The sequence below is a fragment of the Diuraphis noxia genome, unplaced genomic scaffold, assembly GCF_037042655.1.
Source record: "Diuraphis noxia isolate RWA-SAM2 unplaced genomic scaffold, SU_Dnox_SAM2 contig0004, whole genome shotgun sequence".
NCBI classification, from domain to species: domain Eukaryota; kingdom Metazoa; phylum Arthropoda; class Insecta; order Hemiptera; family Aphididae; genus Diuraphis; species Diuraphis noxia.
The window spans coordinates 75,572,129-75,644,217 of NW_028301714.1; positions in this window are offsets into that span (position 1 = coordinate 75,572,129).

Consider the following 72,089-nt stretch of genomic DNA (forward strand, 5'->3'; position numbering starts at 1 on the left):
ACATTTGGGTGAATATAAAAGGTCGTAAAAAAATTTTGAAATACAGGTGATGAATCCGCTAAATATCGTCTTAAGTCATTTCTATTAAACTAATCATACTTTTTATATTTTTAACGTTAAGTTCACATTATTTTACATCTAAAACACGTGTTTACAATACATTTGGGTGAATACAAAAAATAGAAAAAAAATTTGGGAAAAAATTGGGTAAAAAATGGAGATAATTCCGCTAAATATCGTTTAAAGTCATTTGTATTGAACTAATCATACTTTTTATATTTTTATCGTTAAGTTCACATTATTTTACATCTAAAACACGTCTTTACAATACATTTGGGTGAATATAAAAGGTCGTAAAAAAATTTTGAAATACAGGTGATGAATCCGCTAAATATCGTCTTAAGTCATTTCTATTAAACTAATCATACTTTTTATATTTTTAACGTTAAGTTCACATTATTTTACATCTAAAACACGTGTTTACAATACATTTGGGTGAATACAAAAAATAGAAAAAAAATTTGGTAAAAAATGGTGATAATTCCGCTAAATATCGTTTAAAGTCATTTGTATTGAACTAATCATACTTTTTATATTTTTATCGTTAAGTTCACATTATTTTACATCTAAAACACGTATTTACAATACATTTGGGTGAATACAAAAAATAGAAAAAAAATTTTGGAAAAAATTTGGTAAAAAATGGTGATAATTCCGCTAAATATCGTTTAAAGTCATTTGTATTGAACTAATCATACTTTTTATATTTTTATCGTTAAGTTCACATAATTTTACATCTAAAACACGTCTTTACAATACATTTGGGTGAATATAAAAGGTCGTAAAAAAATTTTGAAATACAGGTGATGAATCCGCTAAATATCGTCTTAAGTCATTTCTATTAAACTAATCATACTTTTTATATTTTTAACGTTAAGTTCACATTATTTTACATCTAAAACACGTGTTTACAATACATTTGGGTGAATACAAAAAATAGAAAAAAAATTTGGGAAAAAATTGGGTAAAAAATGGAGATAATTCCGCTAAATATCGTTTAAAGTCATTTGTATTGAACTAATCATACTTTTTATATTTTTAACGTTAAGTTCACATTATTTTACATCTAAAACACGTGTTTACAATACATTTGGGTGAATACAAAAAATAGAAAAAATATTTGGTAAAAAATGGTGATAATTCCGCTAAATATCGTTTAAAGTCATTTGTATTGAACTAATCATACTTTTTATATTTTTATCGTTAAGTTCACATTATTTTACATCTAAAACACGTCTTTACAATACATTTGGGTGAATATAAAAGGTCGTAAAAAAATTTTGAAATACGGGTGATGAATCCGCTAAATATCGTCTTAAGTCATTTCTATTAAACTAATCATACTTTTTATATTTTTAACGTTAAGTTCACATTATTTTACATCTAAAACACGTGTTTACAATACATTTGGGTGAATACAAAAAATAGAAAAAAAATTTGGGAAAAAATTGGGTAAAAAATGGAGATAATTCCGCTAAATATCGTTTAAAGTCATTTGTATTGAACTAATCATACTTTTTATATTTTTATCGTTAAGTTCACATTATTTTACATCTAAAACACGTATTTACAATACATTTGGGTGAATACACAAAATAGAAAAAAAATTTGGGAAAAAATTTGGTAAAAAATGGTGATAATTCCGCTAAATATCGTTTAAAGTCATTTGTATTGAACTAATCATACTTTTTATATTTTTATCGTTAAGTTCACATTATTTTACATCTAAAACACGTCTTTACAATACATTTGGGTGAATATAAAAGGTCGTAAAAAAACTTTGAAATACAGGTGATGAATCCGCTAAATATCGTCTTAAGTCATTTCTATTAAACTAATCATACTTTTTGTATTTTTAACGTTAAGTTCACATTATTTTACATCTAAAACACGTGTTTACAATACATTTGGGTGAATACAAAAAATAGAAAAAAAATTTGGTAAAAAATGGTGATAATTCCGCTAAATATCGTTTAAAGTCATTTGTATTGAACTAATCATACTTTTTATATTTTTAACGTTAAGTTAACATTATTTTACATCTAAAACACGTGTTTACAATACATTTGGGTGAATACAAAAAATAGAAAAAAAATTTGGGAAAAAATTGGGTAAAAAATGGTGCAAATTCCGCTAAATATCGTTTAAAGTCATTTGTATTGAACTAATCATACTTTTTATATTTTTAACGTTAAGTTCACATTATTTTACATCTAAAACACGTGTTTACAATACATTTGGGTGAATACAAAAAATAGAAAAAATATTTGGTAAAAAATGGTGATAATTCCGCTAAATATCGTTTAAAGTCATTTGTATTGAACTAATCATACTTTTTATATTTTTATCGTTAAGTTAACATTATTTTACATCTAAAACACGTATTTACAATACATTTGGGTGAATACAAAAAATAGAAAAAAAATTTGGGAAAAAATTGGGTAAAAAATGGTGATAATTCCGCTAAATATCGTTTAAAGTCATTTGTATTGAACTAATCATACTTTTTATATTTTTATCGTTAAGTTCACATTATTTTACATCTAAAACACGTATTTACAATACATTTGGGTGAATACAAAAAATAGAAAAAAAATTTGGGAAAAAATTTGGTAAAAAATGGTGATAATTCCGCTAAATATCGTTTAAAGTCATTTGTATTGAACTAATCATACTTTTTATATTTTTATCGTTAAGTTCACATTATTTTACATCTAAAACACGTCTTTACAATACATTTGGGTGAATATAAAAGGTCGTAAAAAAATTTTGAAATACAGGTGATGAATCCGCTAAATATCGTCTTAAGTCATTTCTATTAAACTAATCATACTTTTTATATTTTTAACGTTAAGTTCACATTATTTTACATCTAAAACACGTGTTTACAATACATTTGGGTGAATACAAAAAATAGAAAAAAAATTTGGTAAAAAATGGTGATAATTCCGCTAAATATCGTTTAAAGTCATTTGTATTGAACTAATCATACTTTTTATATTTTTATCGTTAAGTTCACATTATTTTACATCTAAAACACGTATTTACAATACATTTGGGTGAATACAAAAAATAGAAAAAAAATTTTGGAAAAAATTTGGTAAAAAATGGTGATAATTCCGCTAAATATCGTTTAAAGTCATTTGTATTGAACTAATCATACTTTTTATATTTTTATCGTTAAGTTCACATAATTTTACATCTAAAACACGTCTTTACAATACATTTGGGTGAATATAAAAGGTCGTAAAAAAATTTTGAAATACAGTTGATGAATCCGCTAAATATCGTCTTAAGTCATTTCTATTAAACTAATCATACTTTTTATATTTTTAACGTTAAGTTCACATTATTCTACATCTAAAACACGTGTTTACAATACATTTGGGTGAATACAAAAAATAGAAAAAAAATTTGGGAAAAAATTTGGTAAAAAATGGTGATAATTCCGCTAAATATCGTTTAAAGTCATTTGTATTGAACTAATCATACTTTTTATATTTTTATCGTTAAGTTCACATTATTTTACATCTAAAACACGTATTTACAATACATTTGGGTGAATACAAAAAATAGAAAAAAAATTTTGGAAAAAATTTGGTAAAAAATGGTGATAATTCCGCTAAATATCGTTTAAAGTCATTTGTATTGAACTAATCATACTTTTTATATTTTTATCGTTAAGTTCACATTATTTTACATCTAAAACACGTCTTTACAATACATTTGGGTGAATATAAAAGGTCGTAAAAAAACTTTGAAATACAGGTGATGAATCCGCTAAATATCGTCTTAAGTCATTTCTATTAAACTAATCATACTTTTTATATTTTAACGTTAAGTTCACATTATTTTACATCTAAAACACGTGTTTACAATACATTTGGGTGAATACAAAAAATAGAAAAAATATTTGGTAAAAAATGGTGATAATTCCGCTAAATATCGTTTAAAGTCATTTGTATTGAACTAATCATACTTTTTATATTTTTAACGTTAAGTTCACATTATTTTACATCTAAAACACGTGTTTACAATACATTTGGGTGAATACAAAAAATAGAAAAAAAATTTGGGAAAAAATTTGGTAAAAAATGGTGATAATTCCGCTAAATATCGTTTAAAGTCATTTGTATTGAACTAATCATACTTTTTATATTTTTATCATTAAGTTCACATAATTTTACATCTAAAACACGTCTTTACAATACATTTGGGTGAATATAAAAGGTCGTAAAAAAATTTTGAAATACAGGTGATGAATCCGCTAAATATCGTCTTAAGTCATTTCTATTAAACTAATCATACTTTTTATATTTTTAACGTTAAGTTCACATTATTTTACATCTAAAACACGTGTTTACAATACATTTGGGTGAATACAAAAAATAGAAAAAATATTTGGTAAAAAATGGTGATAATTCCGCTAAATATCGTTTAAAGTCATTTGTATTGAACTAATCATACTTTTTATATTTTTATCGTTAAGTTCACATTATTTTACATCTAAAACACGTCTTTACAATACATTTGGGTGAATATAAAAGGTCGTAAAAAAATTTTGAAATACAGGTGATGAATCCGCTAAATATCGTCTTAAGTCATTTCTATTAAACTAATCATACTTTTTATATTTTTAACGTTAAGTTCACATTATTTTACATCTAAAACACGTGTTTACAATACATTTGGGTGAATACAAAAAATAGAAAAAAAATTTGGGAAAAAATTGGGTAAAAAATGGAGATAATTCCGCTAAATATCGTTTAAAGTCATTTGTATTGAACTAATCATACTTTTTATATTTTTATCGTTAAGTTCACATTATTTTACATCTAAAACACGTCTTTACAATACATTTGGGTGAATATAAAAGGTCGTAAAAAAATTTTGAAATACAGGTGATGAATCCGCTAAATATCGTCTTAAGTCATTTCTATTAAACTAATCATACTTTTTATATTTTTAACGTTAAGTTCACATTATTTTACATCTAAAACACGTGTTTACAATACATTTGGGTGAATACAAAAAATAGAAAAAAAATTTGGTAAAAAATGGTGATAATTCCGCTAAATATCGTTTAAAGTCATTTGTATTGAACTAATCATACTTTTTATATTTTTATCGTTAAGTTCACATTATTTTACATCTAAAACACGTATTTACAATACATTTGGGTGAATACAAAAAATAGAAAAAAAATTTTGGAAAAAATTTGGTAAAAAATGGTGATAATTCCGCTAAATATCGTTTAAAGTCATTTGTATTGAACTAATCATACTTTTTATATTTTTATCGTTAAGTTCACATAATTTTACATCTAAAACACGTCTTTACAATACATTTGGGTGAATATAAAAGGTCGTAAAAAAATTTTGAAATACAGGTGATGAATCCGCTAAATATCGTCTTAAGTCATTTCTATTAAACTAATCATACTTTTTATATTTTAACGTTAAGTTCACATTATTTTACATCTAAAACACGTGTTTACAATACATTTGGGTGAATACAAAAAATAGAAAAAATATTTGGTAAAAAATGGTGATAATTCCGCTAAATATCGTTTAAAGTCATTTGTATTGAACTAATCATACTTTTTATATTTTTAACGTTAAGTTCACATTATTTTACATCTAAAACACGTGTTTACAATACATTTGGGTGAATACAAAAAATAGAAAAAAAATTTGGGAAAAAATTTGGTAAAAAATGGTGATAATTCCGCTAAATATCGTTTAAAGTCATTTGTATTGAACTAATCATACTTTTTATATTTTTATCATTAAGTTCACATAATTTTACATCTAAAACACGTCTTTACAATACATTTGGGTGAATATAAAAGGTCGTAAAAAAATTTTGAAATACAGGTGATGAATCCGCTAAATATCGTCTTAAGTCATTTCTATTAAACTAATCATACTTTTTATATTTTTAACGTTAAGTTCACATTATTTTACATCTAAAACACGTGTTTACAATACATTTGGGTGAATACAAAAAATAGAAAAAATATTTGGTAAAAAATGGTGATAATTCCGCTAAATATCGTTTAAAGTCATTTGTATTGAACTAATCATACTTTTTATATTTTTATCGTTAAGTTCACATTATTTTACATCTAAAACACGTCTTTACAATACATTTGGGTGAATATAAAAGGTCGTAAAAAAACTTTGAAATACAGGTGATGAATCCGCTAAATATCGTCTTAAGTCATTTCTATTAAACTAATCATACTTTTTGTATTTTTAACGTTAAGTTCACATTATTTTACATCTAAAACACGTGTTTACAATACATTTGGGTGAATACAAAAAATAGAAAAAAAATTTGGTAAAAAATGGTGATAATTCCGCTAAATATCGTTTAAAGTCATTTGTATTGAACTAATCATACTTTTTATATTTTTAACGTTAAGTTAACATTATTTTACATCTAAAACACGTGTTTACAATACATTTGGGTGAATACAAAAAATAGAAAAAAAATTTGGGAAAAAATTGGGTAAAAAATGGTGCAAATTCCGCTAAATATCGTTTAAAGTCATTTGTATTGAACTAATCATACTTTTTATATTTTTAACGTTAAGTTCACATTATTTTACATCTAAAACACGTGTTTACAATACATTTGGGTGAATACAAAAAATAGAAAAAATATTTGGTAAAAAATGGTGATAATTCCGCTAAATATCGTTTAAAGTCATTTGTATTGAACTAATCATACTTTTTATATTTTTATCGTTAAGTTAACATTATTTTACATCTAAAACACGTATTTACAATACATTTGGGTGAATACAAAAAATAGAAAAAAAATTTGGGAAAAAATTGGGTAAAAAATGGTGATAATTCCGCTAAATATCGTTTAAAGTCATTTGTATTGAACTAATCATACTTTTTATATTTTTATCGTTAAGTTCACATTATTTTACATCTAAAACACGTATTTACAATACATTTGGGTGAATACAAAAAATAGAAAAAAAATTTGGGAAAAAATTTGGTAAAAAATGGTGATAATTCCGCTAAATATCGTTTAAAGTCATTTGTATTGAACTAATCATACTTTTTATATTTTTATCGTTAAGTTCACATTATTTTACATCTAAAACACGTCTTTACAATACATTTGGGTGAATATAAAAGGTCGTAAAAAAATTTTGAAATACAGGTGATGAATCCGCTAAATATCGTCTTAAGTCATTTCTATTAAACTAATCATACTTTTTATATTTTTAACGTTAAGTTCACATTATTTTACATCTAAAACACGTGTTTACAACACATTTGGGTGAATACAAAAAATAGAAAAAAAATTTGGTAAAAAATGGTGATAATTCCGCTAAATATCGTTTAAAGTCATTTGTATTGAACTAATCATACTTTTTATATTTTTATCGTTAAGTTCACATTATTTTACATCTAAAACACGTATTTACAATACATTTGGGTGAATACAAAAAATAGAAAAAAAATTTTGGAAAAAATTTGGTAAAAAATGGTGATAATTCCGCTAAATATCGTTTAAAGTCATTTGTATTGAACTAATCATACTTTTTATATTTTTATCGTTAAGTTCACATAATTTTACATCTTAAACACGTCTTTACAATACATTTGGGTGAATATAAAAGGTCGTAGAAAAATTTTGAAATACAGGTGATGAATCCGCTAAATATCGTCTTAAGTCATTTCTATTAAACTAATCATACTTTTTATATTTTTAACGTTAAGTTCACATTATTCTACATCTAAAACACGTGTTTACAATACATTTGGGTGAATACAAAAAATAGAAAAAAAATTTGGGAAAAAATTTGGTAAAAAATGGTGATAATTCCGCTAAATATCGTTTAAAGTCATTTGTATTGAACTAATCATACTTTTTATATTTTTATCGTTAAGTTCACATTATTTTACATCTAAAACACGTATTTACAATACATTTGGGTGAATACAAAAAATAGAAAAAATATTTGGTAAAAAATGGTGATAATTCCGCTAAATATCGTTTAAAGTCATTTGTATTGAACTAATCATACTTTTTATATTTTTAACGTTAAGTTCACATTATTTTACATCTAAAACACGTGTTTACAATACATTTGGGTGAATACAAAAAATAGAAAAAAAATTTGGGAAAAAATTTGGTAAAAAATGGTGATAATTCCGCTAAATATCGTTTAAAGTCATTTGTATTGAACTAATCATACTTTTTATATTTTTATCATTAAGTTCACATAATTTTACATCTAAAACACGTCTTTACAATACATTTGGGTGAATATAAAAGGTCGTAAAAAAATTTTGAAATACAGGTGATGAATCCGCTAAATATCGTCTTAAGTCATTTCTATTAAACTAATCATACTTTTTATATTTTTAACGTTAAGTTCACATTATTTTACATCTAAAACACGTGTTTACAATACATTTGGGTGAATACAAAAAATAGAAAAAATATTTGGTAAAAAATGGTGATAATTCCGCTAAATATCGTTTAAAGTCATTTGTATTGAACTAATCATACTTTTTATATTTTTATCGTTAAGTTCACATTATTTTACATCTAAAACACGTCTTTACAATACATTTGGGTGAATATAAAAGGTCGTAAAAAAATTTTGAAATACAGGTGATGAATCCGCTAAATATCGTCTTAAGTCATTTCTATTAAACTAATCATACTTTTTATATTTTTAACGTTAAGTTCACATTATTTTACATCTAAAACACGTGTTTACAATACATTTGGGTGAATACAAAAAATAGAAAAAAAATTTGGGAAAAAATTGGGTAAAAAATGGAGATAATTCCGCTAAATATCGTTTAAAGTCATTTGTATTGAACTAATCATACTTTTTATATTTTTATCGTTAAGTTCACATTATTTTACATCTAAAACACGTCTTTACAATACATTTGGGTGAATATAAAAGGTCGTAAAAAAATTTTGAAATACAGGTGATGAATCCGCTAAATATCGTCTTAAGTCATTTCTATTAAACTAATCATACTTTTTATATTTTTAACGTTAAGTTCACATTATTTTACATCTAAAACACGTGTTTACAATACATTTGGGTGAATACAAAAAATAGAAAAAAAATTTGGTAAAAAATGGTGATAATTCCGCTAAATATCGTTTAAAGTCATTTGTATTGAACTAATCATACTTTTTATATTTTTATCGTTAAGTTCACATTATTTTACATCTAAAACACGTATTTACAATACATTTGGGTGAATACAAAAAATAGAAAAAAAATTTTGGAAAAAATTTGGTAAAAAATGGTGATAATTCCGCTAAATATCGTTTAAAGTCATTTGTATTGAACTAATCATACTTTTTATATTTTTATCGTTAAGTTCACATAATTTTACATCTAAAACACGTCTTTACAATACATTTGGGTGAATATAAAAGGTCGTAAAAAAATTTTGAAATACAGGTGATGAATCCGCTAAATATCGTCTTAAGTCATTTCTATTAAACTAATCATACTTTTTATATTTTTAACGTTAAGTTCACATTATTCTACATCTAAAACACGTGTTTACAATACATTTGGGTGAATACAAAAAATAGAAAAAAAATTTGGGAAAAAATTTGGTAAAAAATGGTGATAATTCCGCTAAATATCGTTTAAAGTCATTTGTATTGAACTAATCATACTTTTTATATTTTTATCGTTAAGTTCACATTATTTTACATCTAAAACACGTATTTACAATACATTTGGGTGAATACAAAAAATAGAAAAAAAATTTTGGAAAAAATTTGGTAAAAAATGGTGATAATTCCGCTAAATATCGTTTAAAGTCATTTGTATTGAACTAATCATACTTTTTATATTTTTATCGTTAAGTTCACATTATTTTACATCTAAAACACGTCTTTACAATACATTTGGGTGAATATAAAAGGTCGTAAAAAAACTTTGAAATACAGGTGATGAATCCGCTAAATATCGTCTTAAGTCATTTCTATTAAACTAATCATACTTTTTATATTTTAACGTTAAGTTCACATTATTTTACATCTAAAACACGTGTTTACAATACATTTGGGTGAATACAAAAAATAGAAAAAATATTTGGTAAAAAATGGTGATAATTCCGCTAAATATCGTTTAAAGTCATTTGTATTGAACTAATCATACTTTTTATATTTTTAACGTTAAGTTCACATTATTTTACATCTAAAACACGTGTTTACAATACATTTGGGTGAATACAAAAAATAGAAAAAAAATTTGGGAAAAAATTTGGTAAAAAATGGTGATAATTCCGCTAAATATCGTTTAAAGTCATTTGTATTGAACTAATCATACTTTTTATATTTTTATCATTAAGTTCACATAATTTTACATCTAAAACACGTCTTTACAATACATTTGGGTGAATATAAAAGGTCGTAAAAAAATTTTGAAATACAGGTGATGAATCCGCTAAATATCGTCTTAAGTCATTTCTATTAAACTAATCATACTTTTTATATTTTTAACGTTAAGTTCACATTATTTTACATCTAAAACACGTGTTTACAATACATTTGGGTGAATACAAAAAATAGAAAAAATATTTGGTAAAAAATGGTGATAATTCCGCTAAATATCGTTTAAAGTCATTTGTATTGAACTAATCATACTTTTTATATTTTTATCGTTAAGTTCACATTATTTTACATCTAAAACACGTCTTTACAATACATTTGGGTGAATATAAAAGGTCGTAAAAAAATTTTGAAATACAGGTGATGAATCCGCTAAATATCGTCTTAAGTCATTTCTATTAAACTAATCATACTTTTTATATTTTTAACGTTAAGTTCACATTATTTTACATCTAAAACACGTGTTTACAATACATTTGGGTGAATACAAAAAATAGAAAAAAAATTTGGGAAAAAATTGGGTAAAAAATGGAGATAATTCCGCTAAATATCGTTTAAAGTCATTTGTATTGAACTAATCATACTTTTTATATTTTTATCGTTAAGTTCACATTATTTTACATCTAAAACACGTATTTACAATACATTTGGGTAAATACAAAAAATAGAAAAAAAATTTGGGAAAAAATTTGGTAAAAAATGGTGATAATTCCGCTAAATATCGTTTAAAGTCGTTTGTATTGAACTAATCATACTTTTTATATTTTTATCGTTAAGTTCACATTATTTTACATCTAAAACACGTGTTTACAATACATTTGGGTGAATACAAAAAATAGAAAAAATATTAGGTAAAAAATGGTGATAATTCCGCTAAATATCGTTTAAAGTCATTTGTATTGAACTAATCATACTTTTTATATTTTTATCGTTAAGTTAACATTATTTTACATCTAAAACACGTATTTACAATACATTTGGGTGAATACAAAAAATAGAAAAAAAATTTGGGAAAAAATTGGGTAAAAAATGGTGATAATTCCGCTAAATATCGTTTAAAGTCATTTGTATTGAACTAATCATACTTTTTATATTTTTATCGTTAAGTTCACATTATTTTACATCTAAAACACGTCTTTACAATACATTTGGGTGAATATAAAAGGTCGTAAAAAAATTTTGAAATACAGGTAATGAATCCGCTAAATATCGTCTTAAGTCATTTCTATTAAACTAATCATACTTTTTATATTTTAACGTTAAGTTCACATTATTTTACATCTAAAACACGTGTTTACAATACATTTGGGTGAATACAAAAAATAGAAAAAATATTTGGTAAAAAATGGTGATAATTCCGCTAAATATCGTTTAAAGTCATTTGTATTGAACTAATCATACTTTTTATATTTTTAACGTTAAGTTCACATTATTTTACATCTAAAACACGTGTTTACAATACATTTGGGTGAATACAAAAAATAGAAAAAAAATTTGGGAAAAAATTTGGTAAAAAATGGTGATAATTCCGCTAAATATCGTTTAAAGTCATTTGTATTGAACTAATCATACTTTTTATATTTTTATCATTAAGTTCACATAATTTTACATCTAAAACACGTCTTTACAATACATTTGGGTGAATATAAAAGGTCGTAAAAAAATTTTGAAATACAGGTGATGAATCCGCTAAATATCGTCTTAAGTCATTTCTATTAAACTAATCATACTTTTTATATTTTTAACGTTAAGTTCACATTATTTTACATCTAAAACACGTGTTTACAATACATTTGGGTGAATACAAAAAATAGAAAAAATATTTGGTAAAAAATGGTGATAATTCCGCTAAATATCGTTTAAAGTCATTTGTATTGAACTAATCATACTTTTTATATTTTTATCGTTAAGTTCACATTATTTTACATCTAAAACACGTCTTTACAATACATTTGGGTGAATATAAAAGGTCGTAAAAAAATTTTGAAATACAGGTGATGAATCCGCTAAATATCGTCTTAAGTCATTTCTATTAAACTAATCATACTTTTTATATTTTTAACGTTAAGTTCACATTATTTTACATCTAAAACACGTGTTTACAATACATTTGGGTGAATACAAAAAATAGAAAAAAAATTTGGGAAAAAATTGGGTAAAAAATGGAGATAATTCCGCTAAATATCGTTTAAAGTCATTTGTATTGAACTAATCATACTTTTTATATTTTTATCGTTAAGTTCACATTATTTTACATCTAAAACACGTATTTACAATACATTTGGGTAAATACAAAAAATAGAAAAAAAATTTGGGAAAAAATTTGGTAAAAAATGGTGATAATTCCGCTAAATATCGTTTAAAGTCGTTTGTATTGAACTAATCATACTTTTTATATTTTTATCGTTAAGTTCACATTATTTTACATCTAAAACACGTGTTTACAATACATTTGGGTGAATACAAAAAATAGAAAAAATATTAGGTAAAAAATGGTGATAATTCCGCTAAATATCGTTTAAAGTCATTTGTATTGAACTAATCATACTTTTTATATTTTTATCGTTAAGTTAACATTATTTTACATCTAAAACACGTATTTACAATACATTTGGGTGAATACAAAAAATAGAAAAAAAATTTGGGAAAAAATTGGGTAAAAAATGGTGATAATTCCGCTAAATATCGTTTAAAGTCATTTGTATTGAACTAATCATACTTTTTATATTTTTATCGTTAAGTTCACATTATTTTACATCTAAAACACGTCTTTACAATACATTTGGGTGAATATAAAAGGTCGTAAAAAAATTTTGAAATACAGGTAATGAATCCGCTAAATATCGTCTTAAGTCATTTCTATTAAACTAATCATACTTTTTATATTTTTAACGTTAAGTTCACATTATTTTACATCTAAAACACGTGTTTACAATACATTTGGGTGAATACAAAAAATAGAAAAAAAATTTGGGAAAAAATTGGGTAAAAAATGGTGATAATTCCGCTAAATATCGTTTAAAGTCATTTGTATTGAACTAATCATACTTTTTATATTTTTATCGTTAAGTTCACATTATTTTACATCTAAAACACGTATTTACAATACATTTGGGTGAATACAAAAAATAGAAAAAAAATTTGGGAAAAAATTTGGTAAAAAATGGTGATAATTCCGCTAAATATCGTTTAAAGTCATTTGTATTGAACTAATCATACTTTTTATATTTTTATCGTTAAGTTCACATTATTTTACATCTAAAACACGTCTTTACAATACATTTGGGTGAATATAAAAGGTCGTAAAAAAATTTTGAAATACAGGTGATGAATCCGCTAAATATCGTCTTAAGTCATTTCTATTAAACTAATCATACTTTTTATATTTTTAACGTTAAGTTCACATTATTTTACATCTAAAACACGTGTTTACAATACATTTGGGTGAATACAAAAAATCGAAAAAAAATTTGGGAAAAAATTGGGTAAAAAATGGAGATAATTCCGCTAAATATCGTTTAAAGTCATTTGTATTGAACTAATCATACTTTTTATATTTTTATCGTTAAGTTCACATTATTTTACATCTAAAAAACGTATTTACAATACATTTGGGTGAATACAAAAAATAGAAAAAAAATTTGGGAAAAAATTTGGTAAAAAATGGTGATAATTCCGCTAAATATCGTTTAAAGTCATTTGTATTGAACTAATCATACTTTTTATATTTTTATCGTTAAGTTCACATTATTTTACATCTAAAACACGTCTTTACAATACATTTGGGTGAATATAAAAGGTCGTAAAAAAACTTTGAAATACAGGTGATGAATCCGCTAAATATCGTCTTAAGTCATTTCTATTAAACTAATCATACTTTTTATATTTTAACGTTAAGTTCACATTATTTTACATCTAAAACACGTGTTTACAATACATTTGGGTGAATACAAAAAATAGAAAAAATATTTGGTAAAAAATGGTGATAATTCCGCTAAATATCGTTTAAAGTCATTTGTATTGAACTAATCATACTTTTTATATTTTTAACGTTAAGTTCACATTATTTTACATCTAAAACACGTGTTTACAATACATTTGGGTGAATATAAAAGGTCGTAAAAAAATTTTGAAATACAGGTGATGAATCCGCTAAATATCGTCTTAAGTCATTTCTATTAAACTAATCATACTTTTTATATTTTTAACGTTAAGTTCACATTATTCTACATCTAAAACACGTGTTTACAATACATTTGGGTGAATACAAAAAATAGAAAAAAAATTTGGGAAAAAATTTGGTAAAAAATGGTGATAATTCCGCTAAATATCGTTTAAAGTCATTTGTATTGAACTAATCATACTTTTTATATTTTTATCATTAAGTTCACATAATTTTACATCTAAAACACGTCTTTACAATATATTTGGGTGAATATAAAAGGTCGTAAAAAAATTTTGAAATACAGGTGATGAATCCGCTAAATATCGTCTTAAGTCATTTCTATTAAACTAATCATACTTTTTATATTTTTAACGTTAAGTTCACATTATTTTACATCTAAAACACGTGTTTACAATACATTTGGGTGAATACAAAAAATAGAAAAAATATTTGGTAAAAAATGGTGATAATTCCGCTAAATATCGTTTAAAGTCATTTGTATTGAACTAATCATACTTTTTATATTTTTATCGTTAAGTTCACATTATTTTACATCTAAAACACGTCTTTACAATACATTTGGGTGAATATAAAAGGTCGTAAAAAAATTTTGAAATACAGGTGATGAATCCGCTAAATATCGTCTTAAGTCATTTCTATTAAACTAATCATACTTTTTATATTTTTAACGTTAAGTTCACATTATTTTACATCTAAAACACGTGTTTACAATACATTTGGGTGAATACAAAAAATCGAAAAAAAATTTGGGAAAAAATTGGGTAAAAAATGGAGATAATTCCGCTAAATATCGTTTAAAGTCATTTGTATTGAACTAATCATACTTTTTATATTTTTATCGTTAAGTTCACATTATTTTACATCTAAAAAACGTATTTACAATACATTTGGGTGAATACAAAAAATAGAAAAAAAATTTGGGAAAAAATTTGGTAAAAAATGGTGATAATTCCGCTAAATATCGTTTAAAGTCATTTGTATTGAACTAATCATACTTTTTATATTTTTATCATTAAGTTCACATAACTTTACATCTAAAACACGTCTTTACAATACATTTGGGTGAATATAAAAGGTCGTAAAAAAATTTTGAAATACAGGTGATGAATCCGCTAAATATCGTCTTAAGTCATTTCTATTAAACTAATCATACTTTTTATATTTTTAACGTTAAGTTCACATTATTTTACATCTAAAACACGTGTTTACAATACTTTTGGGTGAATACAAAAAATAGAAAAAATATTTGGTAAAAAATGGTGATAATTCCGCTAAATATCGTTTAAAGTCATTTGTATTGAACTAATCATACTTTTTATATTTTTATCGTTAAGTTCACATTATTTTACATCTAAAACACGTCTTTACAATACATTTGGGTGAATATAAAAGGTCGTAAAAAAATTTTGAAATACAGGTGATGAATCCGCTAAATATCGTCTTAAGTCATTTCTATTAAACTAATCATACTTTTTATATTTTTAACGTTAAGTTCACATTATTTTACATCTAAAACACGTGTTTACAATACATTTGGGTGAATACAAAAAATAGAAAAAAAATTTGGGAAAAAATTGGGTAAAAAATGGAGATAATTCCGCTAAATATCGTTTAAAGTCATTTGTATTGAACTAATCATACTTTTTATATTTTTATCGTTAAGTTCACATTATTTTACATCTAAAACACGTATTTACAATACATTTGGGTAAATACAAAAAATAGAAAAAAAATTTGGGAAAAAATTTGGTAAAAAATGGTGATAATTCCGCTAAATATCGTTTAAAGTCGTTTGTATTGAACTAATCATACTTTTTATATTTTTATCGTTAAGTTCACATTATTTTACATCTAAAACACGTCTTTACAATACATTTGGGTGAATATAAAAGGTCGTAAAAAAACTTTGAAATACAGGTGATGAATCCGCTAAATATCGTCTTAAGTCATTTCTATTAAACTAATCATACTTTTTATATTTTTATCGTTAAGTTCACATTATTTTACATCTAAAACACGTATTTACAATACATTTGGGTGAATACAAAAAATAGAAAAAAAATTTGGGAAAAAATTGGGTAAAAAATGGTGATAATTCCGCTAAATATCGTTTAAAGTCATTTGTATTGAACTAATCATACTTTTTATATTTTTATCGTTAAGTTCACATAATTTTACATCTAAAACACGTCTTTACAATACATTTGGGTGAATATAAAAGGTCGTAAAAAAATTTTGAAATACAGGTGATGAATCCGCTAAATATCGTCTTAAGTCATTTCTATTAAACTAATCATACTTTTTATATTTTTAACGTTAAGTTCACATTATTCTACATCTAAAACACGTGTTTACAATACATTTGGGTGAATACAAAAAATAGAAAAAAAATTTGGGAAAAAATTTGGTAAAAAATGGTGATAATTCCGCTAAATATCGTTTAAAGTCATTTGTATTGAACTAATCATACTTTTTATATTTTTATCATTAAGTTCACATAATTTTACATCTAAAACACGTCTTTACAATATATTTGGGTGAATATAAAAGGTCGTAAAAAAATTTTGAAATACAGGTGATGAATCCGCTAAATATCGTCTTAAGTCATTTCTATTAAACTAATCATACTTTTTATATTTTTAACGTTAAGTTCACATTATTTTACATCTAAAACACGTGTTTACAATACATTTGGGTGAATACAAAAAATAGAAAAAATATTTGGTAAAAAATGGTGATAATTCCGCTAAATATCGTTTAAAGTCATTTGTATTGAACTAATCATACTTTTTATATTTTTATCGTTAAGTTCACATTATTTTACATCTAAAACACGTGTTTACAATACATTTGGGTGAATACAAAAAATAGAAAAAATATTTGGTAAAAAATGGTGATAATTCCGCTAAATATCGTTTAAAGTCATTTGTATTGAACTAATCATACTTTTTATATTTTTATCGTTAAGTTAACATTATTTTACATCTAAAACACGTATTTACAATACATTTGGGTGAATACAAAAAATAGAAAAAAAATTTGGGAAAAAATTTGGTAAAAAATGGTGATAATTCCGCTAAATATCGTTTAAAGTCGTTTGTATTGAACTAATCATACTTTTTATATTTTTATCGTTAAGTTCACATTATTTTACATCTAAAACACGTCTTTACAATACATTTGGGTGAATATAAAAGGTCGTAAAAAAACTTTGAAATACAGGTGATGAATCCGCTAAATATCGTCTTAAGTCATTTCTATTAAACTAATCATACTTTTTATATTTTTATCGTTAAGTTCACATTATTTTACATCTAAAACACGTATTTACAATACATTTGGGTGAATACAAAAAATAGAAAAAAAATTTGGGAAAAAATTGGGTAAAAAATGGTGATAATTCCGCTAAATATCGTTTAAAGTCATTTGTATTGAACTAATCATACTTTTTATATTTTTATCGTTAAGTTCACATAATTTTACATCTAAAACACGTCTTTACAATACATTTGGGTGAATATAAAAGGTCGTAAAAAATTTTGAAATACAGGTGATGAATCCGCTAAATATCGTCTGAAGTCATTTCTATTAAACTAATCATACTTTTTATATTTTTAACGTTAAGTTCACATTATTTTACATCTAAAACACGTGTTTACAATACATTTGGGTGAATACAAAAAATAGAAAAAAAATTTGGGAAAAAATTGGGTAAAAAATGGAGATAATTCCGCTAAATATCGTTTAAAGTCATTTGTATTGAACTAATCATACTTTTTATAATTTTATCGTTAAGTTCACATTATTTTACATCTAAAACACGTATTTACAATACATTTGGGTAAATACAAAAAATAGAAAAAAAATTTGGGAAAAAATTTGGTAAAAAATGGTGATAATTCCGCTAAATATCGTTTAAAGTCGTTTGTATTGAACTAATCATACTTTTTATATTTTTATCGTTAAGTTCACATTATTTTACATCTAAAACACGTCTTTACAATACATTTGGGTGAATATAAAAGGTCGTAAAAAAACTTTGAAATACAGGTGATGAATCCGCTAAATATCGTCTTAAGTCATTTCTATTAAACTAATCATACTTTTTATATTTTTAACGTTAAGTTCACATTATTTTACATCTAAAACACGTGTTTACAATACATTTGGGTGAATACAAAAAATAGAAAAAATATTTGGTAAAAAATGGTGATAATTCCGCTAAATATCGTTTAAAGTCATTTGTATTGAACTAATCATACTTTTTATATTTTTATCGTTAAGTTCACATTATTTTATATCTAAAACACGTATTTAAAATACATTTGGGTAAATACAAAAAATAGAAAAAAAATTTGGGAAAAAATTTGGTAAAAAATGGTGATAATTCCGCTAAATATCGTTTAAAGTCGTTTGTATTGAACTAATCATACTTTTTATATTTTTATCGTTAAGTTCACATTATTTTACATCTAAAACACGTCTTTACAATACATTTGGGTGAATATAAAAGGTCGTAAAAAAACTTTGAAATACAGGTGATGAATCCGCTAAATATCGTCTTAAGTCATTTCTATTAAACTAATCATACTTTTTATATTTTTAACGTTAAGTTCACATTATTTTACATCTAAAACACGTGTTTACAATACATTTGGGTGAATACAAAAAATAGAAAAAATATTTGGTAAAAAATGGTGATAATTCCGCTAAATATCGTTTAAAGTCATTTGTATTGAACTAATCATACTTTTTATATTTTTATCGTTAAGTTAACATTATTTTACATCTAAAACACGTATTTACAATACATTTGGGTGAATACAAAAAATAGAAAAAAAATTTGGGAAAAAATTGGGTAAAAAATGGTGATAATTCCGCTAAATATCGTTTAAAGTCATTTGTATTGAACTAATCATACTTTTTATATTTTTATCGTTAAGTTCACATTATTTTACATCTAAAACACGTCTTTACAATACATTTGGGTGAATATAAAAGGTCGTAAAAAAATTTTGAAATACAGGTGATGAATCCGCTAAATATCGTCTTAAGTCATTTCTATTAAACTAATCATACTTTTTATATTTTTAACGTTAAGTTCACATTATTTTACATCTAAAACACGTCTTTACAATACATTTGGGTGAATATAAAAGGTCGTAAAAAATTTTTGAAATACAGGTGATGAATCCGCTAAATATCGTCTTAAGTCATTTCTATTAAACTAATCATACTTTTTATATTTTTAACGTTAAGTTCACATTATTTTACATCTAAAACACGTATTTACAATACATTTGGGTGAATACAAAAAATAGAAAAAAAATTTGGGAAAAAATTGGGTAAAAAATGGTGATAATTCCGCTAAATATCGTTTAAAGTCATTTGTATTGAACTAATCATACTTTTTATATTTTTATCGTTAAGTTCACAAAATTTTACATCTAAAACACGTCTTTACAATACATTTGGGTGAATATAAAAGGTCGTAAAAAATTTTGAAATACAGGTGATGAATCCGCTAAATATCGTCTTAAGTCATTTCTATTAAACTAATCATACTTTTTATATTTTTAACGTTAAGTTCACATTATTTTACATCTAAAACACGTGTTTATAATACATTTGGGTGAATACAAAAAATAGAAAAAAAATTTGGGAAAAAATTGGGTAAAAAATGGAGATAATTCCGCTAAATATCGTTTAAAGTCATTTGTATTGAACTAATCATACTTTTTATAATTTTATCGTTAAGTTCACATTATTTTACATCTAAAACACGTATTTATAATACATTTGGGTAAATACAAAAAATAGAAAAAAAATTTGGGAAAAAATTTGGTAAAAAATGGTGATAATTCCGCTAAATATCGTTTAAAGTCATTTGTATTGAACTAATCATACTTTTTATATTTTTATCGTTAAGTTAACATTATTTTACATCTAAAACACGTATTTACAATACATTTGGGTGAATACAAAAAATAGAAAAAAAATTTGGGAAAAAATTGGGTAAAAAATGGTGATAATTCCGCTAAATATCGTTTAAAGTCATTTGTATTGAACTAATCATACTTTTTATATTTTTATCGTTAAGTTAACATTATTTTACATCTAAAACACGTATTTACAATACATTTGGGTGAATACAAAAAATAGAAAAAAAATTTGGGAAAAAATTGGGTAAAAAATGGTGATAATTCCGCTAAATATCGTTTAAAGTCATTTGTATTGAACTAATCATACTTTTTATATTTTTATCGTTAAGTTCACATTATTTTACATCTAAAACACGTATTTACAATACATTTGGGTGAATACAAAAAATAGAAAAAAAATTTGGGAAAAAATTGGGTAAAAAATGGTGATAATTCCGCTAAATATCGTTTAAAGTCATTTGTATTGAACTAATCATACTTTTTATATTTTTATCATTAATTTCACATAATTTTACATCTAAAACACGTCTTTACAATACATTTGGGTGAATATAAAAGGTCGTAAAAAAATTTTGAAATACAGGTGATGAATCCGCTAAATATCGTCTTAAGTCATTTCTATTAAACTAATCATACTTTTTATATTTTTAACGTTAAGTTCACATTATTTTACATCTAAAACACGTGTTTACAATACATTTGGGTGAATACAAAAAATAGAAAAAATATTTGGTAAAAAATGGTGATAATTCCGCTAAATATCGTTTAAAGTCATTTGTATTGAACTAATCATACTTTTTATATTTTTATCGTTAAGTTCACATTATTTTACATCTAAAACACGTGTTTACAATACATTTGGGTGAATACAAAAAATAGAAAAAATATTTGGTAAAAAATGGTGATAATTCCGCTAAATATCGTTTAAAGTCATTTGTATTGAACTAATCATACTTTTTATATTTTTATCGTTAAGTTAACATTATTTTACATCTAAAACACGTATTTACAATACATTTGGGTGAATACAAAAAATAGAAAAAAAATTTGGGAAAAAATTGGGTAAAAAATGGTGATAATTCCGCTAAATATCGTTTAAAGTCATTTGTATTGAACTAATCATACTTTTTATATTTTTATCGTTAAGTTCACATTATTTTACATCTAAAACACGTATTTACAATACATTTGGGTGAATACAAAAACTAGAAAAAAAATTTGGGAAAAAATTTGGTAAAAAATGGTGATAATTCCGCTAAATATCGTTTAAAGTCATTTGTATTGAACTAATCATACTTTTTATATTTTTATCATTAAGTTCACATAATTTTACATCTAAAACACGTCTTTACAATACATTTGGGTGAATATAAAAGGTCGTAAAAAAATTTTGAAAAACAGGTGATGAATCCGCTAAATATCGTCTTAAGTCATTTCTATTAAACTAATCATACTTTTTATATTTTTAACGTTAAGTTCACATTATTTTACATCTAAAACACGTGTTTACAATACATTTGGGTGAATACAAAAAATAGAAAAAATATTTGGTAAAAAATGGTGATAATTCCGCTAAATATCGTTTAAAGTCATTTGTATTGAACTAATCATACTTTTTATATTTTTATCGTTAAGTTAACATTATTTTACATCTAAAACACGTATTTACAATACATTTGGGTGAATACAAAAAATAGAAAAAAAATTTGGGAAAAAATTGGGTAAAAAATGGTGATAATTCCGCTAAATATCGTTTAAAGTCATTTGTATTGAACTAATCATACTTTTTAAATTTTTATCGTTAATTTCACATTATTTTACATCTAAAACACGTATTTACAATACATTTGGGTGAATACAAAAAATAGAAAAAAAATTTGGGAAAAAATTTGGTAAAAAATGGTGATAATTCCACTAAATATCGTTTAAAGTCATTTGTATTGAACTAATCATACTTTTTATATTTTTATCATTAAGTTCACATAATTTTACATCTAAAACACGTCTTTACAATACATTTGGGTGAATATAAAAGGTCGTAAAAAAATTTTGAAATACAGGTGATGAATCCGCTAAATATCGTCTTAAGTCATTTCTATTAAACTAATCATACTTTTTATATTTTTAACGTTAAGTTCACATTATTTTACATCTAAAACACGTGTTTACAATACATTTGGGTGAATACAAAAAATAGAAAAAAAATTTTGGAAAAAATGGTGATAATTCCGCTAAATATCGTTTAAAGTCATTTGTATTGAACTAATCATACTTTTTATATTTTTATCGTTAAGTTAACATTATTTTACATCTAAAACACGTATTTACAATACATTTGGGTGAATACAAAAAATAGAAAAAAAATTTGGGAAAAAATTGGGTAAAAAATGGTGATAATTCCGCTAAATATCGTTTAAAGTCATTTGTATTGAACTAATCACACTTTTTATATTTTTATCATTAAGTTCACATAATTTTACATCTAAAACACGTCTTTACAATACATTTGGGTGAATATAAAAGGTCGTAAAAAAATTTTGAAATACAGGTGATGAATCCGCTAAATATCGTCTTAAGTCATTTCTATTAAACTAATCATACTTTTTATATTTTTAACGTTAAGTTCACATTATTTTACATCTAAAACACGTCTTTACAATACATTTGGGTGAATATAAAAGGTCGTAAAAAAATTTTGAAATACAGGTGATGAATCCGCTAAATATCGTCTTAAGTCATTTCTATTAAACTAATCATACTTTTTATATTTTTAACGTTAAGTTCACATTATTTTACATCTAAAACACGTGTTTACAATACATTTGGGTGAATACAAAAAATAGAAAAAATATTTGGTAAAAAATGGTGATAATTCCGCTAAATATCGTTTAAAGTCATTTGTATTGAACTAATCATACTTTTTATATTTTTATCGTTAAGTTCACATTATTTTACATCTAAAACACGTGTTTACAATACATTTGGGTGAATACAAAAAATAGAAAAAATATTTGGTAAAAAATGGTGATAATTCCGCTAAATATCGTTTAAAGTCATTTGTATTGAACTAATCATACTTTTTATATTTTTATCGTTAAGTTAACATTATTTTACATCTAAAACACGTATTTACAATACATTTGGGTGAATACAAAAAATAGAAAAAAAATTTGGGAAAAAATTGGGTAAAAAATGGTGATAATTCCGCTAAATATCGTTTAAAGTCATTTGTATTGAACTAATCATACTTTTTATATTTTTATCGTTAAGTTCACATTATTTTACATCTAAAACACGTATTTACAATACATTTGGGTGAATACAAAAAATAGAAAAAAAATTTGGGAAAAAATTTGGTAAAAAATGGTGATAATTCCGCTAAATATCGTTTAAAGTCATTTGTATTGAACTAATCATACTTTTTATATTTTTATCATTAAGTTCACATAATTTTACATCTAAAACACGTCTTTACAATACATTTGGGTGAATATAAAAGGTCGTAAAAAAATTTTGAAAAACAGGTGATGAATCCGCTAAATATCGTCTTAAGTCATTTCTATTAAACTAATCATACTTTTTATATTTTTAACGTTAAGTTCACATTATTTTACATCTAAAACACGTGTTTACAATACATTTGGGTGAATACAAAAAATAGAAAAAATATTTGGTAAAAAATGGTGATAATTCCGCTAAATATCGTTTAAAGTCATTTGTATTGAACTAATCATACTTTTTATATTTTTATCGTTAAGTTAACATTATTTTACATCTAAAACACGTATTTACAATACATTTGGGTGAATACAAAAAATAGAAAAAAAATTTGGGAAAAAATTGGGTAAAAAATGGTGATAATTCCGCTAAATATCGTTTAAAGTCATTTGTATTGAACTAATCATACTTTTTAAATTTTTATCGTTAATTTCACATTATTTTACATCTAAAACACGTATTTACAATACATTTGGGTGAATACAAAAAATAGAAAAAAAATTTGGGAAAAAATTTGGTAAAAAATGGTGATAATTCCACTAAATATCGTTTAAAGTCATTTGTATTGAACTAATCATACTTTTTATATTTTTATCATTAAGTTCACATAATTTTACATCTAAAACACGTCTTTACAATACATTTGGGTGAATATAAAAGGTCGTAAAAAAATTTTGAAATACAGGTGATGAATCCGCTAAATATCGTCTTAAGTCATTTCTATTAAACTAATCATACTTTTTATATTTTTAACGTTAAGTTCACATTATTTTACATCTAAAACACGTGTTTACAATACATTTGGGTGAATACAAAAAATAGAAAAAAAATTTTGGAAAAAATGGTGATAATTCCGCTAAATATCGTTTAAAGTCATTTGTATTGAACTAATCATACTTTTTATATTTTTATCGTTAAGTTAACATTATTTTACATCTAAAACACGTATTTACAATACATTTGGGTGAATACAAAAAATAGAAAAAAAATTTGGGAAAAAATTGGGTAAAAAATGGTGATAATTCCGCTAAATATCGTTTAAAGTCATTTGTATTGAACTAATCACACTTTTTATATTTTTATCATTAAGTTCACATAATTTTACATCTAAAACACGTCTTTACAATACATTTGGGTGAATATAAAAGGTCGTAAAAAAATTTTGAAATACAGGTGATGAATCCGCTAAATATCGTCTTAAGTCATTTCTATTAAACTAATCATACTTTTTATATTTTTAACGTTAAGTTCACATTATTTTACATCTAAAACACGTGTTTACAATACATTTGGGTGAATACAAAAAATAGAAAAAATATTTGGTAAAAAATGGTGATAATTCCGCTAAATATCGTTTAAAGTCATTTGTATTGAACTAATCATACTTTTTATATTTTTAACGTTAAGTTCACATTATTTTACATCTAAAACACGTGTTTACAATACATTTGGGTGAATACAAAAAATAGAAAAAATATTTGGTAAAAAATGGTGATAATTCCGCTAAATATCGTTTAAAGTCATTTGTATTGAACTAATCATACTTTTTATATTTTTATCGTTAAGTTAACATTATTTTACATCTAAAACACGTATTTACAATACATTTGGGTGAATACAAAAAATAGAAAAAAAATTTGGGAAAAAATTGGGTAAAAAATGGTGATAATTCCGCTAAATATCGTTTAAAGTCATTTGTATTGAACTAATCATACTTTTTATATTTTTATCGTTAAGTTAACATTATTTTACATCTAAAACACGTATTTACAATACATTTGGGTGAATACAAAAAATAGAAAAAAAATTTGGGAAAAAATTGGGTAAAAAATGGTGATAATTCCGCTAAATATCGTTTAAAGTCATTTGTATTGAACTAATCATACTTTTTATATTTTTATCGTTAAGTTCACATTATTTTACATCTAAAACACGTATTTACAATACATTTGGGTGAATACAAAAAATAGAAAAAAAATTTGGGAAAAAATTGGGTAAAAAATGGTGATAATTCCGCTAAATATCGTTTAAAGTCATTTGTATTGAACTAATCATACTTTTTATATTTTTATCATTAAGTTCACATAATTTTACATCTAAAACACGTCTTTACAATACATTTGGGTGAATATAAAAGGTCGTAAAAAAATTTTGAAATACAGGTGATGAATCCGCTAAATATCGTCTTAAGTCATTTCTATTAAACTAATCATACTTTTTATATTTTTAACGTTAAGTTCACATTATTTTACATCTAAAACACGTGTTTACAATACATTTGGGTGAATACAAAAAATAGAAAAAATATTTGGTAAAAAATGGTGATAATTCCGCTAAATATCGTTTAAAGTCATTTGTATTGAACTAATCATACTTTTTATATTTTTATCGTTAAGTTCACATTATTTTACATCTAAAACACGTGTTTACAATACATTTGGGTGAATACAAAAAATAGAAAAAATATTTGGTAAAAAATGGTGATAATTCCGCTAAATATCGTTTAAAGTCATTTGTATTGAACTAATCATACTTTTTAAATTTTTATCGTTAATTTCACATTATTTTACATCTAAAACACGTCTTTACAATACATTTGGGTGAATATAAAAGGTCGTAAAAAAATTTTGAAATACAGGTGATGAATCCGCTAAATATCGTCTTAAGTCATTTCTATTAAACTAATCATACTTTTTATATTTTTAACGTTAAGTTCACATTATTTTACATCTAAAACACGTGTTTACAATACATTTGGGTGAATACAAAAAATAGAAAAAATATTTGGTAAAAAATGGTGATAATTCCGCTAAATATCGTTTAAAGTCATTTGTATTGAACTAATCATACTTTTTATATTTTTATCGTTAAGTTAACATTATTTTACATCTAAAACACGTATTTACAATACATTTGGGTGAATACAAAAAAAAGAAAAAAAATTTGGGAAAAAATTGGATAAAAAATGGTGATAATTCCGCTAAATATCGTTTAAAGTCATTTGTATTGAACTAATCATACTTTTTAAATTTTTATCGTTAATTTCACATTATTTTACATCTAAAACACGTATTTACAATACATTTGGGTGAATACAAAAAATAGAAAAAAAATTTGGGAAAAAATTTGGTAAAAAATGGTGATAATTCCACTAAATATCGTTTAAAGTCATTTGTATTGAACTAATCATACTTTTTATATTTTTATCATTAAGTTCACATAATTTTACATCTAAAACACGTCTTTACAATACATTTGGGTGAATATAAAAGGTCGTAAAAAAATTTTGAAATACAGGTGATGAATCCGCTAAATATCGTCTTAAGTCATTTCTATTAAACTAATCATACTTTTTATATTTTTAACGTTAAGTTCACATTATTTTACATCTAAAACACGTGTTTACAATACATTTGGGTGAATACAAAAAATAGAAAAAATATTTGGTAAAAAATGGTGATAATTCCGCTAAATATCGTTTAAAGTCATTTGTATTGAACTAATCATACTTTTTATATTTTTATCGTTAAGTTAACATTATTTTACATCTAAAACACGTATTTACAATACATTTGGGTGAATACAAAAAATAGAAAAAAAATTTGGGAAAAAATTGGGTAAAAAATGGTGATAATTCCGCTAAATATCGTTTAAAGTCATTTGTATTGAACTAATCATACTTTTTAAATTTTTATCGTTAATTTCACATTATTTTACATCTAAAACACGTATTTACAATACATTTGGGTGAATACAAAAAATAGAAAAAAAATTTGGGAAAAAATTTGGTAAAAAATGGTGATAATTCCACTAAATATCGTTTAAAGTCATTTGTATTGAACTAATCATACTTTTTATATTTTTATCATTAAGTTCACATAATTTTACATCTAAAACACGTCTTTACAATACATTTGGGTGAATATAAAAGGTCGTAAAAAAATTTTGAAATACAGGTGATGAATCCGCTAAATATCGTCTTAAGTCATTTCTATTAAACTAATCATACTTTTTATATTTTTAACGTTAAGTTCACATTATTTTACATCTAAAACACGTGTTTACAATACATTTGGGTGAATACAAAAAATAGAAAAAATATTTGGTAAAAAATGGTGATAATTCCGCTAAATATCGTTTAAAGTCATTTGTATTGAACTAATCATACTTTTTATATTTTTATCGTTAAGTTAACATTATTTTACATCTAAAACACGTATTTACAATACATTTGGGTGAATACAAAAAATAGAAAAAAAATTTGGGAAAAAATTGGGTAAAAAATGGTGATAATTCCGCTAAATATCGTTTAAAGTCATTTGTATTGAACTAATCATACTTTTTAAATTTTTATCGTTAATTTCACATTATTTTACATCTAAAACACGTATTTACAATACATTTGGGTGAATACAAAAAATAGAAAAAAAATTTGGGAAAAAATTTGGTAAAAAATGGTGATAATTCCACTAAATATCGTTTAAAGTCATTTGTATTGAACTAATCATACTTTTTATATTTTTATCATTAAGTTCACATAATTTTACATCTAAAACACGTCTTTACAATACATTTGGGTGAATATAAAAGGTCGTAAAAAAATTTTGAAATACAGGTGATGAATCCGCTAAATATCGTCTTAAGTCATTTCTATTAAACTAATCATACTTTTTATATTTTTAACGTTAAGTTCACATTATTTTACATCTAAAACACGTGTTTACAATACATTTGGGTGAATACAAAAAATAGAAAAAAAATTTTGGAAAAAATGGTGATAATTCCGCTAAATATCGTTTAAAGTCATTTGTATTGAACTAATCATACTTTTTATATTTTTATCGTTAAGTTAACATTATTTTACATCTAAAACACGTATTTACAATACATTTGGGTGAATACAAAAAATAGAAAAAAAATTTGGGAAAAAATTGGGTAAAAAATGGTGATAATTCCGCTAAATATCGTTTAAAGTCATTTGTATTGAACTAATCACACTTTTTATATTTTTATCATTAAGTTCACATAATTTTACATCTAAAACACGTCTTTACAATACATTTGGGTGAATATAAAAGGTCGTAAAAAAATTTTGAAATACAGGTGATGAATCCGCTAAATATCGTCTTAAGTCATTTCTATTAAACTAATCATACTTTTTATATTTTTAACGTTAAGTTCACATTATTTTACATCTAAAACACGTGTTTACAATACATTTGGGTGAATACAAAAAATAGAAAAAATATTTGGTAAAAAATGGTGATAATTCCGCTAAATATCGTTTAAAGTCATTTGTATTGAACTAATCATACTTTTTATATTTTTATCGTTAAGTTAACATTATTTTACATCTAAAACACGTATTTACAATACATTTGGGTGAATACAAAAAATAGAAAAAAAATTTGGGAAAAAATTGGGTAAAAAATGGTGATAATTCCGCTAAATATCGTTTAAAGTCATTTGTATTGAACTAATCATACTTTTTATATTTTTATCGTTAAGTTCACATTATTTTACATCTAAAACACGTATTTACAATACATTTGGGTGAATACAAAAAATAGAAAAAAAATTTGGGAAAAAATTGGGTAAAAAATGGTGATAATTCCGCTAAATATCGTTTAAAGTCATTTTTATTGAACTAATCATACTTTTTATATTTTTATCATTAAGTTCACATAATTTTACATCTAAAACACGTCTTTACAATACATTTGGGTGAATATAAAAGGTCGTAAAAAAATTTTGAAATACAGGTGATGAATCCGCTAAATATCGTCTTAAGTCATTTCTATTAAACTAATCATACTTTTTATATTTTTAACGTTAAGTTCACATTATTTTACATCTAAAACACGTGTTTACAATACATTTGGGTGAATACAAAAAATAGAAAAAATATTTGGTAAAAAATGGTGATAATTCCGCTAAATATCGTTTAAAGTCATTTGTATTGAACTAATCATACTTTTTATATTTTTATCGTTAAGTTCACATTATTTTACATCTAAAACACGTGTTTACAATACATTTGGGTGAATACAAAAAATAGAAAAAATATTTGGTAAAAAATGGTGATAATTCCGCTAAATATCGTTTAAAGTCATTTGTATTGAACTAATCATACTTTTTATATTTTTATCGTTAAGTTAACATTATTTTACATCTAAAACACGTATTTACAATACATTTGGGTGAATACAAAAAATAGAAAAAAAATTTGGGAAAAAATTGGGTAAAAAATGGTGATAATTCCGCTAAATATCGTTTAAAGTCATTTGTATTGAACTAATCATACTTTTTATATTTTTATCGTTAAGTTCACATTATTTTACATCTAAAACACGTATTTACAATACATTTGGGTGAATACAAAAAATAGAAAAAAAATTTGGGAAAAAATTTGGTAAAAAATGGTGATAATTCCGCTAAATATCGTTTAAAGTCATTTGTATTGAACTAATCATACTTTTTATATTTTTATCATTAAGTTCACATAATTTTACATCTAAAACACGTCTTTACAATACATTTGGGTGAATATAAAAGGTCGTAAAAAAATTTTGAAATACAGGTGATGAATCCGCTAAATATCGTCTTAAGTCATTTCTATTAAACTAATCATACTTTTTATATTTTTAACGTTAAGTTCACATTATTTTACATCTAAAACACGTGTTTACAATACATTTGGGTGAATACAAAAAATAGAAAAAATATTTGGTAAAAAATGGTGATAATTCCGCTAAATATCGTTTAAAGTCATTTGTATTGAACTAATCATACTTTTTATATTTTTATCGTTAAGTTAACATTATTTTACATCTAAAACACGTATTTACAATACATTTGGGTGAATACAAAAAATAGAAAAAAAATTTGGGAAAAAATTGGGTAAAAAATGGTGATAATTCCGCTAAATATCGTTTAAAGTCATTTGTATTGAACTAATCATACTTTTTAAATTTTTATCGTTAATTTCACATTATTTTACATCTAAAACACGTATTTACAATACATTTGGGTGAATACAAAAAATAGAAAAAAAATTTGGGAAAAAATTTGGTAAAAAATGGTGATAATTCCACTAAATATCGTTTAAAGTCATTTGTATTGAACTAATCATACTTTTTATATTTTTATCATTAAGTTCACATAATTTTACATCTAAAACACGTCTTTACAATACATTTGGGTGAATATAAAAGGTCGTAAAAAAATTTTGAAATACAGGTGATGAATCCGCTAAATATCGTCTTAAGTCATTTCTATTAAACTAATCATACTTTTTATATTTTTAACGTTAAGTTCACATTATTTTACATCTAAAACACGTGTTTACAATACATTTGGGTGAATACAAAAAATAGAAAAAATATTTGGTAAAAAATGGTGATAATTCCGCTAAATATCGTTTAAAGTCATTTGTATTGAACTAATCATACTTTTTATATTTTTATCGTTAAGTTAACATTATTTTACATCTAAAACACGTATTTACAATACATTTGGGTGAATACAAAAAATAGAAAAAAAATTTGGGAAAAAATTGGGTAAAAAATGGTGATAATTCCGCTAAATATCGTTTAAAGTCATTTGTATTGAACTAATCATACTTTTTAAATTTTTATCGTTAATTTCACATTATTTTACATCTAAAACACGTATTTACAATACATTTGGGTGAATACAAAAAATAGAAAAAAAATTTGGGAAAAAATTTGGTAAAAAATGGTGATAATTCCACTAAATATCGTTTAAAGTCATTTGTATTGAACTAATCATACTTTTTATATTTTTATCATTAAGTTCACATAATTTTACATCTAAAACACGTCTTTACAATACATTTGGGTGAATATAAAAGGTCGTAAAAAAATTTTGAAATACAGGTGATGAATCCGCTAAATATCGTCTTAAGTCATTTCTATTAAACTAATCATACTTTTTATATTTTTAACGTTAAGTTCACATTATTTTACATCTAAAACACGTGTTTACAATACATTTGGGTGAATACAAAAAATAGAAAAAATATTTGGTAAAAAATGGTGATAATTCCGCTAAATATCGTTTAAAGTCATTTGTATTGAACTAATCATACTTTTTATATTTTTATAGTTAAGTTAACATTATTTTACATCTAAAACACGTATTTACAATACATTTGGGTGAATACAAAAAATAGAAAAAAAATTTGGGAAAAAATTGGGTAAAAAATGGTGATAATTCCGCTAAATATCGTTTAAAGTCATTTGTATTGAACTAATCATACTTTTTAAATTTTTATCGTTAATTTCACATTATTTTACATCTAAAACACGTATTTACAATACATTTGGGTGAATACAAAAAATAGAAAAAAAATTTGGGAAAAAATTTGGTAAAAAATGGTGATAATTCCACTAAATATCGTTTAAAGTCATTTGTATTGAACTAATCATACTTTTTATATTTTTATCATTAAGTTCACATAATTTTACATCTAAAACACGTCTTTACAATACATTTGGGTGAATATAAAAGGTCGTAAAAAAATTTTGAAATACAGGTGATGAATCCGCTAAATATCGTCTTAAGTCATTTCTATTAAACTAATCATACTTTTTATATTTTTAACGTTAAGTTCACATTATTTTACATCTAAAACACGTGTTTACAATACATTTGGGTGAATACAAAAAATAGAAAAAAAATTTTGGAAAAAATGGTGATAATTCCGCTAAATATCGTTTAAAGTCATTTGTATTGAACTAATCATACTTTTTATATTTTTATCGTTAAGTTAACATTATTTTACATCTAAAACACGTATTTACAATACATTTGGGTGAATACAAAAAATAGAAAAAAAATTTGGGAAAAAATTGGGTAAAAAATGGTGATAATTCCGCTAAATATCGTTTAAAGTCATTTGTATTGAACTAATCATACTTTTTATATTTTTATCGTTAAGTTCACATTATTTTACATCTAAAACACGTATTTACAATACATTTGGGTGAATACAAAAAATAGAAAAAAAATTTGGGAAAAAATTGGGTAAAAAATGGTGATAATTCCGCTAAATATCGTTTAAAGTCATTTTTATTGAACTAATCATACTTTTTATATTTTTATCATTAAGTTCACATAATTTTACATCTAAAACACGTCTTTACAATACATTTGGGTGAATATAAAAGGTCGTAAAAAAATTTTGAAATACAGGTGATGAATCCGCTAAATATCGTCTTAAGTCATTTCTATTAAACTAATCATACTTTTTATATTTTTAACGTTAAGTTCACATTATTTTACATCTAAAACACGTGTTTACAATACATTTGGGTGAATACAAAAAATAGAAAAAATATTTGGTAAAAAATGGTGATAATTCCGCTAAATATCGTTTAAAGTCATTTGTATTGAACTAATCATACTTTTTATATTTTTATCGTTAAGTTCACATTATTTTACATCTAAAACACGTGTTTACAATACATTTGGGTGAATACAAAAAATAGAAAAAATATTTGGTAAAAAATGGTGATAATTCCGCTAAATATCGTTTAAAGTCATTTGTATTGAACTAATCATACTTTTTATATTTTTATCGTTAAGTTAACATTATTTTACATCTAAAACACGTATTTACAATACATTTGGGTGAATACAAAAAATAGAAAAAAAATTTGGGAAAAAATTGGGTAAAAAATGGTGATAATTCCGCTAAATATCGTTTAAAGTCATTTGTATTGAACTAATCATACTTTTTATATTTTTATCGTTAAGTTCACATTATTTTACATCTAAAACACGTATTTACAATACATTTGGGTGAATACAAAAAATAGAAAAAAAATTTGGGAAAAAATTTGGTAAAAAATGGTGATAATTCCGCTAAATATCGTTTAAAGTCATTTGTATTGAACTAATCATACTTTTTATATTTTTATCATTAAGTTCACATAATTTTACATCTAAAACACGTCTTTACAATACATTTGGGTGAATATAAAAGGTCGTAAAAAAATTTTGAAATACAGGTGATGAATCCGCTAAATATCGTCTTAAGTCATTTCTATTAAACTAATCATACTTTTTATATTTTTAACGTTAAGTTCACATTATTTTACATCTAAAACACGTGTTTACAATACATTTGGGTGAATACAAAAAATAGAAAAAATATTTGGTAAAAAATGGTGATAATTCCGCTAAATATCGTTTAAAGTCATTTGTATTGAACTAATCATACTTTTTATATTTTTATCGTTAAGTTAACATTATTTTACATCTAAAACACGTATTTACAATACATTTGGGTGAATACAAAAAATAGAAAAAAAATTTGGGAAAAAATTGGGTAAAAAATGGTGATAATTCCGCTAAATATCGTTTAAAGTCATTTGTATTGAACTAATCATACTTTTTAAATTTTTATCGTTAATTTCACATTATTTTACATCTAAAACACGTATTTACAATACATTTGGGTGAATACAAAAAATAGAAAAAAAATTTGGGAAAAAATTTGGTAAAAAATGGTGATAATTCCACTAAATATCGTTTAAAGTCATTTGTATTGAACTAATCATACTTTTTATATTTTTATCATTAAGTTCACATAATTTTACATCTAAAACACGTCTTTACAATACATTTGGGTGAATATAAAAGGTCGTAAAAAAATTTTGAAATACAGGTGATGAATCCGCTAAATATCGTCTTAAGTCATTTCTATTAAACTAATCATACTTTTTATATTTTTAACGTTAAGTTCACATTATTTTACATCTAAAACACGTGTTTACAATACATTTGGGTGAATACAAAAAATAGAAAAAATATTTGGTAAAAAATGGTGATAATTCCGCTAAATATCGTTTAAAGTCATTTGTATTGAACTAATCATACTTTTTATATTTTTATCGTTAAGTTAACATTATTTTACATCTAAAACACGTATTTACAATACATTTGGGTGAATACAAAAAATAGAAAAAAAATTTGGGAAAAAATTGGGTAAAAAATGGTGATAATTCCGCTAAATATCGTTTAAAGTCATTTGTATTGAACTAATCATACTTTTTAAATTTTTATCGTTAATTTCACATTATTTTACATCTAAAACACGTATTTACAATACATTTGGGTGAATACAAAAAATAGAAAAAAAATTTGGGAAAAAATTTGGTAAAAAATGGTGATAATTCCACTAAATATCGTTTAAAGTCATTTGTATTGAACTAATCATACTTTTTATATTTTTATCATTAAGTTCACATAATTTTACATCTAAAACACGTCTTTACAATACATTTGGGTGAATATAAAAGGTCGTAAAAAAATTTTGAAATACAGGTGATGAATCCGCTAAATATCGTCTTAAGTCATTTCTATTAAACTAATCATACTTTTTATATTTTTAACGTTAAGTTCACATTATTTTACATCTAAAACACGTGTTTACAATACATTTGGGTGAATACAAAAAATAGAAAAAATATTTGGTAAAAAATGGTGATAATTCCGCTAAATATCGTTTAAAGTCATTTGTATTGAACTAATCATACTTTTTATATTTTTATAGTTAAGTTAACATTATTTTACATCTAAAACACGTATTTACAATACATTTGGGTGAATACAAAAAATAGAAAAAAAATTTGGGAAAAAATTGGGTAAAAAATGGTGATAATTCCGCTAAATATCGTTTAAAGTCATTTGTATTGAACTAATCATACTTTTTAAATTTTTATCGTTAATTTCACATTATTTTACATCTAAAACACGTATTTACAATACATTTGGGTGAATACAAAAAATAGAAAAAAAATTTGGGAAAAAATTTGGTAAAAAATGGTGATAATTCCACTAAATATCGTTTAAAGTCATTTGTATTGAACTAATCATACTTTTTATATTTTTATCATTAAGTTCACATAATTTTACATCTAAAACACGTCTTTACAATACATTTGGGTGAATATAAAAGGTCGTAAAAAAATTTTGAAATACAGGTGATGAATCCGCTAAATATCGTCTTAAGTCATTTCTATTAAACTAATCATACTTTTTATATTTTTAACGTTAAGTTCACATTATTTTACATCTAAAACACGTGTTTACAATACATTTGGGTGAATACAAAAAATAGAAAAAAAATTTTGGAAAAAATGGTGATAATTCCGCTAAATATCGTTTAAAGTCATTTGTATTGAACTAATCATACTTTTTATATTTTTATCGTTAAGTTAACATTATTTTACATCTAAAACACGTATTTACAATACATTTGGGTGAATACAAAAAATAGAAAAAAAATTTGGGAAAAAATTGGGTAAAAAATGGTGATAATTCCGCTAAATATCGTTTAAAGTCATTTGTATTGAACTAATCACACTTTTTATATTTTTATCATTAAGTTCACATAATTTTACATCTAAAACACGTCTTTACAATACATTTGGGTGAATATAAAAGGTCGTAAAAAAATTTTGAAATACAGGTGATGAATCCGCTAAATATCGTCTTAAGTCATTTCTATTAAACTAATCATACTTTTTATATTTTTAACGTTAAGTTCACATTATTTTACATCTAAAACACGTGTTTACAATACATTTGGGTGAATACAAAAAATAGAAAAAATATTTGGTAAAAAATGGTGATAATTCCGCTAAATATCGTTTAAAGTCATTTGTATTGAACTAATCATACTTTTTATATTTTTATCGTTAAGTTAACATTATTTTACATCTAAAACACGTATTTACAATACATTTGGGTGAATACAAAAAATAGAAAAAAAATTTGGGAAAAAATTGGGTAAAAAATGGTGATAATTCCGCTAAATATCGTTTAAAGTCATTTGTATTGAACTAATCATACTTTTTATATTTTTATCGTTAAGTTCACATTATTTTACATCTAAAACACGTATTTACAATACATTTGGGTGAATACAAAAAATAGAAAAAAAATTTGGGAAAAAATTTGGTAAAAAATGGTGATAATTCCGCTAAATATCGTTTAAAGTCATTTGTATTGAACTAATCATACTTTTTATATTTTTATCGTTAAGTTCACATTATTTTACATCTAAAACACGTCTTTACAATACATTTGGGTGAATATAAAAGGTCGTAAAAAAATTTTGAAATACAGGTGATGAATCCGCTAAATATCGTCTTAAGTCATTTCTATTAAACTAATCATACTTTTTATATTTTTAACGTTAAGTTCACATTATTTTACATCTAAAACACGTGTTTACAATACATTTGGGTGAATACAAAAAATAGAAAAAAAATTTGGTAAAAAATGGTGATAATTCCGCTAAATATCGTTTAAAGTCATTTGTATTGAACTAATCATACTTTTTATATTTTTATCGTTAAGTTCACATTATTTTACATCTAAAACACGTATTTACAATACATTTGGGTGAATACAAAAAATAGAAAAAAAATTTTGGAAAAAATTTGGTAAAAAATGGTGATAATTCCGCTAAATATCGTTTAAAGTCATTTGTATTGAACTAATCATACTTTTTATATTTTTATCGTTAAGTTCACATTATTTTACATCTAAAACACGTCTTTACAATACATTTGGGTGAATATATAAGGTCGTAAAAAAATTTTGAAATACAGGTGATGAATCCGCTAAATATCGTCTTAAGTCATTTCTATTAAACTAATCATACTTTTTATATTTTTAACGTTAAGTTCACATTATTTTACATCTAAAACACGTATTTACAATACATTTGGGTGAATACAAAAAATAGAAAAAAAATTTGGGAAAAAATTGGGTAAAAAATGGTGATAATTCCGCTAAATATCGTTTAAAGTCATTTGTATTGAACTAATCATACTTTTTATATTTTTATCGTTAAGTTCACATAATTTTACATCTAAAACACGTCTTTACAATACATTTGGGTGAATATAAAAGGTCGTAAAAAAATTTTGAAATACAGGTGATGAATCCGCTAAATATCGTCTTTAGTCATTTCTATTAAACTAATCATACTTTTTATATTTTTAACGTTAAGTTCACATTATACTACATCTAAAACACGTGTTTACAATACATTTGTGTGAATACAAAAAATAGAAAAAAAATTTGGGAAAAAATTTGGTAAAAAATGGTGATAATTCCGCTAAATATCGTTTAAAGTCATTTGTATTGAACTAATCATACATTTTATATTTTTATCATTAAGTTCACATAATTTTACATCTAAAACACGTCTTTACAATACATTTGGGTGAATATAAAAGGTCGTAAAAAAATTTTGAAATACAGGTGATGAATCCGCTAAATATCGTCTTAAGTCATTTCTATTAAACTAATCATACTTTTTATATTTTTAACGTTAAGTTCACATTATTTTACATCTAAAACACGTGTTTACAATACATTTGGGTGAATACAAAAAATAGAAAAAATATTTGGTAAAAAATGGTGATAATTCCGCTAAATATCGTTTAAAGTCATTTGTATTGAACTAATCATACTTTTTATATTTTTATCGTTAAGTTCACATTATTTTACATCTAAAACACGTCTTTACAATACATTTGGGTGAATATAAAAGGTCGTAAAAAAATTTTGAAATACAGGTGATGAATCCGCTAAATATCGTCTTAAGTCATTTCTATTAAACTAATCATACTTTTTATATTTTTAACGTTAAGTTCACTTTATTTTACATCTAAAACACTTTTTTACAATACATTTGGGTGAATACAAAAAATAGAAAAAAAATTTGGGAAAAAATTGGGTAAAAAATGGAGATAATTCCGCTAAATATCGTTTAAAGTCATTTGTATTGAACTAATCATACTTTTTATATTTTTATCGTTAAGTTCACATTATTTTACATCTAAAACACGTATTTACAATACATTTGGGTGAATACAAAAAATAGAAAAAAAATTTGGGAAAAAATTTGGTAAAAAATGGTGATAATTCCGCTAAATATCGTTTAAAGTCATTTGTATTGAACTAATCATACTTTTTATATTTTTATCGTTAAGTTCACATTATTTTACATCTAAAACACGTCTTTACAATACATTTGGGTGAATATAAAAGGTCGTAAAAAAACTTTGAAATACAGGTGATGAATCCGCTAAATATCGTCTTAAGTCATTTCTATTAAACTAATCATACTTTTTGTATTTTTAACGTTAAGTTCACATTATTTTACATCTAAAACACGTGTTTACAATACATTTGGGTGAATACAAAAAATAGAAAAAATATTTGGTAAAAAATGGTGATAATTCCGCTAAATATCGTTTAAAGTCATTTGTATTGAACTAATCATACTTTTTATATTTTTATCGTTAAGTTAACATTATTTTACATCTAAAACACGTATTTACAATACATTTGGGTGAATACAAAAAATAGAAAAAAAATTTGGGAAAAAATTGGGTAAAAAATGGTGATAATTCCGCTAAATATCGTTTAAAGTCATTTGTATTGAACTAATCATACTTTTTATATTTTTATCGTTAAGTTCACATTATTTTACATCTAAAACACGTATTTACAATACATTTGGGTGAATACAAAAAATAGAAAAAAAATTTGGGAAAAAATTTGGTAAAAAATGGTGATAATTCCGCTAAATATCGTTTAAAGTCATTTGTATTGAACTAATCATACTTTTTATATTTTTATCGTTAAGTTCACATTATTTTACATCTAAAACACGTCTTTACAATACATTTGGGTGAATATAAAAGGTCGTAAAAAAATTTTGAAATACAGGTGATGAATCCGCTAAATATCGTCTTAAGTCATTTCTATTAAACTAATCATACTTTTTATATTTTTAACGTTAAGTTCACATTATTTTACATCTAAAACACGTGTTTACAATACATTTGGGTGAATACAAAAAATAGAAAAAAAATTTGGTAAAAAATGGTGATGATTCCGCTAAATATCGTTTAAAGTCATTTGTATTGAACTAATCATACTTTTTATATTTTTATCGTTAAGTTCACATTATTTTACATCTAAAACACGTATTTACAATACATTTGGGTGAATACAAAAAATAGAAAAAAAATTTTGGAAAAAATTTGGTAAAAAATGGTGATAATTCCGCTAAATATCGTTTAAAGTCATTTGTATTGAACTAATCATACTTTTTATATTTTTATCGTTAAGTTCACATTATTTTACATCTAAAACACGTCTTTACAATACAGTTGGGTGAATATAAAAGGTCGTAAAAAAATTTTGAAATACAGGTGATGAATCCGCTAAATATCGTCTTAAGTCATTTCTATTAAACTAATCATACTTTTTATATTTTTAACGTTAAGTTCACATTATTTTACATCTAAAACACGTGTTTACAATACATTTGGGGAATACAAAAAATAGAAAAAAAATTTGGTAAAAAATGGTGATAATTCCGCTAAATATCGTTTAAAGTCATTTGTATTGAACTAATCATACTTTTTATATTTTTATCGTTAAGTTCACATTATTTTACATCTAAAACACGTATTTACAATACATTTGGGTGAATACAAAAAATAGAAAAAAAATTTTGGAAAAAATTTGGTAAAAAATGGTGATAATTCCGCTAAATATCGTTTAAAGTCATTTGTATTGAACTAATCATACTTTTTATATTTTTATCGTTAAGTTCACATAATTTTACATCTAAAACACGTCTTTACAATACATTTGGGTGAATATAAAAGGTCGTAAAAAAATTTTGAAATACAGGTGATGAATCCGCTAAATATCGTCTTAAGTCATTTCTATTAAACTAATCATACTTTTTATATTTTTAACGTTAAGTTCACATTATACTACATCTAAAACACGTGTTTACAATACATTTGTGTGAATACAAAAAATAGAAAAAAAATTTGGGAAAAAATTTGGTAAAAAATGGTGATAATTCCGCTAAATATCGTTTAAAGTCATTTGTATTGAACTAATCATACATTTTATATTTTTATCATTAAGTTCACATAATTTTACATCTAAAACACGTCTTTACAATACATTTGGGTGAATATAAAAGGTCGTAAAAAAATTTTGAAATACAGGTGATGAATCCGCTAAATATCGTCTTAAGTCATTTCTATTAAACTAATCATACTTTTTATATTTTTAACGTTAAGTTCACATCATTTTACATCTAAAACACGTGTTTACAATACATTTGGGTGAATACAAAAAATAGAAAAAATATTTGGTAAAAAATGGTGATAATTCCGCTAAATATCGTTTAAAGTCATTTGTATTGAACTAATCATACTTTTTATATTTTTATCGTTAAGTTCACATTATTTTACATCTAAAACACGTCTTTACAATACATTTGGGTGAATATAAAAGGTCGTAAAAAAATTTTGAATTACAGGTGATGAATCCGCTAAATATCGTCTTAAGTCATTTCTATTAAACTAATCATACTTTTTATATTTTTAACGTTAAGTTCACTTTATTTTACATCTAAAACACTTTTTTACAATACATTTGGGTGAATACAAAAAATAGAAAAAAAATTTGGGAAAAAATTGGGTAAAAAATGGAGATAATTCCGCTAAATATCGTTTAAAGTCATTTGTATTGAACTAATCATACTTTTTATATTTTTATCGTTAAGTTCACATTATTTTACATCTAAAACACGTATTTACAATACATTTGGGTGAATACAAAAAATAGAAAAAAAATTTGGGAAAAAATTTGGTAAAAAATGGTGATAATTCCGCTAAATATCGTTTAAAGTCATTTGTATTGAACTAATCATACTTTTTATATTTTTGTCGTTAAGTTCACATTATTTTACATCTAAAACACGTCTTTACAATACATTTGGGTGAATATAAAAGGTCGTAAAAAAACATTGAAATACAGGTGATGAATCCGCTAAATATCGTCTTAAGTCATTTCTATTAAACTAATCATACTTTTTGTATTTTTAACGTTAAGTTCACATTATTTTACATCTAAAACACGTGTTTACAATACATTTGGGTGAATACAAAAAATAGAAAAAAAATTTGGTAAAAAATGGTGATAATTCCGCTAAATATCGTTTAAAGTCATTTGTATTGAACTAATCATACTTTTTATATTTTTAACGTTAAGTTAACATTATTTTACATCTAAAACACGTGTTTACAATACATTTGGGTGAATACAAAAAATAGAAAAAAAATTTGGGAAAAAAATGGGTAAAAAATGGTGCAAATTCCGCTAAATATCGTTTAAAGTCATTTGTATTGAACTAATCATACTTTTTATATTTTTAACGTTAAGTTCACATTATTTTACATCTAAAACACGTGTTTACAATACATTTGGGTGAATACAAAAAATAGAAAAAATATTTGGTAAAAAATGGTGATAATTCCGCTAAATATCGTTTAAAGTCATTTGTATTGAACTAATCATACTTTTTATATTTTTATCGTTAAGTTAACATTATTTTACATCTAAAACACGTGTTTACAATACATTTGGGTGAATACAAAAAATAGAAAAAAAATTTGGGAAAAAATTGGGTAAAAAATGGTGATAATTCCGCTAAATATCGTTTAAAGTCATTTGTATTGAACTAATCATACTTTTTATATTTTTATCGTTAAGTTCACATTATTTTACATCTAAAACACGTATTTACAATACATTTGGGTGAATACAAAAAATAGAAAAAAAATTTGGTAAAAAATGGTGATAATTCCGCTAAATATCGTTTAAAGTCATTTGTATTGAACTAATCATACTTTTTATATTTTTATCGTTAAGTTCACATTATTTTACATCTAAAACACGTCTTTACAATACATTTGGGTGAATATAAAAGGTCGTAAAAAAATTTTGAAATACAGGTGATGAATCCGCTAAATATCGTCTTAAGTCATTTCTATTAAACTAATCATACTTTTTATATTTTTAACGTTAAGTTCACTTTATTTTACATCTAAAACACTTTTTTACAATACATTTGGGTGAATACAAAAAATAGAAAAAAAATTTGGGAAAAAATTGGGTAAAAAATGGAGATAATTCCGCTAAATATCGTTTAAAGTCATTTGTATTGAACTAATCATACTTTTTATATTTTTATCGTTAAGTTCACATTATTTTACATCTAAAACACGTATTTACAATACATTTGGGTGAATACAAAAAATAGAAAAAAAATTTGGGAAAAAATTTGGTAAAAAATGGTGATAATTCCGCTAAATATCGTTTAAAGTCATTTGTATTGAACTAATCATACTTTTTATATTTTTATCGTTAAGTTCACATTATTTTACATCTAAAACACGTCTTTACAATACATTTGGGTGAATATAAAAGGTCGTAAAAAAACTTTGAAATACAGGTGATGAATCCGCTAAATATCGTCTTAAGTCATTTCTATTAAACTAATCATACTTTTTGTATTTTTAACGTTAAGTTCACATTATTTTACATCTAAAACACGTGTTTACAATACATTTGGGTGAATACAAAAAATAGAAAAAAAATTTGGTAAAAAATGGTGATAATTCCGCTAAATATCGTTTAAAGTCATTTGTATTGAACTAATCATACTTTTTATATTTTTAACGTTAAGTTAACATTATTTTACATCTAAAACACGTGTTTACAATACATTTGGGTGAATACAAAAAATAGAAAAAAAATTTGGGAAAAAAATGGGTAAAAAATGGTGCAAATTCCGCTAAATATCGTTTAAAGTCATTTGTATTGAACTAATCATACTTTTTATATTTTTAACGTTAAGTTCACATTATTTTACATCTAAAACACGTGTTTACAATACATTTGGGTGAATACAAAAAATAGAAAAAATATTTGGTAAAAAATGGTGATAATTCCGCTAAATATCGTTTAAAGTCATTTGTATTGAACTAATCATACTTTTTATATTTTTATCGTTAAGTTAACATTATTTTACATCTAAAACACGTGTTTACAATACATTTGGGTGAATACAAAAAATAGAAAAAAAATTTGGGAAAAAATTGGGTAAAAAATGGTGATAATTCCGCTAAATATCGTTTAAAGTCATTTGTATTGAACTAATCATACTTTTTATATTTTTATCGTTAAGTTCACATTATTTTACATCTAAAACACGTATTTACAATACATTTGGGTGAATACAAAAAATAGAAAAAAAATTTGGGAAAAAATTTGGTAAAAAATGGTGATAATTCCGCTAAATATCGTTTAAAGTCATTTGTATTGAACTAATCATACTTTTTATATTTTTATCGTTAAGTTCACATTATTTTACATCTAAAACACGTCTTTACAATACATTTGGGTGAATATAAAAGGTCGTAAAAAAATTTTGAAATACAGGTGATGAATCCGCTAAATATCGTCTTAAGTCATTTCTATTAAACTAATCATACTTTTTATATTTTTAACGTTAAGTTCACATTATTTTACATCTAAAACACGTGTTTACAATACATTTGGGTGAATACAAAAAATAGAAAAAAAATTTGGTAAAAAATGGTGATAATTCCGCTAAATATCGTTTAAAGTCATTTGTATTGAACTAATCATACTTTTTATATTTTTATCGTTAAGTTCACATTATTTTACATCTAAAACACGTCTTTACAATACATTTGGGTGAATATAAAAGGTCGTAAAAAAACTTTGAAATACAGGTGATGAATCCGCTAAATATCGTCTTAAGTCATTTCTATTAAACTAATCATACTTTTTATATTTTTAACGTTAAGTTCACATTATTTTACATCTAAAACACGTGTTTACAATACATTTGGGTGAATACAAAAAATAGAAAAAATATTTGGTAAAAAATGGTGATAATTCCGCTAAATATCGTTTAAAGTCATTTGTATTGAACTAATCATACTTTTTATATTTTTATCGTTAAGTTAACATTATTTTACATCTAAAACACGTATTTACAATACATTTGGGTGAATACAAAAAATAGAAAAAAAATTTGGGAAAAAATTGGGTAAAAAATGGTGATAATTCCGCTAAATATCGTTTAAAGTCATTTGTATTGAACTAATCATACTTTTTAAATTTTTATCGTTAATTTCACATTATTTTACATCTAAAACACGTATTTACAATACATTTGGGTGAATACAAAAAATAGAAAAAAAATTTGGGAAAAAATTTGGTAAAAAATGGTGATAATTCCACTAAATATCGTTTAAAGTCATTTGTATTGAACTAATCATACTTTTTATATTTTTATCATTAAGTTCACATAATTTTACATCTAAAACACGTCTTTACAATACATTTGGGTGAATATAAAAGGTCGTAAAAAAATTTTGAAATACAGGTGATGAATCCGCTAAATATCGTCTTAAGTCATTTCTATTAAACTAATCATACTTTTTATATTTTTAACGTTAAGTTCACATTATTTTACATCTAAAACACGTGTTTACAATACATTTGGGTGAATACAAAAAATAGAAAAAAAATTTTGGAAAAAATGGTGATAATTCCGCTAAATATCGTTTAAAGTCATTTGTATTGAACTAATCATACTTTTTATATTTTTATCGTTAAGTTAACATTATTTTACATCTAAAACACGTATTTACAATACATTTGGGTGAATACAAAAAATAGAAAAAAAATTTGGGAAAAAATTGGGTAAAAAATGGTGATAATTCCGCTAAATATCGTTTAAAGTCATTTGTATTGAACTAATCATACTTTTTATATTGTTATCATTAAGTTCACATAATTTTACATCTAAAACACGTCTTTACAATACATTTGGGTGAATATAAAAGGTCGTAAAAAAATTTTGAAATACAGGTGATGAATCCGCTAAATATCGTCTTAAGTCATTTCTATTAAACTAATCATACTTTTTATATTTTTAACGTTAAGTTCACATTATTTTACATCTAAAACACGTGTTTACAATACATTTGGGTGAATACAAAAAATAGAAAAAAAATTTGGTAAAAAATGGTGATAATTCCGCTAAATATCGTTTAAAGTCATTTGTATTGAACTAATCATACTTTTTATATTTTTATCGTTAAGTTCACATTATTTTACATCTAAAACACGTCTTTACAATACATTTGGGTGAATACAAAAAATAGAAAAAAAATTTGGGAAAAAATTTGGTAAAAAATGGTGATAATTCCGCTAAATATCGTTTAAAGTCATTTGTATTGAACTAATCATACTTTTTATATTTTTATCGTTAAGTTCACATTATTTTACATCTAAAACACGTCTTTACAATACATTTGGGTGAATATAAAAGGTCGTAAAAAAACTTTGAAATACAGGTGATGAATCCGCTAAATATCGTCTTAAGTCATTTCTATTAAACTAATCATACTTTTTATATTTTTAACGTTAAGTTCACATTATTTTACATCTAAAACACGTATTTACAATACATTTGGGTGAATACAAAAAATAGAAAAAAAATTTGGGAAAAAATTGGGTAAAAAATGGTGATAATTCCGCTAAATATCGTTTAAAGTCATTTGTATTGAACTAATCATACTTTTTATATTTTTATCGTTAAGTTCACATTATTTTACATCTAAAACACGTATTTACAATACATTTGGGTGAATATAAAAGGTCGTAAAAAAATTTTGAAATACAGGTGATGAATCCGCTAAATATCGTCTTAAGTCATTTCTATTAAACTAATCATACTTTTTATATTTTTAACGTTAAGTTCACATTATTTTACATCTAAAACACGTGTTTACAATACGTTTGGGTGAATACAAAAAATAGAAAAAATATTTGGGAAAAAATTTGGTAAAAAATGGTGATAATTCCGCTAAATATCGTTTAAAGTCATTTGTATTGAACTAATCATACTTTTTATATTTTTATCGTTAAGTTCACATTATTTTACATCTAAAACACGTCTTTACAATACATTTGGGTGAATACAAAAAATAGAAAAAAAATTTGGGAAAAAATTTGGTAAAAAATGGTGATAATTCCGCTAAATATCGTTTAAAGTCATTTGTATTGAACTAATCATACTTTTTATATTTTTATCATTAAGTTCACATTATTTTACATCTAAAACACGTCTTTACAATACATTTGGGTGAATATAAAAGGTCGTAAAAAAATTTTGAAATACAGGTGATGAATCCGCTAAATATCGTCTTAAGTCATTTCTATTAAACTAATCATACTTTTTATATTTTTAACGTTAAGTTCACATTATTTTACATCTAAAACACGTGTTTACAATACATTTGGGTGAATACAAAAAATAGAAAAAAAATTTGGGAAAAAATTTGGTAAAAAATGGTGATAATTCCGCTAAATATCGTTTAAAGTCATTTGTATTGAACTAATCATACTTTTTATATTTTTATCGTTAAGTTCACATTATTTTACATCTAAAACACGTCTTTACAATACATTTGGGTGAATATAAAAGGTCGTAAAAAAATTTTGAAATACAGGTGATGAATCCGCTAAATATCGTCTTAAGTCATTTCTATTAAACTAATCATACTTTTTATATTTTTAACGTTAAGTTCACATTATTTTACATCTAAAACACGTGTTTACAATACATTTGGGTGAATACAAAAAATAGAAAAAAAATTTGGTAAAAAATGGTGATAATTCCGCTAAATATCGTTTAAAGTCATTTGTATTGAACTAAACATACTTTTTATATTTTTATCGTTAAGTTCACATTATTTTACATCTAAAACACGTATTTACAATACATTTGGGTGAATACAAAAAATAGAAAAAAAATTTGGGAAAAAATTTGGTAAAAAATGGTGATAATTCCGCTAAATATCGTTTAAAGTCATTTGTATTGAACTAATCATACTTTTTATATTTTTATCGTTAAGTTCACATTATTTTACATCTAAAACACGTCTTTACAATACATTTGGGTGAATATAAAAGGTCGTAAAAAAACTTTGAAATACAGGTGATGAATCCGCTAAATATCGTCTTAAGTCATTTCTATTAAACTAATCATACTTTTTGTATTTTTAACGTTAAGTTCACATTATTTTACATCTAAAACACGTGTTTACAATACATTTGGGTGAATACAAAAAATAGAAAAAAAATTTGGTAAAAAATGGTGATAATTCCGCTAAATATCGTTTAAAGTCATTTGTATTGAACTAATCATACTTTTTATATTTTTAACGTTAAGTTAACATTATTTTACATCTAAAACACGTGTTTACAATACATTTGGGTGAATACAAAAAATAGAAAAAAAATTTGGGAAAAAATTGGGTAAAAAATGGTGCAAATTCCGCTAAATATCGTTTAAAGTCATTTGTATTGAACTAATCATACTTTTTATATTTTTAACGTTAAGTTCACATTATTTTACATCTAAAACACGTGTTTACAATACATTTGGGTGAATACAAAAAATAGAAAAAATATTTGGTAAAAAATGGTGATAATTCCGCTAAATATCGTTTAAAGTCATTTGTATTGAACTAATCATACTTTTTATATTTTTATCGTTAAGTTAACATTATTTTACATCTAAAACACGTATTTACAATACATTTGGGTGAATACAAAAAATAGAAAAAAAATTTGGGAAAAAATTGGGTAAAAAATGGTGATAATTCCGCTAAATATCGTTTAAAGTCATTTGTATTGAACTAATCATACTTTTTATATTTTTATCGTTAAGTTCACATTATTTTACATCTAAAACACGTATTTACAATACATTTGGGTGAATACAAAAAATAGAAAAAAAATTTGGGAAAAAATTTGGTAAAAAATGGTGATAATTCCGCTAAATATCGTTTAAAGTCATTTGTATTGAACTAATCATACTTTTTATATTTTTATCGTTAAGTTCACATTATTTTACATCTAAAACACGTCTTTACAATACATTTGGGTGAATATAAAAGGTCGTAAAAAAATTTTGAAATACAGGTGATGAATCCGCTAAATATCGTCTTAAGTCATTTCTATTAAACTAATCATACTTTTTATATTTTTAACGTTAAGTTCACATTATTTTACATATAAAACACGTGTTTACAATACATTTGGGTGAATACAAAAAATAGAAAAAATATTTGGTAAAAAATGGTGATAATTCCGCTAAATATCGTTTAAAGTCATTTGTATTGAACTAATCATACTTTTTATATTTTTATCGTTAAGTTAACATTATTTTACATCTAAAACACGTATTTACAATACATTTGGGTGAATATAAAAGGTCGTAAAAAAATTTTGAAATACAGGTGATGAATCCGCTAAATATCGTCTTAAGTCATTTGTATTGAACTAATCATACTTTTTATATTTTTATCGTTAAGTTCACATTATTTTACATCTAAAACACGTATTTACAATACATTTGGGTGAATACAAAAAATAGAAAAAAAATTTGGGAAAAAATTTGGTAAAAAATGGTGATAATTCCGCTAAATATCGTTTAAAGTCATTTGTATTGAACTAATCATACTTTTTATATTTTTATCGTTAAGTTCACATTATTTTACATCTAAAACACGTCTTTACAATACATTTGGGTGAATATAAAAGGTCGTAAAAAAATTTTGAAATACAGGTGATGAATCCGCTAAATATCGTCTTAAGTCATTTCTATTAAACTAATCATACTTTTTATATTTTTAACGTTAAGTTCACATTATTTTACATCTAAAACACGTGTTTACAATACATTTGGGTGAATACAAAAAATAGAAAAAAAATTTGGTAAAAAATGGTGATAATTCCGCTAAATATCGTTTAAAGTCATTTGTATTGAACTAATCATACTTTTTATATTTTTATCGTTAAGTTCACATTATTTTACATCTAAAACACGTATTTACAATACATTTGGGTGAATACAAAAAATAGAAAAAAAATTTTGGAAAAAATTTGGTAAAAAATGGTGATAATTCCGCTAAATATCGTTTAAAGTCATTTGTATTGAACTAATCATACTTTTTATATATTTATCGTTAAGTTCACATAATTTTACATCTAAAACACGTCTTTACAATACATTTGGGTGAATATAAAAGGTCGTAAAAAAATTTTGAAATACAGGTGATGAATCCGCTAAATATCGTCTTAAGTCATTTCTATTAAACTAATCATACTTTTTATATTTTTAACGTTAAGTTCACATTATTCTACATCTAAAACACGTGTTTACAATACATTTGGTTGAATACAAAAAATAGAAAAAAAATTTGGGAAAAAATTTGGTAAAAAATGGTGATAATTCCGCTAAATATCGTTTAAAGTCATTTGTATTGAACTAATCATACTTTTTATATTTTTATCGTTAAGTTCACATTATTTTACATCTAAAACACGTCTTTACAATACATTTGGGTGAATATAAAAGGTCGTAAAAAAATTTTGAAATACAGGTGATGAATCCGCTAAATATCGTCTTAAGTCATTTCTATTAAACTAATCATACTTTTTATATTTTTAACGTTAAGTTCACATTATTTTACATCTAAAACACGTGTTTACAATACATTTGGGTGAATACAAAAAATAGAAAAAAAATTTGGGAAAAAATTGGGTAAAAAATGGAGATAATTCCGCTAAATATCGTTTAAAGTCATTTGTATTGAACTAATCATACTTTTTATATTTTTATCGTTAAGTTCACATTATTTTACATCTAAAACACGTATTTACAATACATTTGGGTGAATACAAAAAATAGAAAAAAAATTTGGGAAAAAATTTGGTAAAAAATGGTGATAATTCCGCTAAATATCGTTTAAAGTCATTTGTATTGAACTAATCATACTTTTTATATTTTTATCATTAAGTTCACATAATTTTACATCTAAAACACGTCTTTACAATACATTTGGGTGAATATAAAAGGTCGTAAAAAAATTATGAAATACAGGTGATGAATCCGCTAAATATCGTCTTAAGTCATTTCTATTAAACTAATCATACTTTTTATATTTTTAACGTTAAGTTCACATTATTTTACATCTAAAACACGTGTTTACAATACATTTGGGTGAATACAAAAAATAGAAAAAAAATTTGGGAAAAAATTGGGTAAAAAATGGAGATAATTCCGCTAAATATCGTTTAAAGTCATTTGTATTGAACTAATCATACTTTTTATATTTTTATCGTTAAGTTCACATTATTTTACATCTAAAACACGTATTTACAATACATTTGGGTGAATACAAAAAATAGAAAAAAAATTTGGGAAAAAATTGGGTAAAAAATGGTGATAATTCCGCTAAATATCGTTTAAAGTCATTTGTATTGAACTAATCATACTTTTTATATTTTTATCGTTAAGTTCACATAATTTTACATCTAAAACACGTCTTTACAATACATTTGGGTGAATATAAAAGGTCGTAAAAAAATTTTGAAATACAGGTGATGAATCCGCTAAATATCGTCTTAAGTAATTTCTATTAAACTAATCATACTTTTTATATTTTTAACGTTAAGTTCACATTATTCTACATCTAAAACACGTGTTTACAATACATTTGGGTGAATACAAAAAATAGAAAAAAAATTTGGGAAAAATTTGGTAAAAAATGGTGATAATTCCGCTAAATATCGTTTAAAGTCATTTCTATTAAACTAATCATACTTTTTATATTTTTATCGTTAAGTTCACATTATTTTACATCTAAAACACGTCTTTACAATACATTTGGGTGAATATAAAAGGTCGTAAAAAAATTTTGAAATACAGGTGATGAATCCGCTAAATATCGTCTTAAGTCATTTCTATTAAACTAATCATACTTTTTATATTTTTAACGTTAAGTTCACATTATTTTACATCTAAAACACGTGTTTACAATACATTTGGGTGAATACAAAAAATAGAAAAAAAATTTGGTAAAAAATGGTGATAATTCCGCTAAATATCGTTTAAAGTCATTTGTATTGAACTAATCATACTTTTTATATTTTTATCGTTAAGTTCACATTATTTTACATCTAAAACACGTATTTACAATACATTTGGGTGAATACAAAAAATAGAAAAAAAATTTTGGAAAAAATTTGGTAAAAAATGGTGATAATTCCGCTAAATATCGTTTAAAGTCATTTGTATTGAACTAATCATACTTTTTATATTTTTATCGTTAAGTTCACATTATTTTACATCTAAAACACGTCTTTACAATACATTTGGGTGAATATAAAAGGTCGTAAAAAAATTTTGAAATACAGGTGATGAATCCGCTAAATATCGTCTTAAGTCATTTCTATTAAACTAATCATACTTTTTATATTTTTAACGTTAAGTTCACATTATTCTACATCTAAAACACGTGTTTACAATACATTTGGGTGAATACAAAAAATAGAAAAAAAATTTGGGAAAAAATTTGGTAAAAAATGGTGATAATTCCGCTAAATATCGTTTAAAGTCATTTGTATTGAACTAATCATACTTTTTATATTTTTATCATTAAGTTCACATAATTTTACATCTAAAACACGTCTTTACAATACATTTGGGTGAATATAAAAGGTCGTAAAAAAATTTTGAAATACAGGTGATGAATCCGCTAAATATCGTCTTAAGTCATTTCTATTAAACTAATCATACTTTTTATATTTTTAACGTTAAGTTCACATTATTTTACATCTAAAACACGTGTTTACAATACATTTGGGTGAATACAAAAAATAGAAAAAATATTTGGTAAAAAATGGTGATAATTCCGCTAAATATCGTTTAAAGTCATTTGTATTGAACTAATCATACTTTTTATATTTTTATCGTTAAGTTAACATTATTTTACATCTAAAACACGTATTTACAATACATTTGGGTGAATACAAAAAATAGAAAAAAAATTTGGGAAAAAATTGGGTAAAAAATGGTGATAATTCCGCTAAATATCGTTTAAAGTCATTTGTATTGAACTAATCATACTTTTTAAATTTTTATCGTTAATTTCACATTATTTTACATCTAAAACACGTATTTACAATACATTTGGGTGAATACAAAAAATAGAAAAAAAATTTGGGAAAAAATTTGGTAAAAAATGGTGATAATTCCACTAAATATCGTTTAAAGTCATTTGTATTGAACTAATCATACTTTTTATATTTTTATCATTAAGTTCACATAATTTTACATCTAAAACACGTCTTTACAATACATTTGGGTGAATATAAAAGGTCGTAAAAAAATTTTGAAATACAGGTGATGAATCCGCTAAATATCGTCTTAAGTCATTTCTATTAAACTAATCATACTTTTTATATTTTTAACGTTAAGTTCACATTATTTTACATCTAAAACACGTGTTTACAATACATTTGGGTGAATACAAAAAATAGAAAAAAAATTTTGGAAAAAATGGTGATAATTCCGCTAAATATCGTTTAAAGTCATTTGTATTGAACTAATCATACTTTTTATATTTTTATCGTTAAGTTAACATTATTTTACATCTAAAACACGTATTTACAATACATTTGGGTGAATACAAAAAATAGAAAAAAAATTTGGGAAAAAATTGGGTAAAAAATGGTGATAATTCCGCTAAATATCGTTTAAAGTCATTTGTATTGAACTAATCATACTTTTTATATTTTTATCATTAAGTTCACATAATTTTACATCTAAAACACGTCTTTACAATACATTTGGGTGAATATAAAAGGTCGTAAAAAAATTTTGAAATACAGGTGATGAATCCGCTAAATATCGTCTTAAGTCATTTCTATTAAACTAATCATACTTTTTATATTTTTAACATTAAGTTCACATTATTTTACATCTAAAACACGTGTTTACAATACATTTGGGTGAATACAAAAAATAGAAAAAAAATTTGGTAAAAAATGGTGATAATTCCGCTAAATATCGTTTAAAGTCATTTGTATTGAACTAATCATACTTTTTATATTTTTATCGTTAAGTTCACATTATTTTACATCTAAAACACGTCTTTACAATACATTTGGGTGAATACAAAAAATAGAAAAAAAATTTGGGAAAAAATTTGGTAAAAAATGGTGATAATTCCGCTAAATATCGTTTAAAGTCATTTGTATTGAACTAATCATACTTTTTATATTTTTATCGTTAAGTTCACATTATTTTACATCTAAAACACGTCTTTACAATACATTTGGGTGAATATAAAAGGTCGTAAAAAAACTTTGAAATACAGGTGATGAATCCGCTAAATATCGTCTTAAGTCATTTCTATTAAACTAATCATACTTTTTATATTTTTAACGTTAAGTTCACATTATTTTACATCTAAAACACGTATTTACAATACATTTGGGTGAATACAAAAAATAGAAAAAAAATTTGGGAAAAAATTGGGTAAAAAATGGTGATAATTCCGCTAAATATCGTTTAAAGTCATTTGTATTGAACTAATCATACTTTTTATATTTTTATCGTTAAGTTCACATTATTTTACATCTAAAACACGTATTTACAATACATTTGGGTGAATATAAAAGGTCGTAAAAAAATTTTGAAATACAGGTGATGAATCCGCTAAATATCGTCTTAAGTCATTTCTATTAAACTAATCATACTTTTTATATTTTTAACGTTAAGTTCACATTATTTTACATCTAAAACACGTGTTTACAATACGTTTGGGTGAATACAAAAAATAGAAAAAATATTTGGGAAAAAATTTGGTAAAAAATGGTGATAATTCCGCTAAATATCGTTTAAAGTCATTTGTATTGAACTAATCATACTTTTTATATTTTTATCGTTAAGTTCACATTATTTTACATCTAAAACACGTCTTTACAATACATTTGGGTGAATACAAAAAATAGAAAAAAAATTTGGGAAAAAATTTGGTAAAAAATGGTGATAATTCCGCTAAATATCGTTTAAAGTCATTTGTATTGAACTAATCATACTTTTTATATTTTTATCATTAAGTTCACATTATTTTACATCTAAAACACGTCTTTACAATACATTTGGGTGAATATAAAAGGTCGTAAAAAAATTTTGAAATACAGGTGATGAATCCGCTAAATATCGTCTTAAGTCATTTCTATTAAACTAATCATACTTTTTATATTTTTAACGTTAAGTTCACATTATTTTACATCTAAAACACGTGTTTACGATACATTTGGGTGAATACAAAAAATAGAAAAAATATTTGGGAAAAAATTTGGTAAAAAATGGTGATAATTCCGCTAAATATCGTTTAAAGTCATTTGTATTGAACTAATCATACTTTTTATATTTTTATCGTTAAGTTCACATTATTTTACATCTAAAACACGTCTTTACAATACATTTGGGTGAATACAAAAAATAGAAAAAAAATTTGGGAAAAAATTTGGTAAAAAATGGTGATAATTCCGCTAAATATCGTTTAATGTCATTTGTATTGAACTAATCATACTTTTTATATTTTTATCATTAAGTTCACATTATTTTACATCTAAAACACGTCTTTACAATACATTTGGGTGAATATAAAAGGTCGTAAAAAAATTTTGAAATACAGGTGATGAATCCGCTAAATATCGTCTTAAGTCATTTCTATTAAACTAATCATACTTTTTATATTTTTAACGTTAAGTTCACATTATTTTACATCTAAAACACGTGTTTACGATACATTTGGGTGAATACAAAAAATAGAAAAAAAATTTGGGAAAAAATTTGGTAAAAAATGGTGATAATTCCGCTAAATATCGTTTAAAGTCATTTGTATTGAACTAATCATACTTTTTATATTTTTATCGTTAAGTTCACATTATTTTACATCTAAAACACGTCTTTACAATACATTTGGGTGAATATAAAAGGTCGTAAAAAAATTTTGAAATACAGGTGATGAATCCGCTAAATATCGTCTTAAGTCATTTCTATTAAACTAATCATACTTTTTATATTTTTAACGTTAAGTTCACATTATTTTACATCTAAAACACGTGTTTACAATACATTTGGGTGAATACAAAAAATAGAAAAAAAATTTGGTAAAAAATGGTGATAATTCCGCTAAATATCGTTTAAAGTCATTTGTATTGAACTAATCATACTTTTTATATTTTTATCGTTAAGTTCACATTATTTTACATCTAAAACACGTATTTACAATACATTTGGGTGAATACAAAAAATAGAAAAAAAATTTGGGAAAAAATTTGGTAAAAAATGGTGATAATTCCGCTAAATATCGTTTAAAGTCATTTGTATTGAACTAATCATACTTTTTATATTTTTATCGTTAAGTTCACATTATTTTACATCTAAAACACGTCTTTACAATACATTTGGGTGAATATAAAAGGTCGTAAAAAAACTTTGAAATACAGGTGATGAATCCGCTAAATATCGTCTTAAGTCATTTCTATTAAACTAATCATACTTTTTGTATTTTTAACGTTAAGTTCACATTATTTTACATCTAAAACACGTGTTTACAATACATTTGGGTGAATACAAAAAATAGAAAAAAAATTTGGTAAAAAATGGTGATAATTCCGCTAAATATCGTTTAAAGTCATTTGTATTGAACTAATCATACTTTTTATATTTTTAACGTTAAGTTAACATTATTTTACATCTAAAACACGTGTTTACAATACATTTGGGTGAATACAAAAAATAGAAAAAAAATTTGGGAAAAAATTGGGTAAAAAATGGTGCAAATTCCGCTAAATATCGTTTAAAGTCATTTGTATTGAACTAATCATACTTTTTATATTTTTAACGTTAAGTTCACATTATTTTACATCTAAGTAAAACACGTGTTTACAATATATTTGGGTGAATACAAAAAATAGAAAAAATATTTGGTAAAAAATGGTGATAATTCCGCTAAATATCGTTTAAAGTCATTTGTATTGAACTAATCATACTTTTTATATTTTTATCGTTAAGTTAACATTATTTTACATCTAAAACACGTATTTACAATACATTTGGGTGAATACAAAAAATAGAAAAAAAATTTGGGAAAAAATTGGGTAAAAAATGGTGATAATTCCGCTAAATATCGTTTAAAGTCATTTGTATTGAACTAATCATACTTTTTATATTTTTATCGTTAAGTTCACATTATTTTACATCTAAAACACGTATTTACAATACATTTGGGTGAATACAAAAAATAGAAAAAAAATTTGGGAAAAAATTTGGTAAAAAATGGTGATAATTCCGCTAAATATCGTTTAAAGTCATTTGTATTGAACTAATCATATTTTTTTAATTTTTATCGTTAAGTTCACATTATTTTACATCTAAAACACGTCTTTACAATACATTTGGGTGAATATAAAAGGTCGTAAAAAAATTTTGAAATACAGGTGATGAATCCGCTAAATATCGTCTTAAGTCATTTCTATTAAACTAATCATACTTTTTATATTTTTAACGTTAAGTTCACATTATTTTACATCTAAAACACGTGTTTACAATACATTTGGGTGAATACAAAAAATAGAAAAAATATTTGGTAAAAAATGGTGATAATTCCGCTAAATATCGTTTAAAGTCATTTGTATTGAACTAATCATACTTTTTATATTTTTATCGTTAAGTTCACATTATTTTACATCTAAAACACGTATTTACAATACATTTGGGTGAATACAAAAAATAGAAAAAAAATTTGGGAAAAAATTGGGTAAAAAATGGTGCAAATTCCGCTAAATATCGTTTAAAGTCATTTGTATTGAACTAATCATACTTTTTATATTTTTAACGTTAAGTTCACATTATTTTACATCTAAGTAAAACACGTGTTTACAATACATTTGGGTGAATACAAAAAATAGAAAAAATATTTGGTAAAAAATGGTGATAATTCCGCTAAATATCGTTTAAAGTCATTTGTATTGAACTAATCATACTTTTTATATTTTTATCGTTAAGTTAACATTATTTTACATCTAAAACACGTATTTACAATACATTTGGGTGAATACAAAAAATAGAAAAAAAATTTGGGAAAAAATTGGGTAAAAAATGGTGATAATTCCGCTAAATATCGTTTAAAGTCATTTGTATTGAACTAATCATACTTTTTATATTTTTATCGTTAAGTTCACATTATTTTACATCTAAAACACGTATTTACAATACATTTGGGTGAATACAAAAAATAGAAAAAAAATTTGGGAAAAAATTTGGTAAAAAATGGTGATAATTCCGCTAAATATCGTTTAAAGTCATTTGTATTGAACTAATCATATTTTTTTAATTTTTATCGTTAAGTTCACATTATTTTACATCTAAAACACGTCTTTACAATACATTTGGGTGAATATAAAAGGTCGTAAAAAAATTTTGAAATACAGGTGATGAATCCGCTAAATATCGTCTTAAGTCATTTCTATTAAACTAATCATACTTTTTATATTTTTAACGTTAAGTTCACATTATTTTACATCTAAAACACGTGTTTACAATACATTTGGGTGAATACAAAAAATAGAAAAAAAATTTGGTAAAAAATGGTGATAATTCCTTTAAATATCGTTTAAAGTCATTTTTATTGAACTAATCATACTTTTTATATTTTTATCGTTAAGTTCACATTATTTTACATCTAAAACACGTATTTACAATACATTTGGGTGAATATAAAAGGTCGTAAAAAAATTTTGAAATACAGGTGATGAATCCGCTAAATATCGTCTTAAGTCATTTCTATTAAACTAATCATACTTTTTATATTTTTAACGTTAAGTTCACATTATTTTACATCTAAATCACGTATTTACAATACATTTGGGTGAATACAAAAAATAGAAAAAAAATTTGGGAAAAAATTTGGTAAAAAATGGTGATAATTCCGCTAAATATCGTTTAAAGTCATTTGTATTGAACTAATCATACTTTTTATATTTTTATCGTTAAGTTCACATTATTTTACATCTAAAACACGTATTTACAATACATTTGGGTGAATACAAAAAATAGAAAAAAAATTTGGGAAAAAATTTGGTAAAAAATGGTGATAATTCCGCTAAATATCGTTTAAAGTCATTTGTATTGAACTAATCATATTTTTTTAATTTTTATCGTTAAGTTCACATTATTTTACATCTAAAACACGTCTTTACAATACATTTGGGTGAATATAAAAGGTCGTAAAAAAATTTTGAAATACAGGTGATGAATCCGCTAAATATCGTCTTAAGTCATTTCTATTAAACTAATCATACTTTTTATATTTTTAACGTTAAGTTCACATTATTTTACATCTAAAACACGTGTTTACAATACATTTGGGTGAATACAAAAAATAGAAAAAATATTTGGTAAAAAATGGTGATAATTCCGCTAAATATCGTTTAAAGTCATTTGTATTGAACTAATCATACTTTTTATATTTTTATCGTTAAGTTCACATTATTTTACATCTAAAACACGTATTTACAATACATTTGGGTGAATACAAAAAATAGAAAAAAAATTTGGGAAAAAATTGGGTAAAAAATGGTGCAAATTCCGCTAAATATCGTTTAAAGTCATTTGTATTGAACTAATCATACTTTTTATATTTTTAACGTTAAGTTCACATTATTTTACATCTAAGTAAAACACGTGTTTACAATACATTTGGGTGAATACAAAAAATAGAAAAAATATTTGGTAAAAAATGGTGATAATTCCGCTAAATATCGTTTAAAGTCATTTGTATTGAACTAATCATACTTTTTATATTTTTATCGTTAAGTTAACATTATTTTACATCTAAAACACGTATTTACAATACATTTGGGTGAATACAAAAAATAGAAAAAAAATTTGGGAAAAAATTGGGTAAAAAATGGTGATAATTCCGCTAAATATCGTTTAAAGTCATTTGTATTGAACTAATCATACTTTTTATATTTTTATCGTTAAGTTCACATTATTTTACATCTAAAACACGTATTTACAATACATTTGGGTGAATACAAAAAATAGAAAAAAAATTTGGGAAAAAATTTGGTAAAAAATGGTGATAATTCCGCTAAATATCGTTTAAAGTCATTTGTATTGAACTAATCATATTTTTTTAATTTTTATCGTTAAGTTCACATTATTTTACATCTAAAACACGTCTTTACAATACATTTGGGTGAATATAAAAGGTCGTAAAAAAATTTTGAAATACAGGTGATGAATCCGCTAAATATCGTCTTAAGTCATTTCTATTAAACTAATCATACTTTTTATATTTTTAACGTTAAGTTCACATTATTTTACATCTAAAACACGTGTTTACAATACATTTGGGTGAATACAAAAAATAGAAAAAAAATTTGGTAAAAAATGGTGATAATTCCTTTAAATATCGTTTAAAGTCATTTTTATTGAACTAATCATACTTTTTATATTTTTATCGTTAAGTTCACATTATTTTACATCTAAAACACGTATTTACAATACATTTGGGTGAATATAAAAGGTCGTAAAAAAATTTTGAAATACAGGTGATGAATCCGCTAAATATCGTCTTAAGTCATTTCTATTAAACTAATCATACTTTTTATATTTTTAACGTTAAGTTCACATTATTTTACATCTAAATCACGTATTTACAATACATTTGGGTGAATACAAAAAATAGAAAAAAAATTTGGGAAAAAATTTGGTAAAAAATGGTGATAATTCCGCTAAATATCGTTTAAAGTCATTTGTATTGAACTAATCATACTTTTTATATTTTTATCGTTAAGTTCACATTATTTTACATCTAAAACACGTCTTTACAATACATTTGGGTGAATATAAAAGGTCGTAAAAAAATTTTGAAATACAGGTGATGAATCCGCTAAATATCGTCTTAAGTCATTTCTATTAAACTAATCATACTTTTTATATTTTTAACGTTAAGTTCACATTATTTTACATCTAAAACACGTATTTACAATACATTTGGGTGAATACAAAAAATAGAAAAAAAATTTGGTAAAAAATTGTGATAATTCCGCTAAATATCGTTTAAAGTCATTTGTATTGAACTAATCATACTTTTTATATTTGTATCGTTAAGTTCACATTATTTTACATCTAAAACAAGTATTTACAATACATTTGGGTGAATATAAAAGGTCGTAAAAAAATTTTGAAATACAGGTGATGAATCCGCTAAATATCGTCTTAAGTCATTTCTATTAAACTAATCATACTTTTTATATGTTTAACGTTAAGTTCACATTATTTTACATCTAAAACACGTCTTTACAATACATTTGGGTGAATATAAAAGGTCGTAAAAAAATTTTGAAATACGGGTGATGAATCCGCTAAATATCGTCTTAAGTCATTTCTATTAAACTAATCATACTTTTTATATTTTTAACGTTAAGTTCACATTATTTTACATCTAAAACACGTCTTTACAATACATTTGGGTGAATATAAAAGGTCGTAAAAAAATTTTGAAATACAGGTGATGAATCCGCTAAATATCGTCTTAAGTCATTTCTATTAAACTAATCATACTTTTTATATTTTTAACGTTAAGTTCACATTATTTTACATCTAAAACACGTGTTTACAATACATTTGTCTGAATGAAAAAAATAGAAAAAAAATTTGGTAAAAAATGGTGATAATTCCGCTAAATATCGTTTAAAGTCATTTGTATTGAACTAATCATACTTTTTATATTTTTATCGTTAAGTTCACATAATTTTACATCTAAAACACGTCTTTACAATACATTTGGGTGAATATAAAAGGTCGTAAAAAAATTTTGAAATACAGGTGATGAATCCGCTAAATATCGTCTTAAGTCATTTCTATTAAACTAATCATACTTTTTATATTTTTAACGTTAAGTTCACATTATTTTACATCTAAAACACGTGTTTACAATACATTTGGGTGAATACAAAAAATAGAAAAAAAATTTGGTAAAAAATGGTGATAATTCCTTTAAATATCGTTTAAAGTCATTTTTATTGAACTAATCATACTTTTTATATTTTTATCGTTAAGTTCACATTATTTTACATCTAAAACACGTATTTACAATACATTTGGGTGAATATAAAAGGTCGTAAAAAAATTTTGAAATACAGGTGATGAATCCGCTAAATATCGTCTTAAGTCATTTCTATTAAACTAATCATACTTTTTATATTTTTAACGTTAAGTTCACATTATTTTACATCTAAAACACGTGTTTACAATACATTTGGGTGAATACAAAAAATAGAAAAAATATTTGGTAAAAAATGGTGATAATTCCGCTAAATATCGTTTAAAGTCATTTGTATTGAACTAATCATACTTTTTATATTTTTATCGTTAAGTTCACATTATTTTACATCTAAAACACGTATTTACAATACATTTGGGTGAATACAAAAAATAGAAAAAAAATTTGGGAAAAAATTGGGTAAAAAATGGTGCAAATTCCGCTAAATATCGTTTAAAGTCATTTGTATTGAACTAATCATACTTTTTATATTTTTAACGTTAAGTTCACATTATTTTACATCTAAGTAAAACACGTGTTTACAATACATTTGGGTGAATACAAAAAATAGAAAAAATATTTGGTAAAAAATGGTGATAATTCCGCTAAATATCGTTTAAAGTCATTTGTATTGAACTAATCATACTTTTTATATTTTTATCGTTAAGTTAACATTATTTTACATCTAAAACACGTATTTACAATACATTTGGGTGAATACAAAAAATAGAAAAAAAATTTGGGAAAAAATTGGGTAAAAAATGGTGATAATTCCGCTAAATATCGTTTAAAGTCATTTGTATTGAACTAATCATACTTTTTATATTTTTATCGTTAAGTTCACATTATTTTACATCTAAAACACGTATTTACAATACATTTGGGTGAATACAAAAAATAGAAAAAAAATTTGGGAAAAAATTTGGTAAAAAATGGTGATAATTCCGCTAAATATCGTTTAAAGTCATTTGTATTGAACTAATCATATTTTTTTAATTTTTATCGTTAAGTTCACATTATTTTACATCTAAAACACGTCTTTACAATACATTTGGGTGAATATAAAAGGTCGTAAAAAAATTTTGAAATACAGGTGATGAATCCGCTAAATATCGTCTTAAGTCATTTCTATTAAACTAATCATACTTTTTATATTTTTAACGTTAAGTTCACATTATTTTACATCTAAAACACGTGTTTACAATACATTTGGGTGAATACAAAAAATAGAAAAAAAATTTGGTAAAAAATGGTGATAATTCCTTTAAATATCGTTTAAAGTCATTTTTATTGAACTAATCATACTTTTTATATTTTTATCGTTAAGTTCACATTATTTTACATCTAAAACACGTATTTACAATACATTTGGGTGAATATAAAAGGTCGTAAAAAAATTTTGAAATACAGGTGATGAATCCGCTAAATATCGTCTTAAGTCATTTCTATTAAACTAATCATACTTTTTATATTTTTAACGTTAAGTTCACATTATTTTACATCTAAATCACGTATTTACAATACATTTGGGTGAATACAAAAAATAGAAAAAAAATTTGGGAAAAAATTTGGTAAAAAATGGTGATAATTCCGCTAAATATCGTTTAAAGTCATTTGTATTGAACTAATCATACTTTTTATATTTTTATCGTTAAGTTCACATTATTTTACATCTAAAACACGTCTTTACAATACATTTGGGTGAATATAAAAGGTCGTAAAAAAATTTTGAAATACAGGTGATGAATCCGCTAAATATCGTCTTAAGTCATTTCTATTAAACTAATCATACTTTTTATATTTTTAACGTTAAGTTCACATTATTTTACATCTAAAACACGTATTTACAATACATTTGGGTGAATACAAAAAATAGAAAAAAAATTTGGTAAAAAATTGTGATAATTCCGCTAAATATCGTTTAAAGTCATTTGTATTGAACTAATCATACTTTTTATATTTGTATCGTTAAGTTCACATTATTTTACATCTAAAACAAGTATTTACAATACATTTGGGTGAATATAAAAGGTCGTAAAAAAATTTTGAAATACAGGTGATGAATCCGCTAAATATCGTCTTAAGTCATTTCTATTAAACTAATCATACTTTTTATATGTTTAACGTTAAGTTCACATTATTTTACATCTAAAACACGTCTTTACAATACATTTGGGTGAATATAAAAGGTCGTAAAAAAATTTTGAAATACGGGTGATGAATCCGCTAAATATCGTCTTAAGTCATTTCTATTAAACTAATCATACTTTTTATATTTTTAACGTTAAGTTCACATTATTTTACATCTAAAACACGTCTTTACAATACATTTGGGTGAATATAAAAGGTCGTAAAAAAATTTTGAAATACAGGTGATGAATCCGCTAAATATCGTCTTAAGTCATTTCTATTAAACTAATCATACTTTTTATATTTTTAACGTTAAGTTCACATTATTTTACATCTAAAACACGTGTTTACAATACATTTGTCTGAATGAAAAAAATAGAAAAAAAATTTGGTAAAAAATGGTGATAATTCCGCTAAATATCGTTTAAAGTCATTTGTATTGAACTAATCATACTTTTTATATTTTTATCGTTAAGTTCACATAATTTTACATCTAAAACACGTCTTTACAATACATTTGGGTGAATATAAAAGGTCGTAAAAAAATTTTGAAATACAGGTGATGAATCCGCTAAATATCGTCTTAAGTCATTTCTATTAAACTAATCATACTTTTTATATTTTTAACGTTAAGTTCACATTATTTTACATCTAAAACACGTGTTTACAATACATTTGGGTGAATACAAAAAATAGAAAAAAAATTTGGTAAAAAATGGTGATAATTCCTTTAAATATCGTTTAAAGTCATTTTTATTGAACTAATCATACTTTTTATATTTTTATCGTTAAGTTCACATTATTTTACATCTAAAACACGTATTTACAATACATTTGGGTGAATATAAAAGGTCGTAAAAAAATTTTGAAATACAGGTGATGAATCCGCTAAATATCGTCTTAAGTCATTTCTATTAAACTAATCATACTTTTTATATTTTTAACGTTAAGTTCACATTATTTTACATCTAAAACACGTATTTACAATACATTTGGGTGAATACAAAAAATAGAAAAAAAATTTGGGAAAAAATTGGGTAAAAAATGGTGATAATTCCGCTAAATATCGTTTAAAGTCATTTGTATTGAACTAATCATACTTTTTATATTTGTATCGTTAAGTTCACATTATTTTACATCTAAAACACGTCTTTACAATACATTTGGGTGAATATAAAAGGTCGTAAAAAAATTTTGAAATACAGGTGATGAATCCGCTAAATATCGTCTTAAGTCATTTCTATTAAACTAATCATACTTTTTATATGTTTAACGTTAAGTTCACATTATTTTACATCTAAAACACGTCTTTACAATACATTTGGGTGAATATAAAAGGTCGTAAAAAAATTTTGAAATACGGGTGATGAATCCGCTAAATATCGTCTTAAGTCATTTCTATTAAACTAATCATACTTTTTATATTTTTAACGTTAAGTTCACATTATTTTACATCTAAAACACGTCTTTACAATACATTTGGGTGAATATAAAAGGTCGTAAAAAAATTTTGAAATACAGGTGATGAATCCGCTAAATATCGTCTTAAGTCATTTCTATTAAACTAATCATACTTTTTATATTTTTAACGTTAAGTTCACATTATTTTACATCTAAAACACGTATTTACAATACATTTGGGTGAATATAAAAAATAGAAAAAAAATTTGGGAAAAAATTGGGTAAAAAATGGTGATAATTCCGCTAAATATCGTTTAAAGTCATTTGTATTGAACTAATCATACTTTTTATATTTGTATCGTTAAGTTCACATTATTTTACATCTAAAACACGTCTTTACAATACATTTGGGTGAATATAAAAGGTCGTAAAAAAATTTTGAAATACAGGTGATGAATCCGCTAAATATCGTCTTAAGTCATTTCTATTAAACTAATCATACTTTTTATATTTTGAACGTTAAGTTCACATTATTTTACATCTAAATCACGTATTTACAATACATTTGGGTGAATACAAAAAATAGAAAAAAAATTTGGGAAAAAATTTGGTAAAAAATGGTGATAATTCCGCTAAATATCGTTTAAAGTCATTTGTATTGAACTAATCATACTTTTTATATTTTTATCGTTAAGTTCACATTATTTTACATCTAAAACACGTCTTTACAATACATTTGGGTGAATATAAAAGGTCGTAAAAAAATTTTGAAATACAGGTGATGAATCCGCTAAATATCGTCTTAAGTCATTTCTATTAAACTAATCATACTTTTTATATTTTTAACGTTAAGTTCACATTATTTTACATCTAAAACACGTATTTACAATACATTTGGGTGAATACAAAAAATAGAAAAAAAATTTGGTAAAAAATTGTGATAATTCCGCTAAATATCGTTTAAAGTCATTTGTATTGAACTAATCATACTTTTTATATTTTTATCGTTAAGTTCACATTATTTTACATCTAAAACAAGTATTTACAATACATTTGGGTGAATATAAAAGGTCGTAAAAAAATTTTGAAATACAGGTGATGAATCCGCTAAATATCGTCTTAAGTCATTTCTATTAAACTAATCATACTTTTTATATGTTTAACGTTAAGTTCACATTATTTTACATCTAAAACACGTCTTTACAATACATTTGGGTGAATATAAAAGGTCGTAAAAAAATTTTGAAATACGGGTGATGAATCCGCTAAATATCGTCTTAAGTCATTTCTATTAAAATAATCATACTTTTTATATTTTTAACGTTAAGTTCACATTATTTTACATCTAAAACACGTGTTTACAATACATTTGTCTGAAAGAAAAAAAAAGAAAAAAAATTTGGTAAAAAATGGTGATAATTCCGCTAAATATCGTTTAAAGTCATTTGTATTGAACTAATCATACTTTTTATATTTTAATCGTTACGTTCACATAATTTTACATCTAAATCACGTCTTTACAATACATTTGGGTGAATATAAAAGGTCGTAAAAAAATTTTGAAATACAGGTGATGAATCCGCTAAATATCGTCTTAAGTCATTTCTATTAAACTAATCATACTTTTTATATTTTTAACGTTAAGTTCACATTATTTTACATCTAAAACACGTATTTACAATACATTTGGGTGATTACAAAAAATAGAAAAAAAATTTGGGAAAAAATTGGGTAAAAAATGGTGATAATTCCGCTAAATATCGTTTAAAGTCATTTGTATTGAACTAATCATACTTTTTATATTTTTATCGTTAAGTTCACATAATTTTACATCTAAAAAACGTCTTTACAATACATTTGGGTGAATATAAAAGGTCGTAAAAAAATTTTGAAATACAGGTGATGAATCCGCTAAATATCGTCTTAAGTCATTTCTATTAAACTAATCATACTTTTTATATTTTTAACGTTAAGTTCACATTATTTTACATCTAAAACACGTGTTTACAATACATTTGGGTGAATACAAAAAATAGAAAAAAAATTTGGGAAAAAATTTGGTAAAAAATGGTGATAATTCCGCTAAATATCGTTTAAAGTCATGTGTATTGAACTAATCATACTTTTTATATTTTTATCGTTACGTTCACATAATTTTACATCTAAAACACGTCTTTACAATACATTTGGGTGGATATAAAAGGTCGTAAAAAAATTTTGAAACACAGGTAATGAATCCACTAAATATCGTCTTTAGTCATTTCTATTAAACTAATCATACTTTTTATATTTTTAACGTTAAGTTCACATTATTTTACATCTAAAACACGTGTTTACAATACATTTGGGTGAATACAAAAAATAGAAAAAAAATTTGGTAAAAAATGGTGATAATTCCGCTAAATATCGTTTAAAGTCATTTGTAATGAACTAATCATACTTTTTATATTTTTAACGTTAAGTTCACATTATTTTACATCTAAAACACGTATTTACAATACATTTGGGTGAATACAAAAAATAGAAAAAAAATTTGGGAAAAAATTGGGTAAAAAATGGTGATAATTCCGCTAAATATCGTTTAAAGTCATTTGTATTGAACTAATCATACTTTTTATATTTGTATCGTTAAGTTCACATTATTTTACATCTAAAACACGTCTTTACAATACATTTGGGTGAATATAAAAGGTCGTAAAAAAATTTTGAAATACAGGTGATGAATCCGCTAAATATCGTCTTAAGTCATTTCTATTAAACTAATCATACTTTTTATATGTTTAACGTTAAGTTCACATTATTTTACATCTAAAACACGTCTTTACAATACATTTGGGTGAATATAAAAGGTCGTAAAAAAATTTTGAAATACGGGTGATGAATCCGCTAAATATCGTCTTAAGTCATTTCTATTAAACTAATCATACTTTTTATATTTTTAACGTTAAGTTCACATTATTTTACATCTAAAACACGTCTTTACAATACATTTGGGTGAATATAAAAGGTCGTAAAAAAATTTTGAAATACAGGTGATGAATCCGCTAAATATCGTCTTAAGTCATTTCTATTAAACTAATCATACTTTTTATATTTTTAACGTTAAGTTCACATTATTTTACATCTAAAACACGTATTTACAATACATTTGGGTGAATACAAAAAATAGAAAAAAAATTTGGGAAAAAATTGGGTAAAAAATGGTGATAATTCCGCTAAATATCGTTTAAAGTCATTTGTATTGAACTAATCATACTTTTTATATTTGTATCGTTAAGTTCACATTATTTTACATCTAAAACACGTCTTTACAATACATTTGGGTGAATATAAAAGGTCGTAAAAAAATTTTGAAATACAGGTGATGAATCCGCTAAATATCGTCTTAAGTCATTTCTATTAAACTAATCATACTTTTTATATGTTTAACGTTAAGTTCACATTATTTTACATCTAAAACACGTCTTTACAATACATTTGGGTGAATATAAAAGGTCGTAAAAAAATTTTGAAATACGGGTGATGAATCCGCTAAATATCGTCTTAAGTCATTTCTATTAAACTAATCATACTTTTTATATTTTTAACGTTAAGTTCACATTATTTTACATCTAAAACACGTCTTTACAATACATTTGGGTGAATATAAAAGGTCGTAAAAAAATTTTGAAATACAGGTGATGAATCCGCTAAATATCGTCTTAAGTCATTTCTATTAAACTAATCATACTTTTTATATTTTTAACGTTAAGTTCACATTATTTTACATCTAAAACACGTATTTACAATACATTTGGGTGAATATAAAAAATAGAAAAAAAATTTGGGAAAAAATTGGGTAAAAAATGGTGATAATTCCGCTAAATATCGTTTAAAGTCATTTGTATTGAACTAATCATACTTTTTATATTTGTATCGTTAAGTTCACATTATTTTACATCTAAAACACGTCTTTACAATACATTTGGGTGAATATAAAAGGTCGTAAAAAAATTTTGAAATACAGGTGATGAATCCGCTAAATATCGTCTTAAGTCATTTCTATTAAACTAATCATACTTTTTATATTTTTAACGTTAAGTTCACATTATTTTACATCTAAATCACGTATTTACAATACATTTGGGTGAATACAAAAAATAGAAAAAAAATTTGGGAAAAAATTTGGTAAAAAATGGTGATAATTCCGCTAAATATCGTTTAAAGTCATTTGTATTGAACTAATCATACTTTTTATATTTTTATCGTTAAGTTCACATTATTTTACATCTAAAACACGTCTTTACAATACATTTGGGTGAATATAAAAGGTCGTAAAAAAATTTTGAAATACAGGTGATGAATCCGCTAAATATCGTCTTAAGTCATTTCTATTAAACTAATCATACTTTTTATATTTTTAACGTTAAGTTCACATTATTTTACATCTAAAACACGTATTTACAATACATTTGGGTGAATACAAAAAATAGAAAAAAAATTTGGTAAAAAATTGTGATAATTCCGCTAAATATCGTTTAAAGTCATTTGTATTGAACTAATCATACTTTTTATATTTTTATCGTTAAGTTCACATTATTTTACATCTAAAACAAGTATTTACAATACATTTGGGTGAATATAAAAGGTCGTAAAAAAATTTTGAAATACAGGTGATGAATCCGCTAAATATCGTCTTAAGTCATTTCTATTAAACTAATCATACTTTTTATATGTTTAACGTTAAGTTCACATTATTTTACATCTAAAACACGTCTTTACAATACATTTGGGTGAATATAAAAGGTCGTAAAAAAATTTTGAAATACGGGTGATGAATCCGCTAAATATCGTCTTAAGTCATTTCTATTAAAATAATCATACTTTTTATATTTTTAACGTTAAGTTCACATTATTTTACATCTAAAACACGTGTTTACAATACATTTGTCTGAAAGAAAAAAAAAGAAAAAAAATTTGGTAAAAAATGGTGATAATTCCGCTAAATATCGTTTAAAGTCATTTGTATTGAACTAATCATACTTTTTATATTTTAATCGTTACGTTCACATAATTTTACATCTAAATCACGTCTTTACAATACATTTGGGTGAATATAAAAGGTCGTAAAAAAATTTTGAAATACAGGTGATGAATCCGCTAAATATCGTCTTAAGTCATTTCTATTAAACTAATCATACTTTTTATATTTTTAACGTTAAGTTCACATTATTTTACATCTAAAACACGTATTTACAATACATTTGGGTGATTACAAAAAATAGAAAAAAAATTTGGGAAAAAATTGGGTAAAAAATGGTGATAATTCCGCTAAATATCGTTTAAAGTCATTTGTATTGAACTAATCATACTTTTTATATTTTTATCGTTAAGTTCACATAATTTTACATCTAAAAAACGTCTTTACAATACATTTGGGTGAATATAAAAGGTCGTAAAAAAATTTTGAAATACAGGTGATGAATCCGCTAAATATCGTCTTAAGTCATTTCTATTAAACTAATCATACTTTTTATATTTTTAACGTTAAGTTCACATTATTTTACATCTAAAACACGTGTTTACAATACATTTGGGTGAATACAAAAAATAGAAAAAAAATTTGGGAAAAAATTTGGTAAAAAATGGTGATAATTCCGCTAAATATCGTTTAAAGTCATGTGTATTGAACTAATCATACTTTTTATATTTTTATCGTTACGTTCACATAATTTTACATCTAAAACACGTCTTTACAATACATTTGGGTGGATATAAAAGGTCGTAAAAAAATTTTGAAACACAGGTAATGAATCCACTAAATATCGTCTTTAGTCATTTCTATTAAACTAATCATACTTTTTATATTTTTAACGTTAAGTTCACATTATTTTACATCTAAAACACGTGTTTACAATACATTTGGGTGAATACAAAAAATAGAAAAAAAATTTGGTAAAAAATGGTGATAATTCCGCTAAATATCGTTTAAAGTCATTTGTAATGAACTAATCATACTTTTTATATTTTTAACGTTAAGTTCACATTATTTTACATCTAAAACACGTATTTACAATACATTTGGGTGAATACAAAAAATAGAAAAAAAATTTGGGAAAAAATTGGGTAAAAAATGGTGATAATTCCGCTAAATATCGTTTAAAGTCATTTGTATTGAACTAATCATACTTTTTATATTTTTATCGTTAAGTTCACATAATTTTACATCTAAAACACGTCTTTACAATACATTTGGGTGAATATAAAAGGTCGTAAAAAAATTTTGAAATACAGGTGATGAATCCGCTAAATATCGTCTTAAGTCATTTCTATTAAACTAATCATACTTTTTATATTTTTAACGTTAAGTTCACATTATTTTACATCTAAAACACGTGTTTACAATACATTTGGGTGAATACAAAAAATAGAAAAAAAATTTGGGAAAAAATTGGGTAAAAAATGGTGATAATTCCGCTAAATATCGTTTAAAGTCATTTGTATTGAACTAATCATACTTTTTATATTTTTATC